The following is a 72,089-nucleotide window of genomic DNA, read 5'->3' as shown; positions in this document are numbered from 1 at the left end:
TGGAGTTATCTGTGCAGATAGATGTCTGCAGACATTAGGGAGGTCATGTATACTGTAAGATGCATGTTAGAATGCCTGAGCAGGTCTCTTGTAGTGTGTGCAGACAAGCAGGTAAGAAGAAAGATAACCTTTGGTTTTCGTAATAAAATATGTGAAAATCGTTCTTGAAAAGTAATGTTCAAAAAGATAGAAAAGGAAGAGCACTTTCTGTTCCAATGATGGCATATTAATTTGCTGTCAAGTTCAAAAGCAGCTTCTTATTTAAGAATAACCTCTCTGAACTTTACACAAGGGTGCTGTCACATAAACCTGAAGACATAATGGCTCCTTCTGTAGCTCCTAAGTAATGATTTTTAGCAGTCTATCAAGTGAAATGGAAGGCAACTAATAACAGACAAATTCCTTATTTCAGATAACCTCTATATCCCATATTTCACTTTTTCCCTTACCAGTCTTTCCCAATGCTACACAAATGAACACCTTTACTCATAAAACAACAACAAAAAATCCCTTTGTGTTCTCTTTTCATAGCTTTTCCATAATTCTTCAAAGAGGACAGAGTTATGCTAGCTAATATCACTGACCAGCAGCTATCAGAAAATTAACTTATAATCTATACGTATATAATAAGGACTAATAGCAAATATTTCTGTCTTTTCCTAATTACAGATAAAGAAAACTCAAAAGTTACAAGTTAAATCCTGCCTAAACTTTCTTCAAAGAAGGAAGTTGATAAAGAGATGGCTTTCAACCCATTCAGCCTGATAAAATCTGTAATCATTTTGGTCTTAACAGTGTTCTATAGAATCCTAGTCTAAATTAAGACTATTACACATCCTGAATATACTGGAGCATGAGGTTCAGATATACTCTATATACTGAAAAGAGCCAGAAGAAATACTATGGTCTGTGCCATATGGAAATATACCAAAATGCTGTTTCAGGACATTTTTACCTCTCTCTGCTGAAAATACAGGTACTTGTTTGGTATTTGGAAGTAACTTTATTATTGAAGGGCTTTGAGTATATTTTCACTCAGGTGGATTAAACATAAAAATGGAAGAAAATTATTCATAGGATTTGAAGACAAAACATACATTTTCAGAACATCATCCAATCCTTAGAAGTTCAGATGAATTTTCACACTCTGTGAGAACGCTTATTCTTCTGATTCATTTTACTGTACTTCTCAGATTCTCAGTGTACATTAACAACACACCAATTCCACAGTATTTACCATTTAGGGAATTTGAATCTTTCTCAAAACTAATGAACTAGCATTTTCTAAAAAAGGTACTACATAATTTATATCTCAAAGATGCTTCAAACAGAGACACTATTGAACATACTATTTCTTCACCCAGAAGAAATTGATATTTTTATATCCAATAAACTGGTTTTTAGAACTGAGAGGCTGAGTTAAATTTATACTTTTTGACTTCAGAGATCAATTATCACTGTCATAGTCTCTTGAAGAAGCAAACTATAAGAGATTTACTTCTTTAGTTATATATTTCTTCTGGATATTGCATACTGTATTGGAGATTCCATATAGAGGATGAATAAATAATGCAGGATGGATGAAGAAGGGATGACTTAGGTTTTTGGAGATGGTGGGATGTGACAGACATATAAACTGTTAAAGCCTTACTCATTCATTGTCTTATCAGTACAAGAATGAAACATGACAGATTAAAAGCAAAAACGAACAAAAAAGAAGGAGGTGGCACATACAGCTCCTAGCTATGTTGTGAAATTCCATTCTAGATGATATTACAGATGATAAAACTTTACATGTATTCAAAGGAAGACTAATGGAAAATAAATTCATTGAGGCTTGCTAAACATGAAGAAAACATTAAATCAGGAGGTCTCTGGCTACCAAATGGTTACAGGTAAAGTGCATTTCTCAACAAACGCCATTTCCTAATATCATCCTCATGCCTGTAGATTGTTAGTTTAATATAGAATTGTTTTGTTGGAAAATCCAAGTAATATTATTCAGTTGCTAGGTGAGAGTTTTAAACTATTCTTTAAATAATAATAATAACAATAACAATAATAATAGTAAATCAGAACACAGAATGGCAGAAAGCTACTAATGTAACAAAACTATTTAATAGCACTGGCATTCAGTAAGCATTCCCAGGTTAAGTAGACCATAAAAGCCCTGGGTGTTCCAGTGAAGAACAGACCTAACATGAGCCAGCTGGGCACCCTTGTGGCATGACGGAGAAAGTATCCTGGATTGCATTAGGCAGAATATTGCCAGTAGTTCAAGGCATGTGACCCTCACCTTCAGCTCAGTCCTGGTGAGACATATCTGGAGTACTTGGTCCAGATTTGGATTCCCCAGTAAAAAAGAGACATGGATTTACTAGAGGGGACCCAACAAAAGACCATGAGGACGGTGGAGGGACTAGAGCATCTGTCATATGAGAAAAGGCTGAGAGAGATGGAACTCTTTAGTCAGAAGAGAAAGCTCGTGGGGGCTCTTAATCAATGTGTATAAATACACAATGGGAGGAAACAAAGAATATGGAGCCGGACACACCTCGGTGCTGCCTGTTATCAAAAGAAGAGGAAAAAGGCAACAACTGAAATGGGAAATTGCATCTGGACATAAGAAAAACACTGTTTTTATGGTGAGCACAATTTAGCTACACCTTGTGAGTGTGTAAACCTTTCATGTTATGTATTTAATATAAATCCCAAATATCCATAATATCTTAAAGTTTGCAGTCTTTTATGTAGTCTGATTGTAATGATAATTAAAGATTTTCAATATGTAGCCAAATCCCTCATTTCTGGTACAGGATCTGACCTTAGTCCTGACCAGAGACAGCAAAAGGACTGTTCTCAATCTGACAGCTTTTTCCAGTCATACAGTTCTTCAGTTCCCGAAATGCCAAGAATGCTCAATGTGCTCAGTACATGATATTTTGCAAATTTGCAAAGCTCTGATCTTTATGTTGTTGGATCAGACATCAAACCAGCACTTAGATGAAGCAAACATTTTATTAAGAAAGCATAATGATCTGTTGTGTGTACTTACTGTCCTGGGAGTGGAGAGTGGTCTGTTTTGGAGTCAATGTGCATTTTGCGTCTTCAGTAAATAAATGTTATCAATGTAGCTTGCAATCTAGAAGCTAAATGTTACAGTAGCCAATTAATAGATAATTAGCTTATTTTGATTTAGACTACTGAACCACCTTTAGAGCTTACAACATGTGAAGAAAAAAGTGAACAGTTTGCTGAAAAGGTGAACAGTTCATGGATAGGTTGTGCACAACAACAAAAAAGTATGTTTAGAATACTATGTGTTAGAGATATTAAAAAAAAAGCAGTAGAAGAAGAAACATTAAACAGTTTAATAACATGTATCTCCCAGAAGTATTGTCTAAGGAAATCAATTTGATTTTTACTTAGAAATAATAAGATGGAATTTTATTTAGAATTCATTTTCAATATTTTCATTGACAAAACTCAATTTTTTGACTCGTTGATTATCAATCAAGAATATTCCTATATTTTAGGAATGTATTATATTAATGTATATAAAAAAGGCAGTTGTTTCAATAGGCAGAATATATTAACTTCAAACAAATAAGCTTTCTTTAGTATGAGAACAAAGCCTTCATCTTGACAGACTTAGAGATGCTCACTAGATATATATATATTTACTTCAGCATTTTGTTTGACAAGTGTTCTTCCTCTGCTTTAGATTCACTCAAAACTTTCAACACAAAATCCTTTATCTTTCAGTCACTTTAATGTTTTCATTAGCTTTACATGCCCTTTATTTGGGGTGGAGAATGGGAAGTGAAATACAGTTATGGGATGAGACCCAACAATCAGCTAAGCTGGGTTTTACAGTCTTTCAGATAATCTCTTTATCTCTCACATACAGCAGCTACACTAGTCTCTGCTGCAGCTTTTACCTTGTGCTGAACAAGAAACTTCAAGTTTTAGCCTCAGTGGAACTTGCTGTGCAATGAGTAGTGACATTATTTTACAGAAACCTTTCAAGGTATCAAACTAACAACTACTTCAAGGTGTAGCTGAACCACCCACCTTTAATAAAAGCTAACCAAAATCTTTTTTTTCAAAAAGTGAATTCTTTTTTACAAAAAGTGAATTCTAACTTTATTTTTCCCTTATTTCTTACTTCTGCCTAGGATCAGAGATGAGAAAAAAGGCTCACAAACAACCAAAAGCTGGTAGTGTGATCTTTCCAATATCTATGAAAATTACAATGCACTACAAATATTATGATACTAAGCTTAAGCCTGTAGATGTTTAAGACTGAGTTCTGGAAAAATGATATTTAAATAAATTTTCAAAATATAAAATACAGTTTATTGATATGGATCTATCGGATAATGATGGATATATTTATAACACACATGTAGAAAACATTGTGACTATGGGCAAAAGGAAAATAAAAATCCAAACAGCGGAATATGTTTTTGGTTCTTCAGGAGAATTAACTTACTACAATTAAATTGTCTGAGAAGACAGAACAGAAATTATAAGAAAGTCATAATATATATTAGTTTGTTGTTTGTTTGTTTGTTTGTTTCACAAGATCGTTGATGGTGGAATAAACTGTGATGTCAGACAGTGCAGGTCTTTCCAAAAGATTTGTCTCAGCCAGAGTATAAGTTATTGATTTCAGTAGAGGGAAATGTGAGCAAAATGAAACAAAGTGATAAGAAAATAAAAAGGGAGTGTTTATTGATTATTCTTGGCCTTTTAATCTATATTGTATGGTTGGAAAACAATACATTAAAAAAGAAATATCTAAAGAAAAGATTTCTAAATGCTTTCAAAGCCTATTTTCTACTGATTTCAACGCTAATAAATAATAAAAACAAAACTGGAAAAAAAAAAACACACAGCAAATACAAAAAATTGATACTCCAAGGAAAATATTTTTAGACCTGTGTCTAAAATTAATTTAGGCATAAACTTACTTTGATGGTGCATGAATTGATAGGTTGACAGTTAATTTTTCATAGGAAATAATAACAATACATTTAGTTTGAATAAAATTTAATGATATCAGTTTCCTATTTCCTCAATTTTCAAATTCTTAACAGCGGGCACAATGAAAATCATATTGGTTGATAATCATATCTGTGATGGTAGAATATTCATATATCAGAATCACAGAATCACAGAATCATCTAGGTTGGAAGAGACCTCCAAGATCACCTCGTCCAACCTAACACTAACAAGTCCTCCACTAAACCATATCACTAAGGGCTACATCTAAACGTCTTTTAAAGAACTCCAGGGATGGTGACTCAGCCACTTCCCTGGGCAGCCTATTCCAATGCCTAACAACCCTTTCAGTAAAGAAGTTCTTCCTACTATCCAACCTAAACCTCCCCTGGTGCAACTTTAGCCAATTCCCCCTCATCCTGTCACCAGGCATGTGGGAGAATAGACCAATCCCCACCTCGCTACAGCCTCCTTTAAGGTACCTATACAGTGCGATAAGGTTGCCCCTGACCCTTCTCTTTTCCAGGCTGAACAGTCCCAGCTCCCTCAGCCGCTCCTCGTAAGACTTGTTCTCCAGACCCCTCACCAGCTTTGTTGCCCTTCTCTGGACTCGCTCGAGCACCTCGATGTCCTTCTTGTAGCGAGGAGCCCAGAGCTGAACGCAGTACTTGGTGTGCGGCCTCACCAGAGCCGAGTACAGGGGGACAATCACTTCACTAGTCCTGCTGGCCACATTGTTTCTTATGCAAGCCAGGATGCTGTTGGCCTTCTTGGCCACCCGAGCACACTGTTGGCTTATATTCAGGCGACTATCAACCAATACTTCCAAGTCCTTCTCTGCCACGCAGCTTTCCAACCACTCATCTCCCAGCCTGTAGCGCTGCTTGGGGTTGTTGTGCCCCAGGTGCAGGACCCAGCACTTGGCCTTTTTTGAACTTCATACAGTTGGCCTCAGCCCATCGGTCCAGCCTATCCAGAGCCTTCCTACCCTCGAGCAGATCGACACACGCACCTAACTTGGTGTCATCTGCAAACTTACTGAGGGTGCACTCGATCCCCTCATCCAGATCATCAGTAAAGATATTGATATTGAAGAGAACTGGAGTAAGACATTTTCTGTTCATGGGACTGAACCCTAACTTGGTCTGTCAGAAACAGTGTATGCAAAAGGCACAACAATGTTTAAGAGAGATCTGAGAAGAAAGACTTAGTTGTCTATGAAAGCAAATGACTGAGATCTGTCAGGAGGCCTTCTAGTTCTATATTCTTCTAAGGAAGAAAATGTAAGGTCTTCTTAGTCTAGTACATAGATAAGCCAATGAATGAAGAAGAAAAAAAGGTATGAGAAAGTATTGTGTTTAAAGAGAGCATTCATAATCACAATTATGACCTACAGCAAAATGTTGGCATACTCTCATACAAATTGTCCAAATCCACCAAAGCAAATCATATGAATAATTCAAGCTCTTCAGTACTTTGGTTTATTTCTCTCTTGCTCACCCATCCTCAATAGTAGATATGCTCCTGTATATGATGCAGTCGTACGACTCTTTAGGAAAATGTTGACAATTTAGTAGAAGAGAGGAATCAAACTGAATTTAAATTGAACTCAGAACCCATGGAGAAGAAACAGTCTGAGTGCAAAAGATAGTAAAATCTGAGGTATTACTTCGAGTCATTTAATTTCTGAAGGGTATTGGTGTGTTTTTAGAATCCCTTAAAATCCTTTTAAAGGGGATTTAAGAATTCCTTTATCATTTACTTTGAGTAACACTCATTATTTCTTTAATTACTGCCATTAAATTACTACCATTATTATTGAAGTAAAGAAAGTATTAACATATTATGTTATTGTAATAAAATCATAATACACACTATTTCAAGAAATTGAAGCATTTTAATTCAGTCTCTTTTAAAATAGTCATAGTTATGTTCATACTGATTAAATAATAATAATAATAAATGTAATTTACAAATAACTTCACAAATAAATGAAAAAGGAAAATACATTTACTTCAACAGATATTTTATCAAAAATAGTTCTTTTTCACAATCCAAGTTATACCACAAAAAAAGCTGTATTTTAGTATGTGGTTTTTTTAATATAGCAGTATTCTTTTGTACTTCTTCATTTTTTCTGAGCTGTTAGATGTCAGCAAGAGGTTTCTTAGGGTGGTTAAATCTACTCTCACACTCGTGAAAAAATACACAAGCACTGTCTCAGGTGTTATACTTTCTTTTCTACATGGTGAGATACATAGAGCAGTTGAGCACATTATTAACCTTAGCAATAAGGCAAAGAAGAATAAATCAGAGGACAACTGTGGGACAAACATCCAAGGAAACAACAAAGGAAATTAAGGCATCTGTGCAGAGAAAAGAACTCATATCCCATGAATAAGAAGTTTATCATTCAGGATACCTGTCTAATAAAATGTGCATTGCAGGAGTCTAAAACTGAACAAGAACATTAACTGTGTTTTGAGACTGACATCCCATTATGTGGGATGATGCAACATGTATAGCATTCAATATATATTAAGGAAGTGTCCATAGGGTATAAAACAATTTAAGTGTGAGCTAGTACCTTTCTCCCCAAATGAAAACACTGCAAAATTTTTATTGTCATTTTTACCATCAATAATTTTCCCTATGAGTGAGGATAATGTGTTCCATATGTTGTCTATTGCAATTATCAACCCAGAATACTCCAAAGAAATGTAAAACAATGACCTTGATGTTATTGTGCATTATGATGACAATGAACCCATAGGATTAACTCTGTTCCTATTGAAATAGTATCTTTTTCAACATGAACTGCAGTCGTAGTACAGAACAATTCTCAAAGTTCAGATAAACAGATGGTGTGTATAAATTTTGCCATGCCCAGAAGAACTTTTTGAGATACAGCAACAAGAATCCATTATATGGCCATTATATGCTGTTCACATTATCCCTGTACCGACAACATAGGTGATTCCTTTTCTTTTTGGAACAGTTCCCACATCTATCTAAATCACTATCAGCCACTTTGTTACAAGCACATTAGTAATAATAATGGTATCTAATCTGTTTCTCAGCACAGTGATTTACGCATGTTAACTTTTCTTTATTGTGCAAACTATTATCCTCTCCAATAATTTCTTGCAGGTGGTGATGACTGATTTGTAAGGAATTATTTAAACTGGAATAACATACTGCAGTCAAATTCTGAAATCTTTATTAATAAATTTTTAAAGCATGTAGTAGCTTAGTATCAGTAGCTTTCTGTTTTGAAAGGGACTGTTCATATACTGTACATGCCAGTGTCCTGTTTAAAAAAATAAATACAAAAATCAAAGATATCATCTTCAAATATCTACAAACCAAAGCCAGATTCTTCAGATCTGCTCCATCTGTTATGAAACAGCTTCTTAAAATTGTAATGGGTAAATAGATGATCTGCCTGAATCTTTTTATACATAAGGTGCTATGTACAAAAGAGTATGTAAAATGTGGCTGATGTGGTGAGTGGATCATTTCAGTTTATCTATGAGAAAAACAAGGCAAAATGGATGATAGTTATCTTACTGTTAAGCTGCTTTTTCAGGCTGGCAGTCATCCTGTTCTGTTAGCAAAGACAAATTTTATTGCTTTTGTTCTAGATTATGCTTAATTATCTTAAAACTATTATGATGACTACTTTTGTTTCCTGAAATTATCTTACAAAGTCAAAGTATTGTACTTCTACTTATGTGCCTTAAAGTTACAACTAACATTTTAAGGTTGAACAATTTCACTGGATTTCGGAACTTCAGTTGTCTCCATTTTAGGTTATTTTATGTCACATACTTTGGTATATAACCACAGTACTTTAACTGCTGAAATACCTAAGTAATCCAAATGCTGTGAGTCCCATTGTTGCAGCTGCTGCACAAAGATAATAAATAGCTGTTTTTTTTTCCAAATGTTTGACAAAGAAAGCTGCTAGAGGAGGTGAAAATGCATACTAGGACTAAGAACAGGACAATACCTGAAAACAGACTTAACAAAATGAGTTAGAAAATGTGTTAGAAATGAACGTAGGCTGTTTAACAAACATTTTTTACATTAAATAATCTTAGCTTTTCCAATTGGACTTGTTATCAAAACAAGATTGGTTTATATGAATATAGAAATTCAATACTGTCTAATTGAGAAGAATTGAATTGAAATATTCATAATAAAATATTTTGATACCATTTTGTGTTCTGACATATTAAAAAAAAAAAGATTTTTTTTTTTTTACACAACATTATTCAGCACCTATGAACACAGCAAAAAATTTGTGAGTTATGGGGTTGGATTTTGTACACATACTAAGGTAGAGTTGTGTCTTGAAGACGTACCTGAAGCAGAAGGTCATTCAAAAGACTAAGATATAAAAGTTAAAGACACCTGGGATAAGATTAAGGTCAGCATCATTTGGCAAAGAGACTCTGGGAAATGTTCTTTCCATGAGATCAAATGGAAAGGGTATAGATCAAATGTGTATATCTTTGAAAGTAAAAAGAAATAGCCAAGGAATAAATGTGCTTAATATCAATTTTGCCTATTTGTCATTGTGTAAATAGGCAGGCAGTATTTTTCAGTGTTCCATAAGAAAGATGATTATTTTATGGTTATATTTTTAACTCAATACTTTCATACAGTGCAGATAGTTTTGTATGAAAAGTAAGAAAAAGACATATTGTTTGTTACTACCACCATTCTGTTGTGAATCATAGAATCATAGAATGTTTTGGGTTGGAAGGGACCTTAAAGAACACCTAATTCCAACCTCCCTGACATGGGCAGGGACACCTTCTAGGTTGCTCAAAGCCCCATCCAGCCTGGCCTTAAACACTTCCAGGGATGGGGCATCCACAGCTTCTTTGTGCAACCTGTTCTCGTGCCTCACTACCCTCAGAATAAAGAATTTATTCCTCATATCTAATTTAAACCTACCCTTTTTTAGTTCAAAGCCTTTACTCCTTGTGCTATCACTAGACTCCCTGTCAAAGAGGCCCTCCCCAGATTTCCTGTAGACCCCTTCAGGTACTGGAAGGCAGCTGTAAGGTTGTAGTGGGTTTATGTGGCAAGGTTTTGCTAGCAAGGGGCCATAGGCCTTATTTGGAGCAGTTCTCCATATATGCATATTTGAAAATTGCAGTTCTGCATATTTGCATATTTGCTCTGTTATTTGAAGCAGTTCTTGAAGAGCTGCTGCCTGTGGAAAGCCCACAATAATTGCTGAGCAATCTCCCCATCCTTATCTCAACCCTTGAGTCCTTTGCATCATACTTTGTCCCCCTTTCCCTTTGAGAAGGGGTAGTGAAAGAGTGGCTGTGGTGGAGCCCAGCTGCCCACCCAAGTAAAACCTCCACAAAGGTCTCCCTAGAGCCTTCTCATCTTGAGGCTGAACAACCCCAGCTCTCTCAACCTGTTTTCATAGGACAGGTGCTCCAGCCCTTTGATCATCTTCAAGGCCCTCCTCTGGACTCATTCATTGTATTAGTCTCTAAAAGCTGAAAGTTGAAGAATTAGAGCCCAAATCCATTGCTCAGTTTTTACTTCCTCTTGTATTTTGTTTAAATTTCATTAAGAGAACCAGTGACTCAATGTTATGTAATACTTTGAAAGCCTTATTTTATGGCTTTCAGAGGTGTTATATGATTTAAAAGATAATGGGGTAAATCCAACCCTGCATTGAAGGATTGTGTAAGTTTCCAAGTAACGATATTGAAGTGGAAAATTAGATAAAACTCTAAAGAAGATATTAGCAAACTCCATGTCCATTACCCACAGAGGACATTAACATACAGCAGAGTATTTCTACCTATAAAGGCTGTTGTTAATTAATGTTATAATATTTGTTAGGATAGTTACTGAAGATGACTTACACATCAAACCAATACTGAATTGTCTTGTGAAACCTAATGAATACTAACATAGCTCTATGCTTAAGAGCTAAAGCTTTAAAAGAAATTATTTAACATGTTAGACTTAGCAACAAATATTTATGTGTGTAATTAAAATTTTTATTTGATCTTGTACAATAAAGACTTGAAGATCTGAGGAACAACCTTAAACATTGCTATAGTGGATCTTCAGCTCCAAATGGATTTTTCCTCTAATGAGATCCATCCTCCTGAGAATAAAAAATCACTACCTAAAGTCCATTTGCTGAATATTCAAAAATCCTCTAGCTTTCATTGTTCCTTTTGATGGCATATTCTATACACAAGCAGAAAACAACTGCAAGTGAGATGAAAAGCCAGACACACTTATTAGGCAGATAATGTTTTGCTGTTTTGTTTTAGGGTTTTGTTTTTAATCTTAGGAAGTATGATGGTCTCAAAACAAACCAACCAATCAACCAAACAAACAAATAAACAAACAAACAAAAATAAAAAATGACAGAAAAATCAGAGAGATTCTGGTTCCTATTCTCCTAAGACTGCTACTCCACAGCCTCTACAGCTTCTCTGGGCACTTTGCTGGTCCATATTCACCTTGGAGCTTACCAAGTCCCCCAGGTCTGGTACCTTCCAGAGAGGAAAAAGATGCATTGTATTTGACATAAAGTTGAAGATGTTTCATTTGCTTTTTATGATGGATTTGTTATATGATTATCATGTATCCATACTCCTTGGAAACCACAGATAGAAAACCTTTCAAAAAGAGAGCATTGGGAACAGCAAGCATGGAGATACTAAAGGTAAATTGTGCCTCACAGGCCTGATTGCTTTTTACAGTCAGGTAATCGGCTGCATGGAAGAGTAATGAATGTTATATGCTTTAACTTTAATAAGGCCTTTGACATAGTTCCCCATAGATTCCTAACTGGCAAATTACTGTGATATGGACTAGATAAGTGGATGGTAAGGTTAAAAGTCCTAAAAAAAGCCTTGATCATCAGGCCCAAAAGCTGGTGATTACCAGTACAAAGTTCAGCTGGGAGCTGGTTACCGTTGGACAATGTATATATACACATGTATATATATTTTTTCTGATGAGATGAATGATGAGATAAAATGAATTCTCAGACAGAGAATATAAGGGAAGTGCTAGATATACCTGAGGGGAGGACTGCCATTAGGAGAAACCTTGACAGTGTGGAAAAATAAGTTTACAGGAATTTCATGAGCTTCTACTAATGCTAATGAAAAGACGTGGAGCTGGAGCAGAACAATTTCATGCCAAGAATGACAGGTTAGAAGGAAGGATTGTGAGGAATGATCTGGGGGTCCTTGTGAAACAATGGTGTGAGTCTCCAGCTTCCCTTTCAGCAAAGAATCCAATCACATACTTACAAGTGCTATGAAGAGAGTAGCCAGACGGTTAGAGGAAGTGATACTTCTCTGCTAGGCATTTGTGAGGGCCTCATCTCACAAATAGCCCAAAACTGAGCACTACATAGTGCAACAAATATATTGTAGTAAGCAAACAAGTCCAGTAGAGATTACCACGATAAATAGGAGGCTGGAAGAAAAGATTTAAAAGTTGGGGGGGGGGGGGGGGGGGGGAGGAAGGGAAGGGAAGGGAAGGGAAGGGAAGGGAAGGGAAGGGAAGGGAAGGGAAGGGAAGGGAAGGGAAGGGAAGGGAAGGGAAGGGAAGGGAAGGGAAGGGAAGGGAAGGGAAGGGAAGGGAAGGGAAGGGAAGGGAAGGGAAGGGAAGGGAAGGGAAGGGAAGGGAAGGGAAGGGAAGGGAAGGGAAGGGAAGGGAAGGGAAGGGAAGGGAAGGGAAGGGAAGGGAAGGGAAGGGAAGGGAAGGGAAGGGAAGGGAAGGGAAGGGAAGGGAAGGGAAGGGAAGGGAAGGGAAGGGAAGGGAAGGGAAGGGAAGGGAAGGGAAGGGAAGGGAAGGGAAGGGAAGGGAAGGGAAGGGAAGGGAAGGGAAGGGAAGGGAAGGGAAGGGAAGGGAAGGGAAGGGAAGGGAAGGGAAGGGAAGGGAAGGGAAGGGAAGGGAAGGGAAGGGAAGGGAAGGGAAGGGAAGGGAAGAAGAAAAGGAAAAAAAGAAAAGACTTAAGGAAGTCTGCGAGGACATCTTACTGTTTTCTTTGGTGACCCGATGGAAGGCTTTAGAAGAGACATAGCACGGCTTGGTGAGGCTCTTCGCAGAGATATACAGGCAAAGTATAAAAGGAAATAGATGCAACCTGTGAAGTACACAAATCAAAATAAGATAACTTTTTAACCTGACTGTGGTCAAAAACGGGAAGAAGTTGACCATAGAGATTATAGAATCTCCATCTGTGAAGCTATTCAAAATTTGGACAAGACCCCAAGCAACTTGTTTTAACTGGAATGGCTTTGAGCAGGAATGTGAACTTGCTGTCCTCTGAAGAATCCTTCCCACTTATGTATTGTATCATTTGTCTCTGAGTAATGTATGAGTAGCTTGAATACCAGTTTATGAAGTCATAAAACTACACACTCCTCAAAAGTAGGGAACAATTGAGAAATTGTCTCTATTTTATTTGCAAAGTATGTGTATATCTTCTAACTGCTAGAATCTCTGACCTAGCAAAACAGTAGCAGTTGAAATTAATGGTGCATGCCATCATCCAACACCTTTTCTGACACTTGAATAATGAAAGTTCCAGAGGATCAAGAAAGAGGTCGTGATGCATACTTAGCAAAGTCCTGATAATTTATCACTATTTAGCCACATTATAAATGAAAGCAAGGTTCATATGATCATTAAAGGTGATATCAAGGAAGATATTGTTCTCAAACATTTCAAGAACGTGGTAAAAAAAAAAAAAAAAAAAAGAACGGAATAGAGCTGGACTACTGTTAATGTCCAACTGGCAAAAGTGAGTCTGAAAAACTGGCAGAGGGTTAAGGTCTTCATCTCTGTCAAACTTGGGAAGCCACAATTGTCACACCATCTGTCTAATATAATGTCTTTGAACAATTCAGAGTTTATCAGAGATTCTGTCACATTCTTATTTCCAAGACTATTATGCAAAGAAACTGACTGTCATGAAAACAATCTAGTACAATTTCAATGTCCAAAACACCAATCCACTGGTAGCACTATCAGAGGATATCCAGAAGTCATTCTAGTCCAGAAATAATAAGGTATTTCAGATTATCATAAGCACGATGTGATCATTCGTAGCTCTTCAGAAGATAATGAAGATAGTCCACTTGGAAACCTGAAGATTTTCTGTTAAATCAATGTCTCTGTTGATCATTAGTTGGCATTAATACAGGTTTGTACCTACCCATTTCTCAATGCTTTTGACTAACCGGGCTCATTTGTCTGAACATTGTTGACTATCATTTTAACCATAAAACAAACAAACAAAATCCACAAAACAAAACAAACACCAAAACTATAAACCAACCACCCAAACAAAAACCAAAAAAAAACCAAACAAACAAAAAAAACACCTAGGGACTGATAGAAGGTCATTGAAATTTGTATGAACTTCTACTGTCTATAACATTTGAGACTGAAGGAGGACATGGAGGTAAGCAATAGAAACTAATGTTTCAATTCTTTGTGCTTGCTAACACAAAGAATCACAGAACAGAATTTGGTCTATGCATTCACCAACTTTCATACTAAGCCAGTTAAGTATTTTTTTCCTGACAGTCTGACTGTTTCAGGACCTGACATCTCTGATTTGAGATGAAATACTTTATCTGAACTATAAGAAATCTTCTTTTAATATTCAATCTTAATATTCACAACCTATATCTATTTCTTCATGTGTCAGCATTGCCCTTTGAGTCATCCATATTAATGTAAGCTAGAATGATATTGATACATGAATATTCTCTTTTTATTACTTCTGGGCATTTTGTAGCAGATTTGATCTGACCTTATTCTGAATGCTAAAAGACCTCCCCAAACCTTGAATTCTGTGATCTGTCATACTATCAAACTAACCTTCCCTTACTAAAACATTTTTTTTCCTGACTGTATGATCAAAAGGCCTTGAGATGTGCCTTGCATACCTCCTGACTGTATGATCAAAAGGCCTTGAGATGTGCCTTGCATACCATCTTTCTTCTAGTGTGTCTCTCCATAAATGAAATGCAGGGTTCTTAGTTTCATCTTTGGTGCAGTTCTTTCATACATTATGTAACATAACTTTTTACTGTTTTCTTAACCAGTCAATCAATAAATCAATCAATAATGAAGTATCACAGAATCAAAGAATTGTAGGGGTTGGAAGGGATCTCAAGAGATCATCGGGTCCAACCCCCCTGCCTAAGCAGGTTCCCTAGAGCAGGTTGCCCAGGTAGGTGTCCAGACAGGCCTAGAACATCTCCAGAGAAGGAGACTCAACAACCTCCCTGGGCAGCCTGTTCCAGTGCTCTGTCACCAAAATACCAAAAGTAACTTTTACTAAATCTGTTTTAGCAAAGCCTTTTCGATTTTCAAATACGTTTTCTTCCATTGTAAAGGTAAGTAATTAAACAAACAAAGAGTTTGAAATGAAAGAATGAAAAGCTATGAAAGATATTTTTTTGTTCAATGCCCTCATAATATCAGATACTGACATATATCCATCTGTGTTGCTGTATTCAGACAACTGGAATTCTGAGGGAAATGCAGACCTGAAGAAAGTGCACGAAGAAAACCATTCTTAACTTTTTATCTGTGAATATAACTTGTTATCTATAAATATATGGCAAGTCTGAATGTACAAAATATAAAATAGATGTGCAACATTTTCAAATTCATATTACAAGACATGTTGCAACATCCAGTTTAAAACATCAAGTTAGAACTAACTTCTTTAACATAAATTATGGTTGGAAAGACACAGAATAGAACACTTTAAACATATATTTAAGTTAATGATACATATATTGGAAATTCAAAGTTCACCTCAAATGTCTTGAAAGTCAAAGTAGATATTCTATAGACTTCAGCATTTTTGCCTGAGCCCAAAAAAATTTTGTGGCACAGGTCAGAATCATTTAAATTATTGCCTTGTTACATGAATTTTAGAAAAAAAACCCAAACCTTTATTTAGAAAGAAATAAGTCTTTCAGAAATAGTCCTTGCTTTAGGGTGATTGCTTTATGTCAACAGTATTCTTTTATAGACTTTTGAACTTGAAAGAATTTAAATTAATTTAAAATGTAGAGTACAACTCTGCATGCTTATGAATAACAAAATGAAAAAAAAATACTAGAATTATTCTATTGTGGTAAAAATGTTTATTTTGCAATTTTCATCCTTACTAATACATTATTTATTGTTGGTTTTAGCTTCAATCAACAAATAAAAACTTAGTACTTAAACACGTTACAAAAATCAAAGCAGAAGAGAAAAGAACAAGATGTTTTTAACATGAAATGATATTGATAAAGAATGCCATATTCATGAAAAACAGATTGCTCAGAAATTATTGTTTTATAATTAATGTATCGCTAAAATAATAAATATTTTTGTTATATCAAAAATACCTTCTTCTATCAATGGGACATATACAAAATTTATTATTCTCTTTTAAAGTATCCTATTGAAAATATTTATCAAAATCACATAAAAACTTGGTAACTCTTCATGAATGCTCCTGATTGGTAGGATTTTTTTGGTATTGTTTCACAGAAATAAACAAAACAGTTTAATTTCTGAAGGACAAAAAATGTCAAAACAAAGTAACTTCCAGCAAAATGCAAATATTGTTCTTTTTCAAATCTGAAATAAAAATAGCTTGATCTTTTAGAATGGAAAATATAAAAACATAACAAGCTTACATGTTTAAGTTACCTTAGAGACAAAGAAAGTCTTTTAAATGCATATACAATCTTAAATACAGAATATTTTAAAAGAAAAAATATATTTATGCCATAAGAAAGTGACATTTGAAGTTCTCACTTTTTGTCATAAATCCAGTAAACACATAACAACAATAAAAGTTGTATATCATTCTGACTATATTTTGTGTTATAGCACTACTCTATTAAGTGTTAAATTCAGTAGAACAATTTGTTACAGAATTTCTCAGGATTGACTTCTCTAGCTGCCTGTGTATTTCACTTTTTTTCCCCATGCACTGGCTGTCTTCTTTAGTTCACATCACTGCTTTTGACATTTAAAGCTTAAATGGTGAAAGTTAAAGCATATTGAAACTAGAGAAACAGGTTTGAAATCTAAGCTGCTACTTTGCTACATGCTTTCAAAAATCCCCATAGGTGCAGATATAGAAAGCCCCAATAGAGAAAATCACTCCCACCTAGGCTTTTTCTACTAGCAGAAATAAACTGAAATGTTACAGAAGAAAGTCAAACTATTAAAAGGGAAAGAAGGAAAGAAGTCCTATATAAGCCATTGTTAAGAAAAATAAATTATACGTAAATAGCCAACTTTTGTCTAAGCGCATGTAGTAAAAGAAAGTTTCATTTACAAACAAGATTTTTCAGAAAAATTATTTCTTTGCATAATCCTCTCTTCTTGTGAAAAAAAGAAATTTAAAAAGTTATGCAAATTAAATTCACAGTCAAACATTTAAAGAAAATGTAAACCCAGTTGAAAACATTTTTTTTTCCAAGTTCCTAGTGCACAATACAAATAGATGAAGATATAACTGAAATAGTGAGTGAATCTGTGATGAGTGAGACCTGATTAGTAATTTTGTTTATGGGATGTTTTCTGTGCAAACATATCAAGCTTGTCTGGAAAAAAAAAAAAATTCAAGGAAGAATAAGCATGAAAAAATAGACCAGTGTGAGATAGACTGCTTTTCAGAAATTGTTTGTTAAATGGAGAATGGTCTTCTTATTTGCATCACTTTAGAACCTCCTAGAATGGACACAGTCCATCACGGAGAAAATACTTCTGCTAGGGTATTGTACAGGCACAAAACTGAAGAAAAAATACCCCACAGTCTACAGTCTACCCCATATTACAAACAGAATATAAGCAATGTGCAGCCCAGTGACATATATAAGAGGAAAAAAAAAAAAAAAAAAGAAAAAAAAATAAGAAGTATAGTTGCATTGGTTAGAATAATAAAGTTGAGCACTAGGTGAAAACCTTTAGTCCCTTTCATTGCTATAAGATTGATCAAGGCCAGGAGACGCCTTCTTGATACTGAATGAAATTCAATACTTAGAAGTGTAATAAAGCCCTTAAGGGCTTATGTAGGTGAGGACAGCATGGATATTTTTGGTAAATAAGACAATTTTAGAAGTCAGCTGTTATATTGGTTGTAAGAGAGATTACAAACGGTATGAGACAACTGGAAAGGAGGCCTGAGCTGCACTTAGCAGAACAAAACTATAGCATGTTTGCCTAGCTGAGGAAGAAAAAATAAATTTCTGAAGTGCTCTAAAGGAATAATCAGCAGCTGCACACTGGTGCAGATGTACAGCAAATAGAGGTTGAGAGATAATATGAACCTGAAGAAAGAGAGTAAAAATGAGGACACCTAAATACATCAACTAGTGTTGCAATGCAAAAGTTGCATAAAGACTTATAACTGAATTATAAAATCATGCTGATTCTTTGCTTTCTCTCTGGTTCAATGACTCCAGTGACACATTTTCACCTATCTGAATAAGAGTTGAAATTCCTATGGTGATTTCAAATACCTCGCATTACAATGGGGCCACAGAATCAGAGCTTGCACCTTAAATTACCACTACTGCAGTGCATGTTTTTAAGTTCTGTTTGTCCTCTAAAGGAAAAGAGTGAGACCATTACCTCTGCCATATTAAGAAATTAAATTCAGGAATTGAATTTTAACTTAAAAAGGCATTTAAATCAAATGTCCTAGTGCAAGAAAAGAACGTGACTTCAGACTTTCTGCCCTCTTCTACTGACCTTAAAAATGATGACACTTTACTCAGCATTATGGATTCTCTACAAGGTGACAGCTACCCAGCCATTAAACATGGCAGTGTCAGATGTTAGGATGACATGGTGCCTCTGTGAATGTTACACTTTGCCACAGTGTGCAAATTAAAGGGAGGTGCTCATTTTTGTATTGTTATACATTTTGAAAGGGAGAAGAAAAAAAAAGACAGAAAAAGGCAAACGAGGAGAAAGATAAAGAAGTAAAAGAAATGTGAAGAGATCTTTCTTATACGAATTTTCATTTAATTATGCTTGTTTCAATTAAAAGCACAGGAAACTAAAAAAAACATCTAGGAATGAGTTAAGATCTAGGTAGTATGATATTATAGGGATGTTTGTGGGGTGTGTTTTTTTATTTTATTTTTTTCATAAAACTATAATTGATTCTATGCTATTCTGGAAACGGGATCTGAGTTTAATGAAACAGATTGTACACCAATCTGGAAATGTGTCCAAATGTCCTATTTCTACATGTCAAAGGAAATTTAGGTTAAATGTACTTGCAATTAACATTACCTAAGTGAAGGTGTGGGTAAGCCATTTTGCTCGTTATTTGGTTTTGATTAATATTTTATAATACATTTTCTAAAAGAACTGAATGCACAATACACATATACACACAAGCACACAAACTTATATATGTTTTGTGATAATATCCACTTAATTCTTCAATCAAAGATCTTGAAATTACAATTTTGTTCAATGTCTCTGGAAAGAAAACAAAACAAAAAGCTCCCACCCTACAGTGTATCTCATGTGCACAATTTATTGCTTTCAGTCAGAGACCAGAGAGGGAGTCAGTGAATATTTTCTCTTATTATGAATTGTGAGGCCAACTTAAAGACCACTTCTCCAGTGCCTGGAACACATTCATGTCCAAGGTTTAGGTCATATGAAGGTTGTATACCACAGCATCCATGCAAAGACCTAAGGTTTTAGTTATGCCTTTTCTCTTACACTGGCACTGGTCTTTTGAACCAAAAGTTTGTTATCGTGTGTACAGAAAAAATAAAAATAAAAAAAAAAAATAGGAATGTACAAAAGACATAGAGTAAATATTCTATAGAGCTTTCTGGTATAAGCATTTATTTCCTGAGTTTCTACCAAAAAAGGCTGAAAGTGAAATTTTTAAACCAGGCAGTCTTTCCTGATTCACTGCTCCCAAGTGTTCCTTACTATATACTAATGACTTTATCTACAAGACTTACCCTGGGATTTTTAATGACCACAGTATACCAAACCCCTCTCTTTTATATTTTTTCCCACATATGGAACTTGTTATCCAAAATCATGCTCAATCATTAACACACTGTAAATACACAGCTACAATAATTAATTTTACCAGACTGCATTTAGTATTCCACACCCTCTAAATAAAAGTCTGAATGTTTAATTGCAATTCTATGTGTTAAACAGTTAAACCATGCTGATTGAAATTCTATGAAAAATACTAATTCTTAGTGCGTACCAAGTTTCAAAGTGGAGCACAGTTTTATAGCTTGGTTTAAAAAAATAAAAATAAAAATAAAAATAAAAATAATAAAAATAAAAATAAAATAAAAATACCGAATTAAAATGGAAATGTTGACAGACTTAAGGCTAGAAGAGCTAATTTGACCTGCTATATTATGGTTTTGATTTGAAATGATGTTACTAGAGATGTGTCAACTGAAAACTCATTGACAGGCATGTTTGCATCATTATTCAGAAGCACAAAAGTTCTAAACTGACCATAGTCACTGAGCTCTGAATTGTGGGAAATAGGGATACTGCTGTTTCCTTGAAACTTCAACTGCAATTTATTTAGCCATTACTAAGCAATTAATGTCACTTAATATAAAGAGCTGCTGAAGGGATATAGCAAAATAAATATTTTTTCACGAATATTTCTTATTACATGTTTTGAAAGTCACTCTTGTGAGACATTTTGGCTGCTAAATTAAGTAAATTACTTAAGAGGTTATAAAATTTGTCCTAAAACTTTTGGAAAAGAATTATTCAATTAGAAATCTTTAATACACCAAATAACTTTGAATTATTATTTCATTCTGTTTTTGGAGGTGGTGGTGGTGGTGGTGGTGGTTTGTTGGTTTGTTTGTTTGTTTAGCTAGGAGACACATCTATTGTAAATTCTGAATATTAGCTTGAATGGCATTTATGGTTCATTGAAATGAACCCGGTGAAGTCTATTCAGTGAAGTGGATTTTAAAGGATTCAGAGATCCAGTTTGTAAGCCTCTGAAAATATGTTTGAGGTTTGCAACAGATACACAGTTTTCGTTGTAAATGTTACACAGTTTTCAATGCGGAAAGGTACACATTTACAAATCTTAGGTCTCCTACCTTTTTGAGTCCTAACACTAACTGCACAACTCCTAGATCCTAGATTAGGCCTAAGGATAAAGTTATTTATGCATATGTTATGATCCAGTAAAACTGACTGAGTTCAGGTTCTAGAGGATTTCGTAATTTGTGAATCTGTGACTAGATGAAACAGTCTTCTTAATGTACTTTTAACAATAAGAGCATACGTAAAGGTACACGTTTTAAAGCTATAAAGCAGTCCATATACCCCTGTCTTATCTCAAGCCTTCCTGTCTCCTGATACTGGTGTAGATAGAGTAGGTATCTTGACCTGTTTCTCTAAGCAACTGCACTTTTTTTCCACTTTTAACACTGTTCTTTTGAAAGATTCTTTTACCTCCTATCCTTATACTGACTTTTAATAAATCTTTCTCATGGGTGATTCATCTTAAACCATTTTTTTTTTCACGTGAACTTCCTAATAAACTTAAGCAATTTATTCATACAGTACAACATCCTCATCACTAACATAGTATTCTTAAATTACAGAATAGTTCCAAATTTATTACAGGTTATATGATATATATGGCTTTTAAGCACTGGAATGAAAACAAGAAGTGTAAGGTGCCAGTGCTACAATGATACAATTTTTATATAGTCAGTTCTGCCACTCAAAAAATAGGTGCTCTGTTTTGGAATAAGAAAGACCAAGGACACAGAATGTCACTAAAACAGAGAAGCACTGGGTTCCTGGTTGTTTAGTCTATTTTGTCCCATTGTTTGCCTTCTTATTTGGATACAGTCTTACCTAAGCCACTACCCTTGTGGTTACAATGGGTTTTTCTCTTAAAAAATTCATGAACTAATCTCATTAGCTCTTTTCCTGATGATTGTTTCTTGAATTATATTCTGTAAGGGAAAACGCTTCAATTGACTGCAATCTCTCCCAAAGCAGTCCTCGCTAAGTCATAGTTTAATGCTGAGAACATTTTATTATCTTATTTATTAACCAAAAAGTTTAGGCCACAAGGCTAAATGTTGGCAGAGCAGTGGACTGAAATCCAGCACAGGGAAAGGTTATATACTGTAGGCTATAATATCAGAAATGTTGAAAGACAACAATTGTTTTTTTAGAGAAAAATGGCCTTTACTGAATTTTAGCTAGAAAGAAAGAAATCAGCTACTTCCTGACTAAGGAGGATTCTACATTACAAAAAGGAAAAAGGGGTGGTATCAGTAGTTCATACTGCTTACTAAAACACTTTGGTAGCTTGGAAATATAGAAATTAACATACACTCTGTTCTTAGTTTGGGGTTTTTAGTTTAGTCTAGCAAACGAATACTGATAGCACTGATTGATAGTATTGGTTTTGATCAGTATCAAAATGTATTACAGAAGTTTCTTGTCTATGCTAAAGTTCATTATTCCCTCAGCTATAGGCAAAACAAATGCTACTATAAACTGGGCAACTGAAATGGTTGAGAATTATATTTATCCTACAAGATTCCAATTAGCTGTTCTGTTCCTCGTCTGGAAACCAGTTGATTAAGATCTTTCTTGTATTGGAGCACCCAGAACTGGTTACAGAACTCCAGATGTGGTAGACATCCAGACTACAATGGGAGGGGGGAACTGTGCTCCAGTTAGTGCAGCTCTGGATATTCTTGGCCTTTGCTGCCAAGAGATGACAGTGCTGGCCCATGTCCAGCTACCAGCACCTTCAGCTCCTTCTCAGCAGAGCAGCTCCCCAGCCAGCCAGGCCCCAGCCTATACCATTGCAGAGGGCCCTACCTTCCCAGGTGCAGGAGTTGGTATTTAACGTTGTTGAATTTCAGGAGGTTCCAGTTGGCACATTCCTCCAGCCTCCTAACCCCTTCTGAATGGCAAAAACTCTTGAGATTATCAAGTGGTCCTCCCATTTCAATGTCACCTGAAAGCTTGATACAAGTGTACTACACCACCTCCTTCAGCTCAGCTTCCTGCAATATGAGTTGAGGTGTCTTTTTCCATGTCCTAATCAAGCCCTAGAGACTTAGATTATATAACAAAGTTAGGTATTTACGGTTTGTTTATTTGTTGCTTACAGCAGCTTTTGGAAAATGTCTTGTTTTTTTCCTCCTCTTTTAAAGAAAATCTGAGAGTAACATTTCATCAAGTGCAAAAGCTCTGTTTCTTGCTTCTCTTGTTCCTAGTTTCTACCAGCAGCATTAACACTCCTACTGTCATTTGAAATACCAAAGAAGCCATCTGCTCTCCCAGTACATACAAAGTATCGCTTTTTAAAAATATAAATGAAACAACAGATAATAATTGTTCCACACATTTATAATAAAAATTAGCACAATCTGTCAGATTTTAGGATCCACATCTTATATAAGGCAGAAAAAAAGCATTACAATGGAGAGACTGTCCTTATGTTACATTCCTGTTAATGTAAAATGTCATCCTAGAAGATATTATTCATTCATTAAATGCAAATTTTCCAAAGCTTAAAATTATCGTGGAGACTCATAACACACTGTTCCTGCATAAAAACAACATTTTAAAAAAATACACTAAAAAAATGATATTTTGGAAAAAAATACACTAATATGGTGGATAATTTCAGTGTTTTTTTAATGAAGGTATGGTGTTTGACAGTTTTCAGCCATATTTCTGAACATATTTCTGACTGATCTGTTAAAGGTATGATAATCTCATACATTTTCATCTACAATTTAACATTATTTAGCCTACAATCTGTTCTAATAGCAGTAGCTATTACTTACATGACATATGTTACTACACCATCTTGAAACTTTTAGCTACATTTGACCAGCCATCTTTATTCTCTTCAGTCGTAGTGACACTGTCTTAACTAACTATACTCTATTATTTACAAAAATCCAGAGTCCTGTCATAAAGCAAAAAACACTAGCTTTTATTGAACTGATTTTCCTGTCCTTAAAGGCAGTGGCAAAATTATAATTGGCTTCAATGATAGTGTAGGAGGACTTTCAGTCCTCAGTTATACGAGTCTGATTCTTACTTAACACGTTTCTTGAGGCATAGATCTACTATATTTAACCTAGTTGCTTCATCATTTCAGAATTGCTAAGCAATTAACTGAAGAGAGGATGTCCATAAGCACAAGCAGAGTGCATTTCTGTGTCACTTTTACAAACCATTACTATTGGTTAGATGGTTTTTGAACTGTAAGTTGTTTTTAATGGAGTTTGATAAATTGCAGTCAGCCTAATTAAACAGATTCTATGATTCTGTAGTGTTGGCTCGTGATTCTTAGAGATTCTTGAACAAGTCCTACTAAACTTAAAAAAAAAAAAAAGGACAAAAAAACAAGGAGACACAAAACAAAACAAACAAACAAAAAACTTATTGGGCACTTAACAGAGGTTTACAAGACATTCATTTCTACAGAAGGAACAATACCCTTTGCATAAAATAGATTTTGTGGTATTTATTTCATTTCCAAAGAGTTTTTAGAATCCTCAGTCTCAAGTTTTGCTTGAATTTAGCAGTGTCCTTGATCTACTTTTAAGTGGTTGTGATTTTTCTGGAGTGAGCTTACTATGTCAATTTACAGGAACAAACGGACCTTCTGTTTCTCTGTGAGATTTCTGTACCTCAAAGCAATTTGTCCCCCTACTTATTTTGAACTCTCTCATACTTTTCTACTACATTGTCACTGATTTGTGTTTCAAGTTCCATGAAGAACTATTTGCTTTTTCTTGTAGAAACTTAGTTCTTTAAAATCTTTTTGTAGCTTTGCTCTCCTGCTGGGTGTTTTTAAGTTTTCTCTTCTTCTCAAAGAAGAAAAGAAGAAAAGTTTTGGTTTCTAGTTGATAAGCTTTGGTCTATCATCACACAATTTTTATATTCTTTTTACCTTCTAGCTGTGTACAAATGGCATCCTGCTAAGTTAGTTTTCTACCTTAACACTTAGATCTTCCTGAATTGTATTTATTTCAAAATTTGAAACCATGCTGTCTCTTTTGCTTTACTCACAGTGCTTATTAGATTGTTATTAGAGTACCTTTTCAAAAACAGAAGGTGTAATAATTTTGGCTTATGACAAAAAAAAAAAAAAGTGGGTTCCTTAGCAGGCAACCAACTTGCCTTCAAACCCTAGCTAGAAGGCAATGAACTGAGGGAAGCAGACAAGCAGCTGTGAGAGTGTGACAAGAGAAGATGAGCAGATCCTGGACTGCCTTACTGGCCAAAGGAAAACCAAGATTAGATCCTTCTTTAAGGTGCAGCTTTCCCAGCTTGAAAACAGGTTCAGCAATAAAACCCACTTCCAGCTACTTTCAGGTTCCAAAAACTTGTTTAGACTGAAATAGAATGAAGATGGACCTTGCCCTGATACCCTCATCATTATAGTTTAAAATTCATAGAAAAATATTGAAAGCTAAAGTTGAGAATCACAAGAAAGACAAATATATTTTCGGTCTTGGAGGAAATTTTGAATTACTTTCTAAAAATTACACCTTGCAAGTGTAATGTACTATATAGGTAAAGTCAGTGACAGCACCATTGCCTAGAGGAACTTTTAGTGTGCGTTTGCAAAAGATGATGAATAGACTATCGGTGTAAAAGCAAATGAGGTAAATATTACTTTTAAATGAAGCTGGTGCACAAACCAGAGTAACGCTAGATGTAGTGATGCTACTACTGAACAACATAAAATGAAGCAAAGTTCTGCGACTGAAAGGTAAACAAGTAAAACAGGAACCCAACTACAGTCATTGAATCTATGTCCAAGGACAGACCATGTCTGTATTAATAGAACCTAAAGTTAAACAGTCCAGTGAGGTACTTATATTAAATATATAGCTGCCCAAAATATTCCCTGTAGTTGCCGAGGAGATGTAAATATTTTTGAGGGCATTTGCAAACTCCTAAGATCTGTTTTTCCTTTCAGAATAGCCATCTCATTCCAATAGAAACAGAAACAGCCTTGAGCAAGTAGGCTCCTAATTTAATCATCATAATTATTTGTGGAAAACAAGGGAGATCTAAAAACAGTCAAAAACTATGTTTGTTAAATGTTTGTTGATATAACTTGGGAAAAATATAGTTCATAAATGCATTTGGTTATGCACAGTCTTCCAACCCTGTATATTTTTTGAGGAAAAATGAATCAAAATAATTGAGGAAGGAAAGAAAAATATTTTCTTAGTGATGGAGTAGTTCTTACCAATATAGTTAGAATGGTTTTTACTATGGCAAAAGTATAACTTAAATACATTTATATCAAGTTGAGGAAAAAGCAGGATGCATACATTAATTGGGAGGGGAAGGGAGGGAAGCCCCAAATTAACTAATTATATCAAAAGAAAGATCTTTTTCTCAGACTAAAAAGGAACACATTTTTAGGTGGCTGATCACAAAAAAGAAAAAAAAAAATAATGTTTGATATATTAGCAAAGATTATAGTTACTAGAAACGCAAGGCATATTTTTTGCACATTCATATGTAATAATTTGGAGAGATCGTAACATCAGACTGTATTTTTGTGTTCATAATCCCAATACCACTGGCAAACTATAAATTTACTTTGATGCTGTGAAGAAGAACGTCTAAAACTTAGTTCTGAAATGTATTTGGCCATTGGACTCACCTTATGAAATAAGAGAGATGTTAAATTTGACTCCTTAAAGAGGTTACCTTCAAAACACTTTGGGAAAAGCTGACAAAGAGAGTATTAAGATCAACAAACACTTGATTTTGCTCCATAGAAAAACACTATGATAGAAATACATGTGATGAGACATTAACAGAATAACAAAATGGTTGAGGTTGCAGGGACCTCTGGAGACCATCTGCTCCAACCCCCTGGTCAAGCAGAGACAACCACAGCAGGGTGCCCAGTACCACATCCAGGTGGCTTTTGAAGATCTCCAAGGAGGGAGACTCTACAACCTCTCTGGGCAATCTGTGCCAGCGCTCCATCACCTGCACAGTAAAAAAGTGTTTTATATGTTTGGAGGGAACCTTTTGTCCTGTCACCGCACACCATTGAAAAGAACCTGGATCCATCTACTTCACACCCTTCCTTCAGGTGTTTATGCACAATGATGAGATTCTCCTATCAGCCTCTCTAGGCTGAACAGTCCCAGCTCTCTCAGCTTGTCCTCAAAGAAGAGATGCTCCTGTGTCTTCATCATTTTAGTGGCTGTTCACTGGACTCTCTCCAGTAGCTCCATGTCTCTCTTGCAATGGAGAACCCAGCACCAGGCCCAGCACCAGTGCTGAGCAGAGGGTAAGAATCACTTCCCTGGACCTAATGTTCAGCCTAATGCAGCCCAAGATAACGTTAGCCTTCTTTGCCACAATGGCACATTGCTGGCACAGTGAGCTGAAAGGAAAAGCCACTATAAAGGTTTTTCCTTTTTTTTCCTTTCACTTATGAGAGGAAAATGAAATCCAAAACTGACCATGAATCACTTATTATCACTTCCTAAAGTGCCTTACAATTTCTTTCCTCCACTCAGAAATACAGTAGATTTTCCCCAAAGTATTTTTCTACAATGTTTTACTTGCAGATTAAGCCAAGAACTAGATGATGCAGATATAATCTCTTGAACAAAATTCAGCAACGTGAAGTCCAGAGCACAATGATGGATGTATTAATTATTGTTTCCAAAAGTCTATCCAGAGTGGAAATATGGGCTATGATTAGCAGTAGTATATCTCAGGAAAAGACAAATTATTAGTAGTATGAGCATTAATATAATTAGGAAGTGAAAGAGGCAAATTATTTGCAGCTGTCAGTACAGCAGTAGAACTATACCCAGGCACTAATTCTGACTCAAAAAAAAAAACACAACGCATTATCAAACCCAGATGTGCTAAAATCAATCAGAAGGTGATTAGACTTACAGAAACATATTTTAAAGGTAATTTTTAATTTATGGAATGAAAATTAAAAGAACAGGTTAGAGTTTATAAGTCCTTGCATAAAATGAGCAGTAACAGTTTGGAAGCCGCAACACAGTTTATTGCAGATAAATGCCGATCAAATCAAGCATATGAAACACCCACGGAAGAGAGAACATTGGACACTAGAGAATTCACCTTAGGGACAGAGAATTGTTCCTCTTGGCTGGGAAAAAATAGTAATTGATTGAGCCCAGATTATAATTCTCACTTCCCTGAACTAGCTTTCCTATGATACACAAGAAATCAAAGCTGTCAAATCTATTTTCAACAGGCATGGCATAACCATCATGGTAGCCTTTGACAATGGACTATAATTTCTTGAATATTAGTTGCAACAGCTCATGGTGTTTTAAACACAACATAATGACAGAACAACACTAATCCCCCTAACCAATGGATAGAGAAAAACAACATCAAAGAGAAGACTAGATGGGACCTTCTAACAATGTGCTCACGGTAAATTAAAGAATACTAGCCCTTTAGAAATGATGGATAGAGATATTGACCCTTGTTTCACTAATTGAAGTATGTGGAAATTACCAGCAATTCCAGAAATTATGTAAATTTTTGCAAAGGAAAGTCACAGAACCAAACAGCATATTACACAGTTTATAAAAGAACACTTTGTTTTCACATATGACAGTACATATGTAAATAGATGAAAAATACTATAAAAGCTATTCATGTTGAATAGCAAAATAGAAAACTCTGTAAAATGTGAAGACTTGACAAGTTTATGTTTCAGGTGTTTCTCTGTAATATTTACTTGTAGTTTTACCTTGATGTTATATTCTGTAACAGCACAATAGTTTTCTATTAGAAGAAAAATAAATTCTTGTATTAGATACAGAAGAAATTCAATAAAAAGATGCTACTGTGAAGTATAATTGTGGAATGGGTGATCTTTCTTTGACAGCTTCAGAAGTGCTCCAAAAGTTTATTTATTCCATATGATTGGGAATCTTGAGTGACAAGGCTTCTGTTTTTGTGCTTTATCAATGCTTGGCTGAACTGAAAAGTTTCAGAATGTTCAGTTCAAGACTAGCTTTGATGCAGTTTTGGATCACAAGCTTTGATGCTTGACTGTCAACAAAAGACTTTCAAAGTTTGTCACTATGGTAAAACCACTAGAAAACCTTAAGTATGTCTATATGTATATATATACATATACACATAAAAGTATAAATCATATATAGACATATAAATTTTTACATATGTATGTATATTCCCATGAAAGAATGGCACAAAGAAAATTTATATATGATTATAAAGTTCATATGTGAATATAAACATATTTATATGTATATATGTATATGTGTGAATCAGGATTTGAGGCCTAATAAATTGTATGGCAAATCTTTCACATACTGACTGCCAAATAATATGAAAATGTTCAACTTCATTAATAAATTGATACATGTGCAACATAGATCAGAAAGCTAACCATAAAATACGTATCTTTAGTCTTAACATTACTTTCCGTTAAGAAGAAATCGTATATGCAACATTCAGTGGGCATAAAAGTTCATAGTTAACATAATTTTACAAAATCAGCTGAAAAATTAGGCTCTCTTCAGCTTTTCGTCTTAATATATATATATTTTAAATATTTTCATTTCTGAAAATACCATTCCATGTAACACAATATGTATATCTTTGAGGTTATTCTGGAATCCTTCTCAGTAATATAGTGATGCTTAAATGACAGGATCAGACAGTGTTCCTGCCAAAATAAAAAGCATATTTGTAGAATATACAAAGGTGAAAGTTCTAGCCATAACCCCAAAGACAGACCAAGAAACTTACTATGAATTTCCTGAACGAACTGCTACAGTTAATAGCTAACATAGTCTCTAAGTAGCTTTTCATTTCCTAGCCAACATCCCCTTAGCAATCCTATGCCCATTACATTCAATTACAGTCTATTGAACTCCATTTAGTTTATGTGTGGATGTTTTTAAATTGGATCTGGGATGGGACAGATGAAATTACACGTACAACAGATATTTTGGAGCAGATTTCCATTAAACAAAAAACATATTTTTCTGAGACCTCTAATTACTGTAACAGCATAGAGTATAGAATAATGCATAGTGATGCAAAGGGAAATTATTCCTGAGGAAAAAAAAAAAAAAGAAAAAAAAAAGTATCAACTATTATTTAAGTCTGGCCAAGGTTTTATAAAAAGGCATTGTTCAAACTACATGAATATCAGAAAAAGAGGAAGTGAAGAAATCATGTTTTTTAATTAATATAAATATTTAGGCTGTAATTATCATATATGTGTGGTGGTTTTACTCGGGTGGGTGGCCGAGCTCCAACACAACCGTTCTCTCACTCCCCCTCCTCATAGAGGAATGGGGAGAAAATACGATGAAAAGGGCTCAAGGGTTGAGTTAAGGACAGGGAGATCGCACAGTAATTATCATGACGGGCAAAACAGACTCAGCATAGGGAGATAGTAAGATTTATTGCTTATTACTATCAAGCTAGAGAAGTGAGAAACAAAGGAAAGAAACAAAAAGCACCTCCCCCCCATCCACCCTCTTCCACCTCCTCCCCCCGAGTAGCGCAGGGGAACAGGGGAACGGGGCTTATGGTCAGTCTATAGTGCTTCTTCTCTGCTGCTCCTTCTCAGTCACTCTCGTTCTCTGTGGTGTGGGGTCCCTCCCACGGGATGCAGTCCTTGCTGAACTGATCTGGTGTGGGCTTCCCACAGGCAGCAGCTCTTCAAGAACTGCTCCAGATATGGGTCCATACCATGGGGTCCATCCCTCAGGAGCAAACTGCTCCAACCTGGATCCCCCATGGGCAGCAGCTCCTGTCAGTTCACCTGCTCCTGCGTGGTCTCCTCTCCACAGGCTACAGGTCCGGCCCAGAATCTGCTCTGGCAGGGGTCTTCCACAGGCTGCAGCCTCCGTCGGTGCAGGTCCACCTACTCCACCGTGGTCTCCTCCATGGGCTGCAGCGTGGAACCCTACTCTACCGTGGTACTCCATGAGCTGCAGGGGGACAGCCTGCTTCACCACGGTCCTCACCAGAGGCCACAGGGGACTTCTGCTCCGGCGCCTGGAGCACCTCTCCCCCTCCTTCTTCACTGACCTTGGCACCTGCAAGGCTGTTCCTCACTCCTCTCACTCTCCCAGCTGCTGTGTGTGGTGCAGTGTGTTTTCTTTCTCTGTCTTAAATATGCTCTCACAGAGGTGCAAAACAACGTCGCTTATTGGCTCAGCTCTGGTCAGCAGTGGGGCCCTCACCTAACATGGGGCAGCTTCTAGATTCTTCTCACAGAAGCCACCCCTGTGGCCCCCTGCTACCAAAACCTTACCACGTAAACCCACTACAATATGACAAAAATAAACACATTTAGTGAATCTGTTGGGACTTTCACTAAAAATGCAAATTAACATTCAGTACAGATAGTGTATTGCAAGTCCAACAAAATAGATAAAATCACAACAACTACAGTTATTACAAAAATAGATAATTTAAATAACAATTGTTATTTAAAATGTTATTAATATTTGCATATGCATATCTCCACTACCCCTTGAACCATCAGAGCATATCAGCCAACTCCTTATTAGACTCCTTTTTCTCTAGTGCTACTAAATAAAATAAGAATAAAAAAACCTTAATCTGTACATTCCATTTGATTCACGAAGTAATACCCACATATTCTTAAATCTCTCTTTTTTTCCCTCTTTGTCTTCTACACCCCCCCCTCCCCCCCCACTTTATGGACAAATTGGTTTCTTTGTTTTCCCTTGACCAGTTAAAAGGTGAATCTTCATTTCACCTATGTGTGATCTTTCACAATTATTTTAAGGTAAATCTATTCCTGATACAATGTTTATGAATGTTTTTCCTTTCTTACTGCTATCCACAGGAATCTCATTCAGTGTCCACCAAAGGACTGAGTCTGCCTACACACCTTCTGTCTTGCACACCAGAAACTAAGTCTCAATTCTGATGTTTTCTTCAAAGGATGATTATGTCTCTCCATTTACAAAAACAGGCTCCATATTACTTGTGTCCCCTCTGTGAGCTCTGCTGGATATCTTGGCCATTTTAGTTAACAACAACTTTTTTGTCTGGTCACTTAAGAGGCATTCACAATCCTTCTCAATATTTATTTACATTTTATGACTTGTTTACTCATCAAAAATTTCAAAGATGGTTTTAAATATGAATAACTACTGAAATGGATTTGTGATTGTTTCTCACTGATAAGACCAAAGTTTTGTTTAAAAGCCTGAATTTCTTTAACACAAGCGTCAGCCTTCTAAAATGAGAGGCTTTCACGGCTAGTGGCTGGTTAATAGGCTCTTTTTCTGAGATAAAACATAATTTCTAATCCAGCAAACTACAGGTTTAAATTCTATGTAAGCAATCCACCTTTTGATATTGCTGAAACATACATTGGTTTTGCTCTGTGCCAGAATGGCAGTTGGAATTGTTTTTCTGACAATTTCTGAGAAAAACCTGGCAGATGATTCTTCACTTGCACCAGAAAAACAAAAACACATTAAAAATCCTGGAATATGTCTATTTTATTATTATCATTTTTGAGTTATATAGCTGGTTTTCCCTTTTACATTTCAAAGATTATTATATCAAAAGAATAAAATGTTAAGAATTGTATTTGGATTTAAAGAAAAAATATGGATAAGGAAACATACTGCCACAACCCATCTTTGAGGTACATCACCTTATGTTTCTAAACACTTCTAATACTTTGTATATGTGAGGCTTGTATGTAGTGTCAAATACTGATTGTGTGTCATTATCTGACTTAGTAGATGACATGAAGTAGATCATATATATTTTGGATTAAAGACTTGAGTTTATAAAGGACCAGGCCTTTTATGTTCACCTAGGACACACTTAATAATGCTTGTTTCTAAAAAAATATTTTTTCTTATTTAATTTTGACAAGTTTTTAGATATTGGATAGTATTTAATATCCCAAGTCATTGGATAGTATCTAATACAATCCTTACAACAATTTTTTTTTTTTTTGGACAATATTAACATGTTTATAAAATGCTTAAGGACAGTTAAAATAATTAATAAATTGTTATTATTAAAATGTTATTTTTAATACTTTTTCTGGAGAATTATGATAGTCTTTTTGCCCGAATGTAATCCCCCTAACATGATGTACCAATTTATAAATGAGCATTAGCATAAATAAACATTTTAATTGTCACATACTATACCAGAATTGAATTTTATCTTAGGGAAATTTGTTTTAAAAATTGTTTAAGTGGACTATGGTAAAATTTATTCCAAGCATACATGAGTCTTAGTAAATGACAACCAAGAAGACTATTTCAAAAAAAAAAAATTCTATGTGCAACAAAAGGAAAAATAATAATAATAATAATAATCCTGTCATTTCTAAAGAAAACTTTCCCTACTAAAATTTAAGATTTTGTTTGTTTATTTGTTTATGAATGAGCAGTGTGAGAGTCTGCCAAACATGAAAAAAAAACTTACAATAAAAGAAGAAAACTGATTTTTTTTTTCCTCAAACAATAGATTTTGGAAGATATTTGAATTAGGATCATAGGAAGAAATTGACATGACTACTTGGTCCAGTCCTTGATAATGACAAGGAAGCTTAGTCACAGAACAGTTCCCAAAAATATTTAACAAGCTTAAGACATAGTATGAAAGTCTGGGAGTCATAACTAATAATGCCACACAAAGATATTGGGTAAGAATATAGATATCTGTTTTTTTAAACCCCTGTAACACAACCTGCTAAGACTACCATTTCTGTAAAATGCAGAGGAAGTTCCAAAGGCAGTGGTTCAGGGAAAAATAAACAAAAATTCTGGAAGTAATGAGAAAGAAAAACATATTCTTTGTGACCTGCAAACAACAAGCAGAAGCCCTGATGCATGCTTGCACAATTTCTAATCATGATATCAGTTGATTAATAGCATCATGAAGAAACAGAAATACAGAAGTTCCAATAACAGCTAAAACAGATGAAAGCTCCATTACCTTTAAAAAACAATAACAAATGTAGTTTTGTAATGTAGTTTTGTAATGAATTTAGAACTGATAATAATTCAAAGAAAAACACTGATGAAATTTTTCAGGACAAATGAAAAATGAAAGTGCAAATTTAGCCAAATACAATTTTTGTCTCCAGAGTGAGCAGTTTCCTAACTAGATTGGCAGGAAGTTTAAATGTTTCATTTTGTTTCTGAGAATGTTATTGTCTCCATCTAAAAGGTATACATTTCTTAGTCAAGATCATGTGTTTATAAAGCAGCTGCAAAAAAATGTGCTCCTCCAATTAGAGCAACCAATTAGAACAGCCAATTAGAATACAGAAAGAAAAAAGGAATCTGACTTCTCCAGGCACACGGGACTAGAAAATCCACAGAAAACTCATTTCTAAAGAAAATTGTTATTCTTTGTGTTTTGTTTTTTTTTATTATGGATGGCCAGTTTGGGACAGTTGACAGCTCTGAAATAACAATGCAAACAAGTAGTAATATTAAAATAGAGCTGAGAACATACAAAAGAACATAAATGCCCTGAACACATTGAACTGAAACAAAAAAGAACTTGTTGAGACCTAACTTCATGTCTATTCCTATTCAGGAAACACAACTATATCCTTAGAAGGCTCCAGGGAGACCTTAGAGCAGCCTTCCAGGATGTAAAGGGGGCCATCAAGAAAGCTGGCAGGGGGCATGCAGTGATAGAAAAAGGGTCAATGGCTTTAAACTAAAAAAGGGTAGGTTTAGGATAAGGAAGAAATTCTTAACTCAGAAGGTGGTGAGGCACTGGAACAGGTTGCCCAGAGAAGCTGTGGGTGCCCCATCCCTGGCAGGGTTTAAGGCCAGGCTAGATGAGACTATGAGCAGCCTGGTCTAGTGGAGGTGTTCCTGCCCATGGCAGGGGCATTGAAACTAGGTGATCCTTAATGATCCCTTCCAACCCAAGCCATTCTATGATTCTGTGATCTTTTACTTGAATTACATATCTAAGTTTCATTTCCTACAACTGGAATTCTTTTTGAGTTTAAGATGTGTTCAAGCATTTTGCTGAATTGAGACCTAAAGAAGCAGACAACTTTATTTTCTGTGCAATTCCATGTAAGTAAATGGAGACAACACCTGCTGAGTGGAATGAATAATAGTAGACCTGAATCCATTTGTTCTTCAGTGTCCTTCTTGTGTCCACAGTTTATTGTTCTGGGCACAGATGTCCCCTCAGAAAGACTATTATATGATTTAACAAATTCATCTTACAGTATTACAATCCAGTCTGTTCCACTTTCTGTCCCTGATCGCTCCTTCCGGACAGTCATTCTTTCATGCTGCCAATAACTCTGATCTGCTCAGGTCTACTACTGTCCCTGTAAATCAATATCTCACCTTATTTCTTAAGACTGTGTGGCAATGAGAAGTAGCTTTTTCCTCTCATTCGATAACTGTTCTTCCTCCAGTTGTTAGCATTGCCTTCCACTGACATGCCAGACTGGAGAGACCCTGGAGCCAGTATGTGTCAAGACTTAGTAGGGCTTTGCCAAAATAAAGCATCATGCAGGAGACTCAGGCTAGTTCTTCAATTCAACAACCATACCAGAAAGAGGATAGTGAAGGCAACATCTTTGAATAGCAAAGAACTGAGAGAACAAAGATGTATTATAAGAAGAAAAGTTGTCAGATGAGCCAAGAAGCATCCTGGGATCAGTAGAAGAAAGAAACTATCATAGTGAGCATCAAAAGGATGTTTGCTCAGGATTAAAGGGAGGGCAGAGACAGGTGACAGTGGGAGTCTGCTACAGGCCACCTGACCAGGAAGAATGAGCAGATGAAGCCCTCTCTAGACAGACAGGAGCAGCTTCACATTCGCAAGCCCTGGTCCTCATGGGGGACTTCAACCACCCCAGTATCTGTTGGGGGACAACACAGCAGAGCATAAGCAATCGAGGAGGTTCCCAGAAGTTGCTGATGATAGCTTTCTTCTCCAAATGATAGAGGATTCAACAAGGAAAGTTGTTATGCTGGACCTCATTCTCACCAACAAGGAGGGGCTGGTGGGGAATGCGAAGCTCAATGGCAGCCTTGGCTGCAGTGACCGTGAAATGGTGCAGTTTAGGATCCTGAGGGCAGTGCAGAGAGAGCATAGCAAGCTTACAATCCTGGACTTCGGGAGAACAGACTTTGGCCTCCTCAGGGATCTGCCTGGTAGAGTACTATCGGACAAATCCCTGGACGGAAGAGAGACCCGAGAAATCTGGTTAATATTCAAGGATTATCTCTTCCAAGATAAGGAGTGATTAATCCCAACAAAGAGGAAGTCAGGCAAAAAAATCTTAACTCAGAAGGTGGTGAGGCACTGGAACAGGTTGCCCAGAGAAGCTGTGGGTGCCCCATCCTTGAAAGGGTTTAAGGCCAGGCTGGATGAGACTTTTAGCAACCTGGTCTAGAGAAGGTGTCCCTGTCCATGGCAGGGGGGTTGAAACTAGGTGATCCTTAACAATCCCTTCCAATCCAAACCATTCTGTGATTCAATGATTTCCAGCCACCTGAGGCTGAAGGCAACAACAAATAGAGAAAGCAGCCATGTTTAAAAGATGAGTCTGAGAGGGGAAAAAAAAAAAAAAAAAAAAAAAAGGAAGTGAAGGAAAATGCATTTTCAAATGGTATTAGGATTGGTTTTTTGTTGTTGTTTGTTTGTTTTCCTCTGAAAGATCAAAGATCATTGAAATATTTCTCATGAGTATTGAGGTATTTAGATTTTTCTGTGACCTTTACTTGACCCTGTTCCGAATAAATAAAGAAAGAAAGAAAGAAAGAATCTTAAAATCAATCAGGGTGTGAACACTGTAGCAAGAAGAAGAGGAAAAGGTAGCCTCCATTAGACAGACTGTTGCATACGAGCCTTGTTAAAGTGTTCTAACTCATACCTCAACTAGAACCTCAGGGAGCTTCTTCTCATGGATGAGAAGGTTTCCTACTCTTTAAGGAAATTTAAATTCCATCTCAACAAAGATTTCCCAGACCCAGTCATTTGCTACTGCATGGAGTGTTTTACCTTCTGTAAACATCTGCAGTTATAGGTTATCTTTTCAAAACACAGAAAATCTTTTCAAAACATCTTTTCAAAACATGGAAAGCAACACGTTGGTATTGAGGACATTACGACACTGTAGAATGTGGAAGAAAAGTGACAATCAAACATTCTTAATTTAAACCTATGGAGTTACATTCTAATTCCTTTGTTTTATTTTTTCTACATGTAACAAATTTTGAAATAAATTTTGATATTAATTCAAGTTAATTGCAAGATTGTTGTCAGCATGCATCATTTCTATCTGCATTTCATAGTGCAACTAAATGATAAGACTATATGTTTCTGCAAAGAGTTGCTGTAAATCCTTATATATATATTTTAAAGTCACATTTTGAAGTGTTTTAAAAAGAAAATTCAACAATGAAACCTATATTATTCAATTTAAATGATTTTAGGACCTGTTATTTAAACCGTTAAAACTTTAACTGTTAAGTAGAACTTATTTGAGTCAGAGAACAAAGAGCATTAGTCAGATTTACTGTGGATGGTAATTAATAGTGACTATGCTGCATAATACCCGGTTAATAAATTCTATGCCCTTTACACCACTTAGGGATTTAATTTATTATGTTCCAAGGTTAAAAAAAAAAAAAAAAAAAAAAAAAGACAGTGGGAAACATGCATGCACCATTTGTCTGAAGTGTCATAGACCTGACTTCTGGCTTTATGTTTTCATTTACACACATTAATTGCATGTAATTTGCATTTTTAACTCTTGTATGAATGTCCCAGAACAAGTACAAATATTTAAGAAAAAAAATCACAGATTTTTCTGTATCACAGTTGGAAAACCTTATCAAAGGGTCATGCCAATGGCTACAAGCAACTCAGGGGTGCTACCTGCTGAATCATACCAGAGCTTTTGAGGACAGTCATTGCAATGGATAATCACGTAAGAGCCTAAATACTAGAACTTCTAACCACTTAGCTCCAGACAGTGTATGTTGACCCTGTTATGTGAGCACTAAAAAGGAGAAAAAATTACCTAGGAAATGTAAATTCTTGTTTTTCAGTACACTGAAAAACACAGCTAACTGTGCTGAACCTACTCCAACACATTTATAAAATTTATACTGCAGACATGTAACTAGTTAGAAAATATGAAGCTATAAAGAATTTTAAAGAATTACCAGTCCTGTAATAACTAACAATGGTGTTATGCCTTCCCTGATAACAGTTCATTCAAGATTCTGAAGTTTTCATGGTTCAATTGTTATATAGCAGATAGAAAGATATGACTCTTAGATTACTGCATCCCATGTGGAAAACCCAAATGGCGGGACCTAAAATAGTTTAAAAACTTCTTATACACACCCACTTAAAATCTGATAAAATAGATAAGGATTATGAATGTCTTTTAGAAATTTTTTTGTTACAGTCTAATAAGAAGACTATAAACAGTACTGAAGTTCCATTTGCAAAATTAATCTAATCCACCTGAATTTAAAAAATTACATTCAGCTAAAACTGACATTCTTTCAAGAACTCAGAATATATTAACATGGAGTCAAGCTTTTCAGATATTAAATGACAATTTTCATCAATCTTGATGGCAGATTACTCTTAGAACCTTCCTGTTTGGAATCTGATATATTGCTTTTTAATTCACAGGCTTCTGAGAAATAACCAGCACATTCATGTAGCAAGTCCATTACAGTCTTGGACCTGCCAATATTATAAGTATCCAAAGATTAATTAAAGTTTGGTAGTGATTACAGTCCTATATTGGACAAAAACACACTTTACTAGAGATACAATTAAAATGAAACAGTTCCCACTCCACCACAGACTTCTAATCTTGTGTTATGAGAGACCAGAGACCAACATTTAGAAAAATAAAGTGACTTTTTAAGGGAAAACTGCAGCAATATATACCTTACTCAAACCACCTCCTTGTGTAAACTCCACTCTGGTAGGTTTGTTTATCCATTTCCCCCTCCCTTTCCCCTCTCCTTTTTTTGTCTTTAAAGGGATGTCACACATTTCTCTGATTGTTTCTATGGGAGAAGAACGATGAGTGAAATTTTAATAGTTGCTTTTATATAGAAGAAAAAATGGCTTCTAAAGCTCAAGTAAATGTTTTACTGTTAATTGTCAAGGTTAATTAATTATCCAAGTGCATAATATTTGCTGCATCCAGTAATTATATGATTATCATTGTCTTCCAAAAACAGCTAACTGTAACAAAAAAAAAAATCTGAAATATTTCTTAATCATGTACAATATCCTTTAAGAGAGCCCACAACCTTTACATACTAGATTCAGAGGACCAGCCTCAACCTTTGTGTAACATTTGCAGCAAGATCAATAGAGACAAAGAATATTTGACCATTTGTATTCAATGCTATGAAAGCTAACATCCTTCTGGATCAGCATCTCATTATTTTTGGTTAAGCATTAAGGAGTAATGGTATACTTAAGTATGTCCTATTTGCCTAACGTTTCTTGACAGATTCTCTTTCACCAAGGCTACAACTTCCTTGCTTTCTTCCTGGTCTCTGGTACCCAGGATTCCTGAAGGCTAGTCTTGCTAGTAAAGACTGAGGTAAAGAAGGCATTCAGTATTTCATCCATTTCAATGCCCCAGGTAACTAGCTGCCTCTTCTACAATCCATTACCCACTGGAAACTGCCCGTCTCCTACCCACATGTTACTCTACATTTTCCTCATGAATATATTCATATTTCCTATTTTCCTTTCCTCTATTTTGCTTCACTTTTTGTAAGGCATTTTGTCCTTTAATAAGCCAGTTTCTATCCTATATTCTTTAAGCCACTTTAAATCTAAAATACATGCAAGAATCCAATATTCTTGCCTGATATTTTGAAAATGGGGACCTGACAACTATTGACTGTAAGTGATTTAGTTTCTGTACAGATACTTTCTAGACATAGATTTCACATCAAGTTATTGCCAATGTTTGCAGGCATGAAATCTAAATATGCCTGAAAGTGTCTGTCAGACTATCCCCCTACATTTGTTCTAATGCTTAAGAAATATCCTTACCACAGAAAAGAAATTCAGCGTCATTGCTTGACCTTGCCACTAGCAGAATATCTTTGAATGCTTTCAAGTTAAAAACAGCCTTGTAAGATATGTCCCCCACATACACACAGCAGTCTTCTTCAAGATAGCTAGGCATCTGTTTATCCATTGTGAGCTGAAATACCCTGAAAATGACTGCTAGTAAAAGTGCATTGTAAGACATGATACAAATCAAGCACCTTCTTTTTGTCATATCACAAACCATTTGGAAAGGAAATGGAAATGTTTTTATGGATATATATATATCCTACAAGGTACCTGGTAAATCCAGATAAATAAATAAATAAATAAACCAAACCAAACAAACAAAAACACACAAAATTCATGCTTTCTTTTTCAGGCCATAAGACGGATAATGTTTGACAGTTTACAGTTAAATTCTTTCAAACTGTTGAATCCATACTTCATCTTGTAAGTTCATAGTGAACATAAGCAGCCATACTCTGCTCCTGCACAACCACTTTTTTACCCTTTAATTCTGTTTATCCTAGTTAAGCAGTATCTCTTAATGTTGGTTTCAACAATAATGTCAATGCCAGTTTCTAGCTAACAACTTCTAACAGAATCCTGGAATAACCAAGATTCTTAGTCACAGATTCCTCAAGCCTCAAAAAAACCCTATTTTTTAGATTGCATAATTTTATTTGATTATACATTCAATTCCTCACTCTGGATCCACATTAACTAGTCATGATGATAACCACCAAACCAGCACCAACACTATGTAACAGGGACACACTCACTGCAGCCTACTGCTATAACTACAACACACCACCTATGCAGCCAGACTGCTTGTGGCCCTCTTTTCAGTGGGTACTGGAGACCTCTAACACAGAGTTCAATTAACTAAATAATATATTCTTCCAGAAGTGTGTGTAGGTGACTATCTTGATCAGTTACTGCTCTCAGTTCTGTCAAGTTAGTGTCCAAGACCAGTAAACCAAACACAAATAAAATTGTTTGTGACTCTAATGTAGCCTCACTTTGATATATCTTGGGGGAAAGAAACAACAACAACAACAAAGCACAGTTTTCTTAATGGTCACAGATAAAATCATTTACTTCATTCATAAGAGAGAAGAAGCAATATATTTATCAATATAATGTAGTGATATAACAAAGCATAATTGTAAATAAGACAGAGACATAACAAGATTTGAGATTATTAGGTACACTTGATTATTTACTGTATAGAGGACGGGTAAGTCAGATGCATCAGGGACACCCTCCTGTTGAACCACGATATTCAAAGTGGACCCCTTGCTTTCTATTTTTCATTGAACCAAAGACAAAGAGGTAAGGAGCCCAGGTACATCTGAATCCACTCCTAGTCCCAGACTCAGTCAATGGTTTATGTCTAAGGATTATACATGCACAATCAAAGATAGAATCTTGGAGAAGTTTACAAAGTTTAGCGAGTTTAGTCACTTACCAAGTATCTGATGTAGCAAGGAATTTCTCGCAAGGAGTAAGGGATATCTGCAGCAGGCGTGACCTTGACAGGTGTCACTACTCAAGCAGAGATCCTGTCAAGCAGCCAGCTGCTGTGCAGAAGGGCTTAAAGGGCTCTTGGTCTACTCACTATTTACGGGGTAAGATGATGTACTGATATCCATATTAGTTTGTTGGATTTTTTTTGGCACATGCTCCATTGGCCCTCAGCTGCTGAGCAAGATATCTGTTTGTCTGTCAGTTTCTCCAGCATTCAGTTTGAGCCAATATTGTGGGTGCTATCTGCCTGAGTAAGGCCTTGGATGGATCCAGTACACGGGTCACTCCCTGCATTTGCAAGGTCTTGGGTGCAACAGCCAGTGTTTTACCAAGGCAATGGTCAAACTGAAGGTGAGAAATGGGGGTAAGGACTCCATTACATTAATGCATTAAGACTGTAACATCTATCCCCTGTTTGGACTTTAATGTTGTATTAAATAAACTGATTTTATATCCTTGGTATTGCTGCCATTAAGAGTTTTATGATCGCCTCCAAATGAATCAGCTTCCCTTTAAAATTTCCTCCACTACACATATCACTCACTTCTCTATATATTATTCACATCTTCCATTTATTTTTGTGCAGTCTGTGCGTAGTTTATTTCTACAGATGACTCAGGCGCATCAACTACTCTGGCTTTTAGAGTTACATTTTCTTAAATACTGTCTCTTTATACCACCACATACCCCCACTGTTTAGTGAAGTTACTGATTTCATATAGATGAAGGAAGCAGATTTTATTTTTATTTTTTTTGCCATCCCATTGCAACAGTGAAATAGCAGTTCAGAAGAAGTGCAAAATATAACAAACGTTGCAGTAATCCTCATAGCTAAATCTGCATGTAAATGAGGCATTTGCAGAAATTGAACTCAAATACAGTGGAGTGCTATTTGTTCTAACTTCCATGCTTAGTAACTGGCAAAGGATATAAGAGGTTACTGTTTTTAAGCCAGAACACTAAAGAGAGCCTTAGAGCCTCTTGCATCATTTCTGCATTTGACCTCAGTCTCCAATTTCATAAGATCACTGCCAGAATTCAAGCAATATGAGCAGAAACATTTGTTCACAACAGGAAAAATGAATTTAGGTTGCTCTAGGTAAACAAAATATGGTGAAAGAGAAAGGACTAAAAACTCATTGCTGTGGGACCCATTTACCATCCATCAGTGATATTTCCTACAAACATGTGTCTGAGAAAAAAAAAATAAGTCAAATAAAAAAATGCTTGGAAATAAATTAGCAGTGAGAAACTAAATAGTACTCCTGGGATTTAAACGAGAGGTGATAAGGATATCAGCTGTTCATATTCTGAGTTTCCCAAACATGGCTATGTTTTTTGCTGTTGTTGTTGTGTTTTTTGTTTATTTGCTTGTTTGTTTTTTAGTATTCCTAAAGCCTTTCAAGAACACAACACAGTGAGCTCCAATGAGTTGGAAACTATAGTTTCACCAGGTTGTATTTTTCTTGTCACTTACCACAGGGTCAGTATTTTCTGGTTTGACAAAATGTACAGTGTCCTCTCATTTTCTATGAAAAAAGGTAACATTTCCCTTTCTTTGCTATTGTGTCAAAAAGCCACTGGTAGGAAAAAAAAAAAAAAGTAAAAAATAAAAAGGTAGTGTATGTACAGGTGCAGCATTAGAAAAGACTGCAGTGTGCAAGTGTATTTTGAATGTTAATGAATGGTGGGTTTTTTTGTTTGTTTGTTTTGTTTTTTTGTCAAGACATCTATACAAACACTGCTGTTAAGCAAATTGGCAACTGGCAACTACAGAACAGAAAAAAAGTCATTCTTGGCTTTGGTGTTGGAATACTTTATGATGTGGGCCTACATAGAAGAAAAAAGTTTTGCCTTCACACAACCATTTTCAAAGTCTAAGAGAAGGTTCATATTTAAAAAAAAAAGATAAAAACAATGATCACACATTTCAGACTTGTCCTATACAGCTCTCTTCAACAGCCCATAGCTTGCTTCTGCAATATATTAATGGAGACAGGTCACAATGTAAGATACATCTGATGTATATAAGATGTTATTTGATTCTACTGTAGTGTTGATACAAGAATGATTTGGGTTTGCTAATTATCTCTTACTCCAAAATAGTGTTCATATTTTTTTCCTACCTCAGCACTTTCTTCCATTTGTGTGGTAGGAAATAATATGTTACCACTTGCTACAAGGATGCTTTGATATGAGAAAGAACATGGTGCTGATAAAACATGACTAAGAGGGGATTGCAACAAAGAACAGGCACAATATGTAGTGTTACAAAGGAGTATCCTCAGGAGGTGCTGATATTTTGGTTTCCTATAAACTATCGACAGTTACTTGCAGTAAATCTGCAGCCTGCTTGGAGAAAAAATAAAAATAAAAATAAAATAAAAAAAAAGGAAGGCGTTTATGTGCAAGACTCAAGAGTACTCTTTCAGGCTACTATTATGGTTTTGTGGACAGCCTTGGGATGTTTTTCTTAACCTATTTAAATACAATCTTTAGTATAAGAATGTTTGAGGATCTAGTCTAAATTTTAAAGAGCACCATTCAGAGACTTTCAAAAAATTTCCCAAGCGCAGTTGAATTTTATGTTATAAAAATGGGATTTATCTAATCTAATACTAGATATCTATAATTTGAGCTCATTAAATTAGCTTTCTTCAGTCAATGATAAGAATAGACACATTTAAGGCAAGTATCTGGTCTATACTACTCTGTATTAGAACTGTACTTCAGCATGTCTATAGAAGTCTCCAATATAAACAAGTCTCAAAAACTAAATCAAATATAGACAAACTACATTTCAGCAGATGAAACCATCAAATAGAGTTAAACTAAACACAGTACCAGAGGAAGTAGACATTAAAAAACAACAGCCTGGCAAGGATCCTATATCACCTCAGATTTCCTGGTTTGCCAGTTCCAGTTATTAGTATTGCAAGCCTTACTCCTGCCCTGTAAATCCAGCTACCCTCCACTCCTGGCAAGGAGCCAGCTCTACAGAAAGACTTCCCTAGAAGGAGAGGAGGAAGGTGAAAAAAAGGAAGAAGTGTCCAGCTACATCCACTCAAGGTGTGGAGCCATTTCTATGGAAAAGGGGAAGGGAGGGGAAAAGGGAAAGAGAAAGGGGAAAGGAGGATGATAGTCGAACTCTTAAAGTCCAGCATCGGTCCTCTGTTACTTGTTTTCTTCATTCCCCTTAGGATCTTGAATTCTACCATTTCATGACCACTCTGGCCAATGCTACCATTGATTATTGCATACCCTATTAAGTTTTTCCCTGTCTATGAATGGCAGATTCACGGTGCTTCACCCCTTATAGGCCCATCCAATATCTGTTCCAAGTTATCTTTGACATCCTCCAAAAACTGGATGGTTTGTTTGTGTTGCCCTTACAGAAGACACCAGGGAGAACATAGCTCCCTGTAAGAACCATAGACTGAGTTGTTTAAAGAAAGCTTCATCTGATATTTTAACCCTGATCAAGTGGTCTGAAACAAACATATACCACAATGTCAAACTTCACATCTTGTCACAGAAATTAAGTAGATTTTATTCAGTAAAAGCTACAGCACCAGTAATTTCAGACTAAGGACCTCACCTTTGGAAAAGGTTTAGTGTGATCTACTAGATGATTAACAAGACTGCATAGCAGAAAATCTGCATTCCGTGCCCAGTTCTGCAACTTGCTTGCTGTTTGACCTTGAGAAGACATTTTGCATACCTGTCTTTAACTTCATAATAAGAAAAAAAAATCTCCCCTCCTTGCTCTCAATGTGAAATAGCATTCAGGAAATCTGTTTTATTCCATTTGTTTGAATATTATATTGAAGCAGCAGCCTTATTGAAAATTTAAAGGAGTTGTGTTCAGTGAACATTTTAAAAGCTTTATTTGTTAGAGTACATTTTGTTCCTTCTAAGCTTAAGTGAGTACAAAATGTTTGCAAATTTGTGTTCCTGAATGTCTCTCTAGTAAATATGCTTGCATTTTAACAGACCATAAAACTTCTAGATGCTAAATTAGCAGGATCCTAGAATGGTACAAGAAAAATATTTTCTTTTAAAAAGACTTTCCTGTAGACAATAAAATAGAGGATTTATTCCTCTATAGGTGACAAACATAACAAATGTCAGCTTATTAAAGGGTGGGAAAATACTCATGGAAAGCAGATGTTTCTTTGCGCTATCTTCTTATGAAAATCTGCATTTGAAAATAAATAAAGGGAATTTCTATATATCATCTTGTATATATAACAGACATTTGGACCTTCATCACAAATCCATATAAACAACAAGAACTATGCAATGCATTAATGAAACAATTCAGGTCTCATTTCAAGAGTGTAGCAACAAACAATGACATAATTTTACTCAGTCCTTGGAAAAAAAAAAATTACTAGTTTATGGAAAACTGTTACAAGAAGTTATGGTCACTAAAATCCAAAAGAAAAACAATACATTATTCCATATTCTGTGTTATTGAAAAACAGTATTTGAAGCAGTTTTTCACAGTCAAATGCTAATAGATCAAGACATTGTCACTTCAGTTTTTTGTATGGTTCCTGTGGAGTTTACACGTTTGTATACCCACTTTTTTTTTTTTCTGCTTCTGATGAGTTTAAAGTGGATACCATATCAGAAACCAGATAATATCATCTCTGAATATATTCTTTCTTGATCCAAAATTGTATCTGAACTTAGTCTGAACTTGCACGTGGTGTCACATTTACTTCATATATAGAACATATCGGAAAGGTCTAAAAAAGTTAGGTTTTTAAGCAGAATGTCATTTGCAGAAGATTGTGAAAATATTTTCACTTATCCAATCATAATAATCACTGCCACGGAGATATTATTATCTTACTCTCAAAGAAAGTGTCTCCTGAAACACTGTCAGATTTATAAAGTTTTATCTTTCTCCACAAATTAAATTAGCACAAAATTAAGTTTGGATCAAGATGTCTAATCCTAACTAACATTTCTGGAAAAATCTTATGGCAAAACTTAAAACAATTTTCTAAATTATATTTCAGTTTGGGAAGCCTTCTTACTAACAGCATTTAGAAATACTAGACAATGTGTAAAACAAACAGCAACAAAAAAGACACATCTCGTCTCATGGTAAAATTTTTGCTTTGCATTGCAAGAAAGCTGTCATTCATCAAGTTCCTCATACAACCAATAAATTCACATTAAAAACAGAATTTGAAGGACTGTCAAAACATATGTCTCAAGACCTTGAATTCTATATTATTTAAGGAAAACCATAATATATAGCATAATACTGACACAGGAGGGAGTGGTTCCTGAACAAAATAGTAAGGAAGTTGTAGATGGGTTAGGTAAGCTACAGGCCTGGGTTGATGTGAACAAATAGCAATCAACATAGCAATCAACAAAATGTAGCTGAAGTGCAATAACCTCAAACATAGGCATGTAGAGACAGAAGCGCATGCAAAACAGCTTTATGGGGAAAGCTCTCAAGCCTGTACTGGGGAATGAGTATGCTTGGGTGCCTCTGAAAGATGTACAGTAATGCATATAGCATGGGTTTGGAAGAAAAACAGGATAAATCAGAAGCATGTGCGTTTACAGGGCTGTGATTTCACTAGAATCATGAAGACATGGTGGAATAATTCTCATGACTGGAGTGCTGCAAAGGATGGATACAGATTTTTCTAGAAAGGACAGGCCAAAAACCGGCTAGACTATGTGCAGCTCTACCTTAGGACAGGTCAGGATTTAGCTGAGCATTTACAAATAAAAATTATAAGGCAGACCAATATGTGCTGTTGTAGTGGGTATCTGTTCTAGTGGACAAGCTGACCATGAGTCAGCAGTTCACCCTGGTGGCAAAGAAGACCAACAGGCTCCTGGGCTGCAATAGGCAAAGCACTGCCAACAGGCTGAGGGAGGAGATCCTTTCCCTCTCCTCAGCACTGGTGAGGCCACATACGGAAAGCTGGGTCCAGTGCTGAGCTCCCCAGAACAAGAGAGACATCGATATTCCGAAGGGAGACCAGTACAGATATGATTAAGGGACTGCAGCATCTCTCGTGACAAAAAGCCGAGAGCTGTGACTGTTCAGCCTGGAGAAAGAATCTTCAGGGGGCATTTCATCAATGCGTACAAACATCTGATGAGAGAGAATGAAGAAAACTGAGCCACACTCTTCTTCTCAGAAGTGTTCACTGAAAGCACAAAGTTCAAAATAAGGAATTCAATCTGAACACAAGAAAACATTTTTTTTATGGTGAGGGTGGTAAGTAACTGTACTTAAATATCAGAAGTATGACAAATGGGTCAGTCACATGAAAGTAGAAATGCCAAACGTATTTTCAGACTCGCCAAATCAAAATAATTGTCGTCTATTACTAATGTTCATTTTAAGGTGGGACCAAGATACTAAGGTAAGGACCCACAAGGATAAATTCATTTTATAGTTGATTGTCACAGTAAATAAATAAATACACTTTTAGAATCTAGTATATTCTACTCAGTATAGTAGTATATTCTAGTATATTCTAGTATATTCTACTCAACATAAACAAGTATATATTTCCATTAGACTACTCACATAATGTGAAGATTCCTGAGCATAATAAGGCTGTCATCCCCTAAAATATTCTAAAATAGTGGCAAAATTAACATTATAACTGATGAGTTATAAATTCTCCTCCTTTATAGATAAACTGTACATCTTTCAATTTACACTTATAAAGAACAGTATTTCAGAGGTAATGTTATGAGGTTTAATCTTCATCTCAATCATCTAATGCGGGCCATTGTCAAAGACGCAGTTTTCAAACAAGCTACCCCATTGGTCTTTTCTGCTATGGTTATGGTGCATTTGTGTCCTTATATATCCAAAAAAGAGAAATGGCAATGACATGGCAGCACTGACAAACTCCCCCCTAGGTATGTAGTGATTTAATTCTACATAGAAAGTTCTATTTATCTGGATAAGTTTTATAAAAATGCAGCTTGACCTACTTTACCTAACTATGATATTGAGAATTTGTCTTTTCAGACTTCTTGCCAGAATTATATTTTGGTTTCTTAATGATCTGAATTTCATTAAGCATTTTTTTAATGCTGTATGAATTGTTGACTCTAGGTTTGTACTCAGCCATATCCCTTAGTTTAATTAAGTTTGTTTGTTCATGCTACAAGGACTTTGCAGTGTTCTGAAGCAAGAATGGGTAAAATCAGGGGACATTCACTCAGCTGTTTAGCTGTCAGTCCATCATAACTTGAATATTGATTCTGGGGGGTTGTTGACATTCCCTAGGTGTATGTGTCAAGTTTGTTGACAGAGAGCTCTACACTTAATTGAATGTGATGTCCATATGTGAAGTGATGAAGTATGTCAGTGATGTATATGCTCTTCCTCCCCTTCCTTCTAGCCCTTACCAGTATATTCAATGGCTTGTAATGAAATTCCACACTGTTCTGACAAAGCCGCCTTCATTTTCTTTCTTTAACTTCATAAATTGAAAATCTGGATCTGATCTCACATCATTTTCACACAAGTATGTCTTCACTGTATTGTGAGACAACAAATAAGTCCTGCCCTTTTAAACACTCATTCACTCCTTTCGAGTGTTTACGTGAGGAAAGTTGAACTAATAGGTAGCAATTCACATTATAGCTTCAGACAGTCTTAATAAAGGCTTTGCATATTCTGCAGTCCACTCACTGTGAAATTAATAGTCTTATGCCACTCTTATTCAACTCATCAATATTAGTCTGACTAAACAAAATGTGTTGGTTGAATCTCAGGTGTCATAAAGCTTATAAGAAATACATATTTTCCTCAGTGTTCCTAAACCACAGATAATCATCTTAGTAACCATGACATACCTTGCCTATTTAAAATATGAGAAAGAAATTAGAAGTCAGGGGACTTCCTATCTTCAGTTATCATCATATTTGATCCTGCAGAGCAACTCACAGGGGTTTTTCTACAGAACTTTTTTCTGTCAATTATAGAATCATAGAATACCCTGAGTTGGATATCTTGACCCCTGTTCGTCTATGTGCACTGTTGTTTTCAATCTTGAAAAGCAAAAAGAAAACAGTATCTCATAAAGCTGTTGGGATATTCTTGCCATGTAACTAGTCCTCCTTGCCTCAAATGAAAAATATATACACATATATACACACACATATAAATATATACATTATATATATATATAAAACTGGTTGTCAGCTTTCACTTCTGTCTTCCTGCTTAACAGAGTTGTGTCTCATAGAGTTCAGAGATTTGATGTTTTTGTAAAAGGAGCTCTTCATGCTAAAAAGCACAAATATACACTTGTAGGCACATGCAAGAAGAAAATAGTGATGTTGTAACTTCCCATTAAATAATATTTAATATCTATCTGGAAATTCAGCAGGCAGGTGCAAGGCATTGGTTAGGATATCAGTTCACACCCTTTCACCAGCCAGGAAAATACATTCTTAATCCAACAGAGATGTGGTGGAACCAAAGACAAAGGGAACTAACTGACTAACAGAGAGTAATGAAGGTAAGAGAAGGAAAGAAGAGTTCCCACCAGGCAGAGCAAGGAAATGACCGTTGTGTATGTGTTGAATCCACAAGACACTCTACCTTACATGCAGTAGGAGTCTGCTTTCCACAGGGCAGGTACCAACACAAGCCAGGAATACTGATGAGTGGGGGAAATGGAAGAGAGTAGGATAACTTCTCTAAATTAACAATAGAATTATACCAGGTAATGGAGACATCAGATTAACAACATGAATTTCTGATCCATTGAAAGGGTTCATATAGTTGTAACAGCAAATTAACATGTCCGTCAGAGCCTTTTTTATTTTGTTTATATATCCAAACAGGGAAGGAATTTTCCCCAAACCAGGGAAGAGTTCAGACTGTTGCTGCACCTAGTTGAAATACAGCACAAAAAGAAAAAGAATTGTTCTTTAATATGAATCTGATTCTGAACCACTACAAAGGTAAATATCACCATCTTGCTTTAAGTTTCCATTTGAATTTAGGTCTTGCAGCAAAGGAAGTTTGAATCAGACCTTTATATATATATAAATATATATATGTATATGTTTAATGTTTTGCTTTCTCTGCCTCCTTCTACACCACAACAACATTATCTATATTAGCATTAGAATTTTTAACCAAGTTCTTCATAAACGTGAATTTACATATCTCTGAAAAAAAAAAGGGGGGGGGGGCAATATTTAATACAATAAAAAGAAAAACATCAAGTAACCTTCATCATATGTGAGCTTGGAAAACTAAAAATTACCTTATCATACCCTTGCTGGCTGAAATTCTGTGGGATTATACCTGTTGGGCAATACTACTGGCTCGAAATTTCTGTGATGGGGACTGTGCCAACTCTCTGAAGAAAAAAAAAAAAGATATATATATAAAAAAAAAAAAGGATAGTGATTTTACTAAGTTTTGTACTAGGAATCCAAATAAGCTTTTGAAAATCTTTCTGCTTTAAGGACAGTTTGACATTTAAAAATTGAAGTTCTTTACAAAGTCACATATTTTTTTGATGTGTTTAAGTACTTTATGTGTTCAGTAAATGTCATAATGCCATTAATTCTCTTTGCAGAGAGATCCAATTTTATCCCATTATCAAGGTGTAGTGCAACCAGTGAAGTATTTGTCTGAACATTGAAGGTCTGAAGTGGATTTGTCTGAAAAGATGGGTATTGAAAATTCAAAACTAGTCACTTGGAAGTTAGGGTTCAGCGAATGCTGGCACCTCAAGTCTCTGAGCAAAGTAAAAACAAATTTTCAGGTTTCCAAATCTATAGTTTTCTTTTTAATGAGTAGGTAAGTGTCATTTGGAAAAGTATGTTCTGTAAGTGAAAAGCACACTATTTATTTATTTATTTTAATATTTTTAACGTGAACATTTTTTGTCATCACAGTACTTTTTCACATGACTCAACCCAGGAGGTTGCTAAGCAACCTTCTGCAGCCAGGGAAAAGCACAGGCAGGCTTAACAGAAGATTCATGTCGGTGACCCTAATACTAAGAAAAATTAACCAAGCATCTAAAAGCTTCCATTGTTTTTTAAAGCCCTTATGACCAAATACCAGTAATTTACTCTTACTTACTCAAGAGCCATTTATGAAACTGCTGCAGCCACCCAACTTTTTCACCTTCTGGGAAAGTAAATGACTAAATAATTCTTTGTACCTTTGTTTCTCACTACTGTATTCTAGAAGTATTTCTGTTATGGGTTGTTAAGGTATTTACAAAAGCTTTTGTGCTTTCAGTAATGGTTAAGTGAGGGAATGGCTCTTGCAGTGATAACTGAAAAAATGTGAGTGCACCAGGGGACAGCCAGAGCTGACCTGAGGACATCCAGCACCAACGACACAGCCCTCCTGGGCTATCTATGAACCTGGCCCTGCTTGGTGTCATCAGAGTTGCCTGGACAAGGAGTGGGTATCCGCAAGCAGCACAGCACTGACCAGCTCTCAGAGAACAAGGTAACCTGGCACAAGTCCTCTTCTGTTTCAATTTCTCTGTCGCAGCACTGGCATCAATGCAATGGGATTTGTTACAGGACAAGGGGAGTCTAAATCCCTGTTTTAGCAGCTGTCCAGGTCTGTTCTCAAGCCCACATTCATCCATCCGTTACAAACACTGCTAATGCATCATCGCACATCCAGCCGTGTGTATGGTCCATGCTCTGAAGAATGCTGGAGAGGGTTGGTTGGCTTGTGGAGGCTGAAGGCATAAAACAAATTAATACACCAGTATCTCACCCTCGAATCTGGAGGAAGGTTTTAGCCAGATACTGTGCTTTGAATTGAAGCAACCTACAAGCAGGACATATGGAAACAGATCATGAGGTCCGGTTTCCTTCACATTATAGGGCGCAGTAGCAGGCCACTGGGGGGACAAACCAGCAAAGATCATGTGCAAACATGGATGGTGGGTTTCCTAGCACTCTAATAACATGTAAGTAGTTAGACATTAATAATAAGAACCTAGGTGTCTAATTGATTGGATTGTAGTTCATCTACAATAGTGTGAAATGTGAAAAACAGCAGAAACACAAAGCAGATGACATGCAATGAACAACAGACAGCCAAACCAGTCTGTGAAACAGTGGTCAGACTGCATAAGAGACATTTGAAATTTTGAGTGAAAACATTTCTGCTGTTGTTTGATTCCTATTGTGTACAGAAAAACACAAATGTATGTGCTTTCATTGTATATATACAGGATTGTATCATGAATTTATCCTCTTAAAAGAAGCAACCAACACACCCCAACCTTTGACAATGAGATCAAAACCAAAATTACATCATGTAAATATTAGCTACCTAGCTCATACACTTCCATTACTTCCTTGACTATTCATTGCTTCTTGCTTTACTAGTCTTTTGCTTTCCTGATGAAAAGGCTTTTATTTCACATTACCATTTTTAAAATACCTAAATATATCTGCAGACATCCCAAATAAGCCAGATCTCTATGTAACTCACAAGTATTTTAAAAATAAAACCATTGTTTAATAGACAAATGCTCCTGGAACCTAAAACACAAAGAGAACAGGTGACTTTCTCTAGGTTCAGTTGCAGAGTCAGTGACAAAGATGAGAACTGCCACCTCTAGGAGTCCTCTGTTACCTCTCTCTCCAAGAACCATCACTTCTCCTGTATACTTCAGTGCTTCAGCCATGACACATTCAGTCACAGCTATACCTAAGATAACCTAAGAAATGATTGTTCTTCTTATGAAGAAGAATTATTCCCTTTCTACACATTGGGGAAATTTTTGAGGTGAACTAATTTGCCCAAGCTCACATGGGGCTTGGTGACAGAAGAGAAAAAATAACTTTTTTCCCCCTTCTGGGTCCAAATCCAATACCCCAGTCTCCCAGCCACAAAGCATAACTTGTTCTAATGGTATCAGCTCAGTACAAGCAGAAATCACCTGGAGGCATACACAGAGGCTTGTTTATAGTCATCAGGGACTAGGAGGCAGACAGCTAAACCAGCTCTGTACACAAAAACCTTGAAGATAAGAATGAACACAAACTTCATATCTATTCTCAAGGCCACTTGACTCTTTAGAGGTTTAATTTTGCAGATTACCAAGAGGGTGTCTTGTGAGCTGGGGTCACTTCAACTTAGCTCCCAGCAGTGTGGTAAATCAGATCCTGTCCATGTAACTGCAGTAGAAGCTCTCATTTGGAAGAAAAATCTATGCTTAGGAATCTATCGCAGTGAAGAAAACATTGCAAAAGGAAACTCACACAGTGGTGCCTCTGAGAGCTGACAGTTCAGCCTGCAACAAAAGTAGATCTAGCAGTGAAGCACACAAGTCCTCCATTCATCTCCCTGAGTGATAACTCTAAAACCTATTTTGCCACCGGTGTGTGTTATTTCACTGCTGAGCAGAGAACGAAAGAAGAAAGGAAGATAACACCATAATAATCAGCAACTTGTTTCTCCCCATAAAAGGCAGAGACTGAATTTCAAGCAGAGTTTTTAAAAATGCTTTCTTTTTGCTGACTGAAATCCTGACTTCAATGAAATCAATAGTATTTTTGTCATTGAATTCAGAGGGGCCAAGATTTCATCCATCACATTTCCAATCTAATCTCTGCTAAGAGCACTAGTATGTGTATTTCCAGGAGCTCAATTCTCAGTGTTGGTTCTCCTGAAAATATGGCATTTTACTGCAGTTCTTAAGTAGGAATTAATTTTTTCTTTAGAAAATCTAAACAAAGTAGCCTACATATAGTTCAGTTTGATAAAAGTCTCTTGGCATTTGGATTTTTAATACTTTAAACAAGATGCAAAACTACTGGATACAAAGCTAAAACTGTCTGGGTAAATTCAGTGACAAGTATCTTGTGCCCAGGATTTTGATGCCTAAAATAACTGTAAACAGTAATTAAATGCTTCTTACTTGACAGAGCTGTACATCTACAGGCCAGTGTCAGTATGCTGGTCTGTGGAATTATTTAAAGGAAGACTGATTTTTGCTGATCATCAAATGACATGAATAAGCATTAGGGTCTCTGGCATGCAGGGCAGGGACTACAATTAAAGAAAGCGGTAACATCAACAAATAATCATAAGTAATGTTCATAAACCTTTTAGGAAAGTTCTGCTGTGCAAAGAATAACTGGTATTAGAAACAGACCCCTTATCTCTGGAAAACACATTTGTTAGGCTTATAAACAAGATATAAATTATGTATACCCTTGCTGCTGTGACAAAATACAACAAATACATTAAAAAAAACAACCCACATTTCATTAAATTTTAAATAAATTGCCTTTTTAACTCATGAGGAGATTGTTTATTTCAAGAGTTTATTTTTTTCTAACTTTGTTTTATCCTTATATGGCAAAAGTTGTTGCCAACTCCTTCAGAAAAAAAAAAAAATTACCATTAAACCTATGAAAAGGAGAAAATAATGACTCGGTTACCAGAAAAAAATATACTTTTTTTTTTTTTTGAGTGTACAAGATTAATGGCCCTGCCCCTTGGACGTTTTATGTGTTAGAACAACAAATTACAATGAACATCAGCAAAAATTTTGCTCACAAATTTGGAAAGGAATAAGTACTTCTCAATGGTCTTCAGAAACATTTCATTCTTCATGATTTCACCAGATGGCTGAAAGTTGTATTCCACTGAAACATTTGTGCTTTCCTCATTTTTACTGTGACCTCTGCCATCATAACCAACTCAGTTTCTTTCTGTATCACTTCAAGGTTCTATGACAGGTAGCATCATGCTTTATACTACTTTTTTTCCTTGGTTGCTCTTTCTGTGTTTTCTCTTTTCATCACTTCTTTTTATCCCCTACATTCTGCACCACTCCCCACACATCAGACAAATTTTCCCCTCTGCCAATAACCCATAACCTATGGTTTTAGGTAAAGAAAGGCTTAAGAGGAACATGACAAGAAGTTATACTGGTAAAATATGCTCTCTAAAGCTATTTTCTACACCTCAGGCAGAATAGAAAATATTGTTATAATCGCTATTTTTCTATGGAAATTATTACTATTAATACCTGTTACCTATGAATCTGTCAAATTTAGAAGAAAAGCAAGCAATAAGTTAGTTTTACATGGTGTGCCAATTAAAAAATTATTCTAGTGAATTATTTTGTCCAGAGTCTGTTGGGCTTTAATGGATTATCAGTTTATAGAAAAGCATGGTTGGCAGTACCAGCAAACTATAGCCTTTTGAATCTTTTGTACTGGCAGCTACTAAGAAAGAAATTCTATAGCTGCTGAAGCAAAGTAAGGTAACTGGGTTTGTTAGAAAAAGCATAGCTAATCTGAGCTATGCTTTCAAATATACAGGAATTTTATCCAGCTAATCTTATTCACTCCAAAATAGAACCCTTTAAAGCAGGAAAAATGCAGGACTGTTTAATGGAATCGAATGTTTTTTTCTGGATCAAGGTATAATACTGCTTTATGCTTCTCGTTGTTTCAGTGGTTGTGTGCAACACTGAAGAGGGTTAAACATGGCATTTGAAGCTGGTCCTTTGTCATAAAACTGGATCAATCAGGTTGAATGATTTTGGCAGCTAATTCCTCTGCAGTAGATAGAAAAAGTTGTGAAATTCTCTTCAAAAGGGATTTTCAAAACCATTAAGCGTTGGCCTAACACTGCTTTAACTGAAGATAATAGACATTGCAGAGCATAGTTGTACCATCTCAGAGTGGTTAGGCTGATCGGCTGAAGAGAAGCCCACAGGAGAATTAATCACTTAAATTTCAAAAAAGCAGGGGTTTTAGTCACAAGAGAAATTTTGTGTTAAGGTCCCATTGGCTAAATTGTAAATACATTCTTGACAGAAGTATATGAAAGCATTGTTGGTATAGAACAAAAGGAATGTGTCTTGATATGGGAAGTAGTTTTTCTTAGATATGAATAAATGAGTTACGGGAAAAAAGAGATGTCCTACAATAATTGCTGAAATCTCAGGGATAGCACAGGGTAGGGACCAACCGAGCCATTTTCTAAATATTGCTGTGTGTCAGCAGTCAGGAAAAAAAAATGGCCTTTTTTTCCCCACAATTAAACTTTACTTTTAGTTTGGGGTAATTTTTACTTTTTGTATTTGCTTGGGCCTGTTAAGGAATATGGACTGCAATATGGCAATGGTTGAATTTTGGACAGTTCAGTTCAATATGTATTTTATACTAATATTCTGAACGGCTACTTTGAAAGCCTCATTGCCTAAGGCCAGGGAAGGTTTTCTAACAGTTTTCTTGAAAGTAAAGTTAGATTTTAGACTGAGGGAATGTGTGAGCTTGTAGATTTTGGAGAAGGGGAGATTATGACACAACCTATCTTGTGGAATAATAATTCTAATTTTTTGGTATGATCAGTGGTCTAAGAAACCTTACGCTTTGAACCTTCATTTACCTCCATGTCTGGAGTTAAAGAAAAATCTTTACATATGAGTGAGGGAAAATCTGGAATTCATACTAATGTTCGCTACCTAATAAACTGAAAATCTATAAAAATTAGACAGTCCATGTAAGGCAAAACACTCATTAAAAAAAAAAAAAAAAAAGTGATTCTTCTCCTGAGCAAAAAAAATAATATTCTAGAGCAATTATAAATTTTCAGATTAGTTGATATTTCTACCTGTGACAGTAACCACCAGGCTGACCTCTCATCCCTCCTACATCCTTCAGGCAACTAACTAGCAAGTCTATTTTCAACTGAAACTTTTCAGTTCTTCTACACTCAAATGCAGCCCACTGGTTTTTATTGCAGTAATTTTGACTTAAAGTCAGAACATGGAACAATGAATATTGCTTAAATTATTTATTTAGGACAAAAGCAAAGAGATAAAACAAGCTTTATACCAAGAGAACAGAAAGAAGCAGTTGACCAAGTATGCAATCATATTCGTACAAACCTAATATGTCTAAAGTGGATAGACATATCTCCTGTAATATCTTATGTCATTTTGCTTGTCATATAAAAAATTTCTGCCTCAGTGAAACAGAGGAAGGCTCTTCAGATATTGTCTTTTTGCTCATCCAAACTCCTCATTTTTGAGCAAAGATTTTAATGTCATTGTCATCAAAAATCTATGGAGCTTTCCAGTGCGGGTCTATGGATTGTCATCTACAAGCCACTATTACCTCTGTAGCATAGGAGCTTAATGACACAGGTTTTAACCAACATACAGATTTCTTAATTTGGATGAATGTTTGCAATATATTTGATACGTTAAAGAAAATATGGAATTTGAAAAGTGTTAACTCTACAATATATTTAATTAGCAATTTTTTGTAATTCACACAGGCCAGTAAAAGATCTATGTAAATTTTAAGTTGTTATATAGATTACTAACACTGGCACATTTTAAGAAGATGCATGCAGTAAAACAGTTGAAGTGGTCTGTTATTGATAACAAAGCAAATGGGAGCAGAATGTTTACTTTTATTAGCAGTGGATTGGTAAGAAAACATCAAGAGAGCAGCAGTACTGCAATGGTCCAGGCATTTGTGTACCTCTTCTTCCCAATCAGGAGATCCATACCTGTACATTTCAACAAGAGCACAGAGTCCTATCAGACTCTATCACCTATCTCTTTTCCACTCAGTGAAACAGAATATAGAAAGATTTCTAACCCAGTTAGTCATCTGACATTTTTTGCTGTTTTAACATAGAGAAATACCTGATTACTTTGTTATTTTTGCATCTGGAGACAATGGAACATAGTGGAGATTAGAACTGATCCAGTTCACTGAAGACAGTTGTGGTAGAGGACTTGGAATTGCCCAAATAATCATTCCTTCCTCAGATATTCTTTCACACTTCTATTCAGTCTCTCTTTTTCAAAACAAAATGACAAACAAAATTTAGAAATTGAGGATTAATAAGGAAAATAGTGATACTGTATTATGTTCTAAAATCTGTAAATTCAGAAACATCTACCTGATCTTGCTTGAGGTTTCAGCAGCAGCACTAGATTTTTGTTGGATCATAAGTAACTCAGAAACAAACAAACAAATAAAAACAAACAAAAAACAAAAAGACACTTTTTCCTGGAAATGTGAGCTCTTATTTTTTTATTTTATTTTATTTTTTTGAGCACAACATTATCGTACGTTTGTTTTTTCATCTATCATCAGTTACCTAATTACCTAGCTTTAATATTTTTTCAAAAATATTTCCCAAAATCTCCTTCATAACGTAGTAACAGGCAACTTGTACAAATGATAATTTCAGTAAAAGTTATCAGTTTATATTCAGCTCTCTTTCTAGTTTTTCTAGTGCTGATTTCTAATCACTGTGTATTTTAAGGCTTTTTCTCTGATGAAAATTCATTTCTATGCTATGAGTTTAGCTACAGGGTTTTTTCTTTTTCATATTCTCACCTCTCTGAACTCTCACACAAGTAAATTAGTCTTCTATGACTCTTATGAACAAATACACTGCTTGAAAAATATTTTTTTATTTTATTTACTACTCCTCTTTTTTACTGATGGCTCTGGTATTAAACAGTGCATTCTTCAAAGACTGAATATTTGATTTGTTTAAACAGAAGACACTATGCTATATACATAAAACTAAGTGCATGGTCCCCTTGACACTTCACAAATACCTCTGCATTTTTCAGAATATGCTAAAGACATAAAAAGAACAATGAAAACAAAGCTAATGATGGGTCTCCAGCAAAACACTGAAGGCAATTCTTGAAATGAAAGAACATTTTCATTACACCCTAGTTATAGTTTATAAATTCCACCTAGAGATGCTCACCCAGCAGCATTCCCTTCAGTAAAATCACCAGAACTGACAGATTTTCAGAGTGGAAAGCACTGGGAAAGTGTGACATTCATATGGGTATGCTGTTTTGTAAAAACAGCTCAAAACAGGCAGTCATAGCTTCATAACAGCTCATAATCTCTTGTAAAATTCTACCAATTATTATTCATCTTAAGACTGTGGATTTGTATTTGTAAAGATTATACAGCGCTCCAATCCTCAGGTATTTCAAAACAATTACCGAACAGAAAGAAAGAAAGAAGGAAAAAAATATAAAAAATGAAAGAATGAAAAAAATGCTTTTGGCTTAAAATCACATTTTGAATTTTATTTTTTATGCCTTCAAAGCTTAAAACAAATGACACAATGTAAAGCAGTAAGGTGATGTAAAAAATTGTAATGTGGGTGGGAAATAGGAAAAGGAAAAAGTGTGCTACTAGGCTTCAAAAAATCAGTTTTATTATTATTTCTTCTTAACAGAATATATGCAGCAAAACAAATGTAGGAGTTCATAAACTTACCTGATGTGTTGTCCAGTTTAGTACTGAAAGAAATATCACATATATAAATAAATTTCCCGTTCAAAGTTATACAGGTTTCTAAAATTTGTCCATTAACTTTCTCAAAGCATATAAGAGTTATCTCATTTATATATATATATATATATATATATATATATATATATATTCCTCTTCTCATGTATGGTTTTAGTACCTTTTTGGTCTGAATCAATCTACCACATAAGTAACTGCAAAAGAGGTAAGCATATGATCTGCTTGAGCTGTTCCTATATGTCAAATTTACTGAATCTTTATACCATTAATTTGTTGACCTTCTCAATGTGCACCTTTTTCCATGTGCCATCAATTCTAGACTTACTTGGAAAAGACTGTTACCCCTTGGTGATGATTTTCAGTGGGAACATTTAATAAAACAAATGCCACTGAATATTCAGTTGTTTGCACTGTGCTTTTTTTTTTTTTTTAATGAATTTATGACATTTTTTAATTTAAAAAAAAAAAAAGAAAACCAATCTTCCAGTTTAAAAATCATTAACATTTTGAGCTATACTGAAAACAGAAATGGAAAACTAACTTGGAGAAAAATATGATACTTGAAATAGGAAAATTTTCCAGAAGTCTGTCCAAAGAGAAAATGTCAAAGTCATTGAAAAAGGACAAAATAGGAAATATATTTGACATCTTCCACTGAAACAATATTCCACTGAAGTAATGTTTCACAATATTCATTCCACTGTTTCTTTTATTTTCAGTCATACAAGGGAACTACAATAAATAGTTACTCACTCTGTCCAAAAATTGTAGGTAACAGGCAAAAAGTAAGAGTATGTTTCTCTGTTTTTCAGTACTTCATTCATTCAATGTTCTTTCATACACTGGGACCTTCACCGTTCTCAGAATCCCCTGCTGTTTGTGCATACAACACACTAAACAGCAACAGAAAAAATTCTGGTAAAATCAGGGCATGTGTTTGCAATACCATGAACTAGTGAATTTGTGCAAATACTATTAACATAGGGTATAATATATAAAAATCTTTCTCCTTCTTAGCTTTGACTGTACTACATTTTAAATTCACCAATCACTATACATACAACCTTTAAACAAAACACACACATTTTAAACTTGTTTCATTTTTTTCCATTCCTGTCTCTATCTTCGTCATACAAAACAGCTAATAACCCACATATGAAGCTCAGTTCCATTTTGCCACTCCTTTATATCTTTACATATCTTTGGATTTGCCAATCATGTATATCTGTATATCACAGTCTTTCGTGAGGTTAACAGCAAAGGTGGGGAAGAGAGAGCGCTTTCACAAGAGAATCGGAGAAAAAAAAAAAAAAAAGGAAAAAAGGAGTCTTTCTCCATAATCAGACACTCTCCTTTTCTGTCTTCTCTGTAGGAATGTTCAAACAGTTAAGAGGGCAAATGCTGTTCACAGGACCAGAAACATTTGTACTGCCAAAGAAGGTATTTTGCATAAAACTGCATGGATCCACAGTGACACCCAGTGGCCACTGTCTTTGCCATAGCGATGCGTTTACTAAAGCTGCATTTCCGCGTCCTTTTGTATAGTATGCATTCTGCATGAAAGCAGTAAGTCTTACAAAAGTCTGGTTTAATAGGATTAAGCCAAACATTGTTTGTTTGTTTGTTTAAAATTACTTTATAAAAGTATTTTAATATTATGAGTTGTGTGCAGTGCGTGATGTTGGCAAATACCACTTTTATATAGGTTTAAGACATGGTTTCATTAGACAATGCTAAAAGTGTTGTACACAGCCAATATGAATGGAAAATGAAGACAATTAATAGTCATAATGGCATCTTGGTGTTATACTGTGAAAATCTGTAAGAAGAGCTTATGTATAACACAATTAATATTATGTGAACTTTAATTAATATACTAGTAATATTCCATTAGCTAAAAATATGTACACACATTACTTCTAGTAAATTATTGATATGGCTGCACTTATTCTTAAGCCTTGGTCTTAAGTCAGTGATTCAACACAAATGGATGGCAAAATCTTCAAGGCACAAGCTATGTCTCTAAGTTTGTGAACTGGATTACTGAAATAAAAGGAAAAGAAAAATGATCTATATTTATATTTAATACCTTTTTTGTTTGTTTTCCAAAGTGCCAGGCTATGGCTAAATTGTGTTCCCAGATGGTGTATGACAGAAGGAATAATATCTAAATTACTCTACCCGAAGTTCTCAGACTAATCCTAGGACTGTTTCCTGTCTGATGGCGTGGGTAACAGGAGTTTCACTTGCTGTATGAAAACACAGTCTATTTATTTCATTGAAGATTAAGTTAATCTTTTCTTCACCACAGGACTAGTGATATATAGATATATATGCATATGTATAAACATGACTTACTCTCCTTTGATCATTTGTTATCCAAAGAATGTAACACTACCCTGCTCAGATTGATGAAAAGTATTTATTCAATCACTGCCATCAAATGCAATTAGGTAAGTATTTATGTAAAGTATAAAAATCAACTGAAAGACCAGTGCTGAAATCCAGGTCTAAAACTTTAAACTGAATGTGAAAAGACATTTAAATCCAGTACTGGACTGATCAAAACTGAAGAGCAGGTGGCCTAATCCACAGATAAATTAGATTTTCTGAAAAATACAGATGCATTTCAAAACTAATATATATATAATGTTTTCTTCTAGTTGTAGCGTTGTTAACAAGCTGATGCTAAGGAGAATTTTCCAATAGCTTTTCTAACATTCTCCTACCAATGTTCTTTTCCAGTGGGATTTTCAAATTCAGTTACAGTCTTGGTCTTTTTAGAACAGGGAGTAGTATCCCTGACTACATGAAGCATTATCTACTTTAAAAGGACAGTTCTGAAATATGAAAAATCCTGTTGTCTGCCTTTTATTCTCCAACTAAGTCCATTTTGGAGGACTTTCTGAAGTAGATTCTAACATTCCTAAAAGGTAGGGCTACCTGTGTATTTTGTATTTCTGCTTTTCAAAAGTGATAACATCAGCACAGAAAGACAGGCTAAGAAAATACCCACATTCTTCCAACCAAAAAATAACTTGCAAGAGCTCAGAATGTATTACTGCTTGATAGATGGTAAGAACAGAATTCTATAGCACAAGATTATAATTCTACATGGTTTCTCTTAAAACAAACAAACAAAAAAAAAACTAGCAAACAAAATCTAATAGCCAATAAATGTCTTTTAAAAAATATCCATTCCAATTCCAATGTACGTTCTCCTGAAAGGCTGGTTGTATTCATAATTAAAAAATAAAAATAAAAATAAAAAAATAAACATAAACGTAAACATAAAAATAAATAAAAGGTTTTATGATGTTACAATTCCAAGGAGATGCCGTCCTCCAGGCATTCTCTCCACTGCCCCTCTGCCTGCCAAGGATGGCCTACTTCCCTCTGGGAAGCATTTCTGCTGGACCAACACTCTGCTTTATCAGCTCCTTTGTAGTTTAGTGAAACAGCATCTACAACTTTTTGAAGCTTCCTTGACCTTACATTGTAGTTTTCCATGGCTGAGATATGTGATCACTTCTTCCAAAAGAATATTCAACAGCTAGAGTCTGTCGTTTCAAGAATGCTGTTGTGCCATTTATTACTGGAAAACAAAAATCTAACAGCTAGCTGGTATTTGATATAAATAAAGCCCACTGCAGATTTCTTCTGCAGACTTGAAAGGAAAAGTGTACCTTTCGGTTCATAACCCTCTGAACCAGAAAAATCACAATTTACACAAATACATATGGCAAACAATGCATGTGGTTCATCATTACTCTTTCTTTTAAGAGGAAGGAAAGGAAGAAAGGTGTAAAAGTAATAATATAATAAAAATAAATAAACAAACCACACACACACAAAAAATATCCCACCCACACAACAGGACTTATCAGGATGAGTGGACCTTAAATCTTGCTTGCCATGTGTAAGTGAAAAAATACCACTGTAGGTTATTTCAGGAGTGGTCTAGATTTTTTTGCATAAATTTAGTAATAAAATGTTTATAAAGAAATAAATAAAATGCAAAAGCAGATTTCAATCCTCAAAACAAAGAGCTGATCATTAAGGTACAATATTTTAGTTAAAATAATATTTAATAAGATTAAAATACATTTTAATGGAAATTAGGAAAAAAAAAAAAAGAACAGGGGATATCCTTTGCCTGTATTTTGCAGAGAGCTTGCTTTATAGCAAAAACACGAATATTTTCATCTACAGTTTTATTTATGCCAGAACCATTACCATATAAGATACTAGAAAGAGATCATTTACACAGGTTCTTCCTATGCTTCAGACAAGTATCTGACTAACTGAAAACTTACTGCAATTAATACTTTTCCTAAAGGCTGTATATGAGGAACATACCACATGATTTGCTAGACTAAGGAAACTGCAAGTCACAATCTCATTTTACAACAAATACCATTATAAGCAATCCCTAGTGAGACACTCTAATATACTCAGATACCGTGTTTTTGTTGTCACCCATTTGACAAGAGTTTTTACCCACAGTAAAAGACATTTTACTACTGCAGTTTAATATCATCATTTAACTATGCCATTCTGATAGAACAGAGTAAATTATATACCAGAATTTGTCTCTGAGTGACATGTATTAAAAAAAAAATAAATAAATAAATGATGTTTTTAATTGAAAAAGTATTGCTTTTTCAGCAATACCCTTAATACAACTTACTTACATGATCTACAGTGGAGTCTTAGTTGCTGGATAAAAATACACAAATAACCAAAGTCTGCATTATCTGCATTGAAATAATCCAACAAAATCTTCAGTTTATAGCCACTTACTCACACCAGTGGGAAGAAAACATTTTGTTGTTGTTGTTCAGGACAAATTCCTTCTTTCCCAGACACTACAGATGTTTAGTTTGAGGAGGAAGGATCCATGAGCTGGGGAAAAGAAATGTCTGCTCTTATTTCATAAGCCTGCACTGCTGTATCCTCCATGGTCCTGTACAGGGAAAAATTACAAAATGCTATTGTAATAAACATGATCTTCATACTTTTTTCCAAGAGCTTCTAAATGCTGTTTCTGGATCTTTTCTCATATTACACTGTTGTGTGAATGTCACCTCAGTGTCACCTTCCACCACCTACAGTCCTGGTACTTAGACATCACTATGAAATAAAGTGTTGTATCCTGAACCCTCCTTCTGTAACTCAAAACCCAGCCCTAAAAAGGTGGCTACTGAAAGTATTTCACATCTTGAATAAAAAGTTCGTTACAGCAGGTACTTCTTCTCCTGGCCTCTTGCAGAGGCATACTCACTCTTTCTCCAGCCCTTCATCCATGTTAATCCGTACTCTATAGGTAAATATATACAAAACATGTATTTTTATAGCGGGAAATCATAATTTAAATATTATGACACATTATGATTTTTAAGGAAGCATTCAATAATTGGATGATACTGTAATTGTCACTAAATAATAGACAATAAAAAAGTAAATGCAAGAATAACAAATCACTTTCCAACTATAATAATCCTCATGATGCAGTGACAAGATACATAAACTCAGGAGGCTAAGTGACCAACTGTCAAATCAGTGATATTGTGAAGAAAGAACCCCAGGATCTCACTATTGCATTCTTCTAGCTACATCCCAGAAAAACAGTAGACTAATATTCCTAGGTTTTCATTACATTTCAGAATAAATTGGAAGAGGGAAATAATTCAGAATAAACTTGAAGAAGGAAATATGATATTCTTCATGGAACAATAACCTATTCAAGCATTCTATCTTATTTTTTTTTTACATAGGGAAAAGTTTCCATGGTGGCTTCAGCTCTGAATTTTTTATTTATATTTTTAATTCAGTTTTCTGTAGGCTGCTTTGCATTGTCACATTGTGATTCAGCTGAACTCAAGCTCATAGCGTTGAATAAGCCTCCCAAGAAAGCTTAAGAATTTTTATGTCTTAGCTCCAGTTGAAAAAGTTACTGCATTAAAACCATTGATGTGTGCGAACTAAACCTTCCTTCAGTGTTGGTGTTGGAATAAAGTATTCAAGACCATAAAAGCTAGCCCAAAAAACTCTGGAACCTGCTTTAGAATTAAAAGTATTATAAGTACAATACCATAAGGGCAATGATGTTTTTTGATTTTTACTATTACTGCGTATATATATATAATTAATAAAAAATGCCTTAAAAAAAAAAAAAAGGTCATACATACTAATGTTAGCCAGGTAAGTGCCCTTGAAATCCAAAAACCAGAGCAGAGTGGATTTAGGTACATAACTTTCTTAGTCTTTTTAACTAGTGAAGTCAAAGAAATCATCTGTTTCCATTGACAAAGATGAAATCTGGACTACCCTCAAAAGCAAAACAGCTGCTGATTTCAGCAGAAACAGAATTTAATATAATTCTTATTATTCTAAGTTTCAAGGAGTTTTTCTCTATGTATTTACACAAAACATAAATAAGAGCTGTGGTTTAGACTTTCAAAGAAAGCCATAGATTATGGAGAACACCCTTGCAGCCACAGGAAAATTGAAAGGTCAAAATGGAGAAGTCTGAGTGAGATCGGTATTCTTACCAACAGCAGCTTTTGTTGGACTGTGTTACCTGCAAGGTTGAAAAGCACTGACTTAAGGAAGTTCGGTGTGTTGCTGAGAGCACTTAATTTTTTCCACATAAATGTGTGGTTTAATCAGCCCAGGTTCATATTTAAATATTCAGTTATATCATGTTTGTTCAATCTAGTGCTGTAATTTGTAGCAGTTGAAATAACACCACACTTAAGGAAAGGAAAAAAGGAAAAAAAAAAGGGGAGAGAGAGGGAGAGAGAAAGATGATAGAATGATTTGCATGATTACTTTGCTTGCTATAAACATTAAGCTTCTACCCTCTGGAACCATAAGGGTGGTGTTAGATTCTTCTTCTTTCAGGCATGATTGAATTTAAAATGTAAATTGAATTCAAATCTTGATTCTCAGGTATTCTGAACCCTGTTCTGCAATGATCCCAGAGGGCTGGAGAAAAGCACACATTTCAAATGTGTGCTTCCCAATTCCCACCTGAGATTCATCAGGTTCATCCATCTCCTACCACATACAGATCTTCACCTGTATGTGTCAGTCAAGACAGTCATAACTGTAAGGATCAGTTTTAAGGATCAGCCAGAAAGGCCAGGCTGGCAATGGATGTTCCAGCTTAATCTCTTTCCTTGAGGCAGGCTAGGGGTAAATTTTGGGAGAGACAGCTAGCTTTCCCTTTTCAAGCATTTCCTTTAAAAGGTTTCAGATTGCTGTGGCTTCTGATGTTGCAGCCTTTTAATAGCAGAACAGTCACTGAAAGGAACCGAAAATTGTGAACTTAGTGTTTTTCCACAATAGTGCAAACAGATGAGCCCACTGTGGTACTATTATTTTTAGATAAAATGAAAACTCTGATTTAACCAGGCATATGCACCTTTAATATACCTATTTTTTTTTTAATTTTTATTTTCTATTTTCCAATATACTGTGAGTTAAATATTAATCTGGGGGAAAAGGTAACATGTACCATAAAATGGAGATAAAAAGTAAAGAAAAAAAAGAAAAAAAAATCTATCATCAACTGTGACGGAGTAAAACTAAAGTTTGTGCCAGAGAGTTTAATAGCAGTGCAGTGGTCACAGAAGCCTGGTGTTTAAAAATTAATTTCTAGTTTGAAGCCGTTACTGGCAGTGCCAAGAGCATACAAAGTACATTTGTTGATCACCAGAGCTAGTTTCAGAGTAGAAAATTCAGGAGGAAGACAATGAGGTCTCTCCAGTTTCTAAAATAGACCTGGGAAATATTTAAAATCTCCAGGCTGTGAAAAATAGTTTTCCACAAACGAAGAGCTAAAGGGCAAATTAGAGAAATATCTCATCTCCGCATTTTACAAGGCTATAAACTTGTCTACTTCACAAAGAATGGTGTCCTATTAATTTGATAAAAAGCTGATCAGATGTGATTTAAGTTTCTCTAAAATAGATATTTAGGGAACAGCTCCTGCTATCTCTGTTCTTACTTGAAAGGAAAAAGATGTTTATCAGACCATTGACTTAAAACGGAAAAAAAATATTACACCATTTCTCATACTGCAAATGGAAAGAGAAACAGATTTGCAAATTCAGTCACTGAGCTGTAAATATATTCCTGCAGCTACTCACAAGCATAGCAGAAAGACTTTATTGTACCCATCAAAGATGTCACCATGTGCACCGATATCAAACCGTTTACATTTTCATCTGTGAACTGAAAATTCCTGAACAAGTCTGAGCACTCCTGACCAGAAGTCCTAATATTTTAAGATGTGCTGAGAATGTTTTATCTAGCCAAGCACAAGTTCAACTTCCAGCACCTCAGTGAATGGAAGTGATGATCTAAAGAAAGAAGAGTGCGTACTGCGGGAGCATAGAAAGCAAGCAGGCACCAAAATGTGAAAGCCAAGCCTGTTCTAAAGACAGTTTTAACAGTTAATAGCAGTGTCAGGAGTGGATAAAAACAATTTTGTCTTTTGGAGCAATTGAGGAAATTATTCATAGAAAACAAGTGTGGGCTTTTGTTTGTTTGTTTGTTTTGTGAGTTTGGTTCAGTAAACAAAGATTTATTTCAGGGAAAATACTTACTATTTAAACCAACTTGATAAATAGCACCCCACCCCCCCAAACAAACAAACAATCAAACAAAAGAAACATTTTGTAAATTCAATTATTTGCCACCCTCTATTCATGGCATGTCTTTAGTCATCTAATACTTAGAATTTGTTTCTGTTCCCTGATTAGCTGGTTGAAATGCTGTAAAATGGGAAAATACAAGGACTGAATAATCTTTTTAATTGCAGAAATACTTATTTACATGCAAATACATGTCTCCATATGTACAGCAGTTATTCTCCATACATCTTTGGAAACAATAATACATGCACATGAATATTTGTAAATAACAAGTAAAAAGGGGGCAGGAATATGATTATAGAAGACAGATGTTCAGAATTTAAATTAATGTTTTCCAACATCTAGACCAAAAAAAAAAAAAAAATCAGATCTGATTTTCCACTGCATGTACTTCACTTAGTCATTGACACTTGTGTGAAGCATGAACAAAGTAGGAGCTACATACCAGCAGACCAGCCTTAGCCAGGCTCCTTTTAGTTGCTTTTCTTGCACATACAGTTTTCAAAGTAAAAGCTGGGAAAGAGTCATGCCCCAACTGATTGGCTGAAGGGAGTAATGTTTCACATGACTCTACAGCATAGTTAGAAATGCCAGTTAAGTGCTTAATCTTGAAGCAGCAGCAAAAGATCAATTAAATTGATAATGGTATTGATAGCAGGCTTTCAGCCTAGCAGCTAGCAGCGTAACAAGACCCAACGGCTGGCAGATGAAGTCAGACAAATTCAGCCTTTCAATCAGGTACAGAGCTTTAACTGCAAGCGGAAGTAATTAGAACGGGTTACATTGGTTTCTGTTGGCAATTTAAAAATCAAGGCTGTCTATTTCCTAAAATGTATGCTTTATTGCAGGTGGAAAGTTGAGGATGACCTATGGCCTGTGCTATGAAAAGCAGGAACTAAATGATCACAGTGTAAATGTATCTGATCACTTATTCAGAAACTCCATCAAATTAACTACCGCTGTTTCTGCCATCCACTAACTACCATGGTTATTGGGGTCATAATGCTGCTAGAGTTGGGACAGGATAGGTCTTGAGAGAAAGCAAGGCTTAAAAGGACAGTGAAAATGTTAAATGAAAAGGGGAAGCAGGAGTAAGGAGACAAGACTAGGGTCACATTGGTGATCCCACAGGTTGAAAAGCAAGTTTCTAAGATCCACATTCAGAATAGTCATTCTGGGTTTACCTTATTGTGCTATTCATTTACAATGTTTGAATGGAGGAAAAAAAAAAAAAAAGGTAAACACCTGTAGAAGAGAAGGATTTTACCCAGTATCTGAAGAACAGAAAAAAAATACATATATTAGCCCAAGGCTAGATTTCCCCTTCTGTGCCTGACTTTTAGATGAGCACCCTAGAAAAATACAAAATCTGTTCCTGATAGATCTTGTGTTATATATGCCACAAATAAATAGAACAAGCATATTTCCTATTCATTAATTTGAAAATAGCACTTTGTCTCCATTTTAGTAGAATGACTTTAACAGAAAGGACAAAGCAAGACAAAGAGAAGTGCCAATTTTATTCTACACTGACTGCATCAAGGTTTAGTACACATGCTGAGGAGAGTGCAGATGCTTATTAAAGATGCTGACACTGGCATAAAAAAGTAATTACAGTATTGTGCCTCCCTTTGTAACAAACAACTCTACTTCCCTATCTTAGAGGTGACTCAAAGCCTTAAATTAGAATTCTCAGGGTTTCCCACATAGGCAAACACTGCAGGATTTGAACAAGTGGATATGCTTCCTGCTCATATTGCTTACTGCTAACTATAATTATAGTATTTATGAATTTAAACCTTAATGACAACAAACACAGTAGCTCCATTGCTCTTGTACTAGAGATGTCACTTTCAGTTTTTCCATAAGCATTATGTTAAAAGTGGGTGAATATTCAGAGGCATTTAGAGGGAAGGATTTTTTTTCTTTATAACACAGATATAGAGGTGATTGGGGAAACTTCCAGACAAGACATGGAAGCACTGATGCAAAGCCTTAAATAAATATTTTTCAATCTTTCCCAGTAAATAAATAAATAAATATAATGGAATTCTTTGCAGCTGTTTTTCCCGTCTTGAGATCTGGATGGGCTTTCCGAGAAGTATAGACTGGTGACTGACTTCCATCTCCGGTAAAAGTGAAGAATCTGTAATAAATCTGTAACAATCCATAATAAAACTGTAATAATCTCAGAGGGTTGTGAGGCACTGGAACAGGTTGCCCAGAGAGGTTGTGGATGCCCCATCCCTGGAGGTGTTCAAGACCAGGTTAGACGAGGCCCTGAGCAACCTGATCTAGTGGGTGGCATCCTGCTTATGGCAGGGGGTTTGGAACTGGGTGATCTTTGAGGTCCTTTACAACACAGGCCATTCTATGATTCTATGATAAAGAAAAGATCTAGAATCAGTATGTTTTTTGTGAAGGATAAAACTGTCTTACTAAACTCCCAGAGTTTTACGATCATGTAAATAAGTGCATGGATAGAAACAATGCAGTGGATATAAAGTATTTGAATTTTTGGAAGTATTTCAGAAAATTCCACACTAGAAGCTTTGACAGGGCCAAAGATGCCATCTATAGTCATAATCTCTGAAAGTAAGGAAGGTCAGGAGTTGAAAGCTGGCTAAAGGATAGGAAACAAAGGGTTAAGGCTTAATAGATTCTCACTGTGATAGAGAAGAGCCAGCAGTAACATGATGACTGCAGGTAATGGTTTTGTTTTCTTAAATAGCATCTCTTTTTTGACACTGTAAGAGGCAAGCTAGACAGGCCATCGGTCTCACCTAGTAGGCTGGTGACCTGCACAGATGTATTCTTATAGCTTATTATCTTTTTTCCAGTACTTGGATTGTACGGATAGCTTGAAGAACAACAACAACAACAAAAGTATCCAAGGTAAAACGTAAAAATAAATAAAGAAATGTTGTAAAAAATAAAGGACAGATCTTAGTCACCAAACAATCCCTTGTCAAAGTGTGGGAATGTGAAAGTTATGGAGTTACATGGTCTGGCAGAGAGCATCCCATGCTTGAGATAGCTCAACTTACCTTACTGTCTGATCACACTATGACATTGTTCATAACATCTCCTATTTTTGCTTTTGCTTTGCTCTAACTATTTTGTCTGTGAGGGGAATACTTATTTTCTGTTTGCTTTATTTATTTATTTCTATTATTTTCTTTTAAGCATCACCTCTTACCCACCAGTAACAGTTCAGTAAGGCTTATTACATTTTGACAGTTTGAAACATGAAGCTGTGAAGATAAGGTGCAGCTGTAGTGAAAAGGGCCATTTTCTAGCAGCAGAACAGCAATATATTCAAATAGTGAAAGGCAAAATATAGCCCATCCCCCTCTCCCCTACACT

The sequence above is a fragment of the Anser brachyrhynchus genome (assembly GCF_964034855.1).
Source record: "Anser brachyrhynchus genome assembly, chromosome: 4".
Taxonomy (NCBI): domain Eukaryota; kingdom Metazoa; phylum Chordata; class Aves; order Anseriformes; family Anatidae; genus Anser; species Anser brachyrhynchus.
This window is presented reverse-complemented; position numbering follows the sequence as displayed.